The 72,089-nt window shown below is 42.7% G+C and overlaps 3 protein-coding genes across 6 annotated transcripts; 2 read left to right on the forward strand and 1 right to left on the reverse strand.

Annotated features, from left to right (window-relative positions):
* Nucleotides 1–6,080: 6,080 nt before the first annotated feature.
* On the forward strand, nucleotides 6,081–38,524 carry LOC111951199 (rho guanine nucleotide exchange factor 15). Its single transcript, XM_023969264.2, has 17 exons — nucleotides 6,081–6,140; nucleotides 7,421–7,997; nucleotides 8,416–9,519; nucleotides 9,673–9,724; nucleotides 9,869–9,933; nucleotides 10,510–10,682; nucleotides 10,862–10,945; nucleotides 11,197–11,357; nucleotides 11,608–11,760; nucleotides 18,875–19,004; nucleotides 20,059–20,133; nucleotides 25,043–25,135; nucleotides 35,388–35,542; nucleotides 35,709–35,885; nucleotides 36,012–36,097; nucleotides 36,207–36,311; nucleotides 37,981–38,524. Exons 1-17 carry the CDS (start codon nucleotides 6,132–6,134, stop codon nucleotides 38,130–38,132), a joined length of 3,351 nt encoding a protein of 1,116 aa, XP_023825032.1. The 5' UTR covers nucleotides 6,081–6,131; the 3' UTR covers nucleotides 38,133–38,524.
* Nucleotides 38,489–56,041, reverse strand: LOC111951200 (uncharacterized). Of its 4 annotated transcripts, none has more exons than XM_023969266.2 (19): nucleotides 55,650–56,039; nucleotides 54,906–54,958; nucleotides 54,730–54,819; nucleotides 53,854–53,978; nucleotides 53,465–53,608; nucleotides 53,256–53,324; nucleotides 52,845–53,045; nucleotides 52,478–52,574; nucleotides 50,464–50,681; nucleotides 49,916–50,069; nucleotides 49,264–49,460; nucleotides 48,997–49,114; nucleotides 48,595–48,800; nucleotides 48,307–48,424; nucleotides 39,679–39,848; nucleotides 39,360–39,457; nucleotides 39,121–39,266; nucleotides 38,916–38,962; nucleotides 38,489–38,667 (listed from the first exon to the last, which is right to left on the reverse strand). In XM_023969266.2, the coding sequence occupies exons 1-18, from the start codon at nucleotides 55,796–55,798 to the stop codon at nucleotides 38,928–38,930; spliced, it is 2,388 nt and encodes a 795-aa protein (XP_023825034.1). In that variant the 5' UTR covers nucleotides 55,799–56,039; the 3' UTR covers nucleotides 38,489–38,667; nucleotides 38,916–38,927. The 4 variants fall into 4 exon arrangements, 3 of the variants coding, with proteins under 3 accessions (XP_023825034.1, XP_023825033.1, XP_023825035.1); XM_023969265.1 differs by having other exon boundaries at nucleotides 38,916–38,971; XM_023969267.1 differs by lacking the exon at nucleotides 54,906–54,958 and having other exon boundaries at nucleotides 38,916–38,971.
* A 778-nt stretch (nucleotides 56,042–56,819) lies between these two features.
* LOC111951100 (mitochondrial fission 1 protein) lies at nucleotides 56,820–60,674 on the forward strand. The gene is made up of 5 exons (XM_023969115.2): nucleotides 56,820–57,021; nucleotides 57,441–57,573; nucleotides 57,754–57,830; nucleotides 58,400–58,505; nucleotides 60,357–60,674. Exons 1-5 carry the CDS (start codon nucleotides 56,977–56,979, stop codon nucleotides 60,461–60,463), a joined length of 468 nt encoding a protein of 155 aa, XP_023824883.2. The 5' UTR covers nucleotides 56,820–56,976; the 3' UTR covers nucleotides 60,464–60,674.
* Nucleotides 60,675–72,089: the final 11,415 nt, after the last annotated feature.

Below are 72,089 nucleotides of genomic sequence, written 5' to 3' on the forward strand. Positions count from 1 at the left end.
TGGTTGTGTTGACAACCAAATAAAATTTTATTTCACTAAATATCATAACATTTTAAATCAACCAGAGCTTGAAACACTAGGTCTATTGTGGGTTGAATTGAAACAATAGCTGTTAAATACTTACGCCTATACTGCAAAACAGTATAGGCGTAAATAGAATCATTGATGATGAGTGATAAAGTAGGGTCACATTTAATTTGCTCTTTTAACTTTTTACAGCAGAAAGAGGAGACAGAGAGCTGCGAGACAGAGGTTTAAGCCTGGATACATGAAACGTGTGATGTATACGAAGGGTGCGAGGCAACAGAAGACGTACAGCAGAGGGGCTAATGATCTTGGAGATGGGGAAAGGGACGATAAAACGGGGGGAAAGTTCGCGGGACACTACCCGGAGGGGCAGATCCCGAGCAGACAGCCATACCCTCTGCCCGAGACGATAGCGGGGAGCCGGGGGTCCAGTGGCGTTCCGCCTGTTTACGATACTTGGAAGTGGTCTTGAGAAGAGTGGACCGAGCTCTCTTCCAGGTACGCCGACAGCGGCGACCGTGTTGCTGGCCTGGTTTGAAAGAACTCTTGAATAAATATGTTAGCACTGTCAGAAATGCCACAAAAAGGTAACACATTGTTGTTTCTTAATGGACAGAAATGTAAATGTGAGTGTGATAAATTATACATTTAATGAAAAGTGTTGCACCTTCAAATTGAGTCAATCCGTCATTTCTTTAATTTAATGGTCACTTTATGGACGCTACAGTGTAACGGCGTTCTAGATCTTCCTCCTCAGACGAGGAGAGGAGGATCGGAGGACCAATACGCAGCGAGGTATGATGACATAATGTAATTTATTGAAAGACGAACATGAACACGAAAACACTTGGAAAATTACAAAATAAGAAAACGACGTAGACGAAACCTGAACATGGAACTTACATAACTACACGCAGAACTCACGGACAGGAACAGACTACATCAAACGAATGAACAGCCAAAACAGTCCCGTGTGGTGCACATACACAGACACGAAAGACACAGGAGACAATCACCCACAAACAAACAGTGTGAACAGCCAACCTATATATGGTTCTCAATCAGAGGAAAACATCAAACACCTGTCTCTGATTGAGAACCATATAAGGCTGATTACAAGACCTAAACATAGAAACACAAAACATAGAAATGCCCACCCACACTCACGCCCTGACCGACTAACACATACAAAACAACAGAAAATAGGTCAGGAACGTGACATACAGTTTCGTTTTAATCCGATATCTAGAATTCTATCTAGATAGCCGCAAGAAATACTCTTAAATAAATTGCTAACAATCCTGTAAAAAAATCTAGATGTGTTTCTTTGTAACAGACTGTAACGGCAGTCTAAGTCGTCCTCCTCATCGGACGAGGAGAGGCGAGAAGGATCGGAGGACCAATGTGCAGCGTGGTAAGTTTCCATNCTGTAACGGCAGTCTAAGTCGTCCTCCTCATCGGACGAGGAGAGGCGAGAAGGATCGGAGGACCAATGTGCAGCGTGGTAAGTTTCCATGATTTAATGAACATGAAAACAAGACACTATACAAAATAACAAACGAACTAACCGTCACAGTCCCGTGTGGCACAAACACTGACACAGGAAACAACCACCCACAAAATCCCAACACAAAACAAGCCACCTATATATGATTCTCAATCAGGGAGAACGATTGACAGCTGCCTCTGATTGAGAACCATATTAGGCTGAACACAGAAACAGACAAACTAGACACACAGCATAGAATGCCCACCCAGCTCACGTCCTGACCAACACTAAAACAAGCAAAACACATAAGCACTATGGTCAGGACGTGACACAGACGGACAGCTCATGACGTTGTGTACCTCCAATGAAGTTGGTATTATGCATTTTCATTGTGATTGGTGTCATATTGGCTTAGATATGATGGTAGGGAAATGTGAATTTAACAGTGAGCTTCAACCAATAGCTATATAGACAGATTGACCAAACTCCATTACTCCAAATTTACAGGACTTGTTAGAGTAAGTAATGGATAAGAATTGTGATGATGTTTAATGCTTTATAACGTAATCTCAGCAAAAACAGAAATGCCCCTTTTTCAGGACCCTGTCTTTCAAAGATAATTCGTAAAAATCCAAATATCTTCATTGTAAAGGGTTTAAACACGGTTTCCCATGCTTGTTCAATGAACCATAAACAATTAAATAACATGCACCTGTGGAATGGTCGTTAAGACACTAACAGCTTACAGACGGTAGGCAATTAAGGTCACAGTTATGAAAACTTAGGACACTAAAGAGGCCTTTCTACTGACTATGAAAAACACCAAAAGCAAGATGCCCAGGGTTCCTGCTCATCTGCGTGACCGTGCCTTAGGCATGCTGCAAGGAAGCATGAGGACTGTAGATGTGGCCAGGGCAATAAATTGCAATGTCTGTGCTGTGAGTCTAAGACAGTGCTACATGGAGACAGGATGGACAGCAGATCGTCCTCGCAGTGGCAGGCCACATGTAACAACACCTGCACAGAATCGGTACATCCGAACATCACACCTGCAGGACAGGTACAGGATGGCAACAACAACTGCCCGAGTTACACCAGGAACACACAATCACTCCATCAATGCTCAGACTGTCCACAATAGGCTGAGAGAGGCTGGACTGAGGGCTTGTAGGCCTGTTGTAAGGCAGGTCCTCACCAGACATCACCTGCAACAGCGTCGCCTATGGGCACAAACCCACCGTCGCTGGACCAGACAGGACTGTCAAAAAGTGCTCTTCACTGACGAGTCGCTGTTTTGTCTCACCAGTGGTGATTGTCGGATTCGCCTCCTTGTCATTGCAGGAAATCTCAATGCTGTGCGTTACAGGGAAGACATCCTCCTCCCTCATGTGGTACCCTTCCTGCAAGCTCATCCTGACATGACCCTCCAGCATGACAATGCCACCAGCCATGCTACTCGTTCTGTGTGTGATTTCCTGCAAGACAGGAATGTCAGTGTTCTGCCATGGCCAYCGAAGAGCCCGGATCTCAATCCCATTGAGCATGTCTGGGACCTGTTGGATCGGAGGGTGAAACATCTTTGTAGTTGACTTTCAGATTGATTTGTCTTGTATGAGCCTGTATAAAACCCTGCCATGCACTCCTGTAAATGCACACTTATTTATTCTCATTCAGTTTTACCTCACAATCCAGAAGAGGTTTCTGTACACACTCAAGTTGTACAACTACTGTACAACACATTTGGCACAAAAGTTTTGATAGAACGGAAAGTCTGTCCACACAAAAAAAGTATGTGTTGTGGGAACACCGCACAGTGGTAAACATTTTTGTGCAGACAAATTCTCCATTATATCACAAAAATATGAATTGTATTACAACCATTGTGTCAAATGCGTTGTACATGAGTTGTACAACCTGAACCTGCATAGTACCCAGGATTGTGGTGTACTGTAGCACTTGTCAAAAAAATACACTTAACATGTTCCTCATTATATCTTTGAAAGAGAAATGAAATTAAGATGCGTGAAAGTAGTTCCCCATACGATAAGCACATTCCAAACTTCCTGTGCCTACATCTACCTCAAAAGCACACTGCTTCCAACCCAGTCACAGTCAGAATGGACTCTACAGTATCTCTTATCTCCCAGGGGATGAGACATGTTAGACTATCAGACACGCCAATCTATCGCTAAATGTTCTCCCTGATTGTCATACAGTATAAAGTGAAGGACGAAAAGAATGTTGTAAAGTCAGAGCGATTTAAAAAAAAAAGTGTCAATCCACAATGATACAATAATTAGTTTAAAGACACGGTAGGTTATCATAGGCAAACAGTACAATGTGTTGTAACAAACGCATCACATTGGATACACAGTATACATCATAAACAAAGTGAACCAAAAGCACAAGTTAAAGGGGAAGTTTACCCAAAAAACACATCTGGACCCTTTATAACAATTGCCTGTCAATGCCCCAGACAGTTTTAGGTCCATTGTTTGAGTATTTAGCATTCTGTATTTTTATATCAAAATGCAGATTTTCCGAAATTACCTAAAATGCTTTAAAAACAGTGTATTTATTGTTACATAAACAACGATTGATGTCGCTGCATTGAATTGCCAAATAAATGTGGTGTTTAATGTAAAAAATAAAGAAAAACAAAGACCTTCTTCATGTTAGCGCAAAAGTCTTCCATATGGTCTGTAATCCGGTAGATACTGTTCTTTGTGGTTCTAAAATGGATAATTACAGGATGCGGGATGAAGGAGTGTCTTACTATTGGTCTTCAAGAAAGGAAATTAAAATGAAAGGAAGTAAACAAAGAGATGGTAGCTAGCTAGGCTACCGTTTAGTAATCTCTGAAGGTAAAGTAAGGTTAACCGAATAATCGTCTCTTATGACCGAAAAGAGCTTCTGGTTATCACGACAGCGATTTTTCAACTCGTACTGGACAAAACATTTTTCTTTAACGAGTCGGACACAAAGGATTTATTTTCAGACACTCGATAAGGCCCACATCCCCATCATTCGCATGAGAAAGAGACAGAGATATTGGGGACATAGGTTGGGGTGCCTTGTAAGGATCCAAAGGCGAGTGGGTAATCTGCCTCTACCATCAGTCCTGTTAGCTAACGTACAATCATTGGATAACAAAGTAGACGAGCTATGATCACGAATATCCTACCAACGGGACTATAATAAAACTATAATATCTAATAATATAATATATAATATAATAAAATAATATATAATATAATATTTTAATATTACTATAATATAATATTAAAACTATAATATCTTATGTTTCACCGAGTCGTGGCTGAACGACGACATTCATAAAACACAGCTGGCGGGTTTTACGCTGTATCGGCAAGATAGAATAGCTGCCTCCGGTAACAGCTGCCAGACGGATTATCAGGACGTGTTCTCCAAACATGTGCTGACCAACTAGCAAGTGTCTTCGCTGACATTTTCAACCTCTCCCTGTCTGAGTCTGTAATACCAACATGTTTCAAGCAGACCACAATAGTCCCTGTGTTTAATAACACTAAGGTAACATGTCTAAATGACTACCGACCTGTAGCACTCACGTCTGTAGCCATGAAGTGCTTTGAAAGGCTGGTCATGGCTCACATCAACACCATTATCCCAGAAACCCTAGACCCACTTCAATTTGCATACCGCCCCAACAGATCCATAGATGATGCAATTTCTGTTGCACTCCACACTGCCCTTTCCCACCTGGACAAAAAGGAACACCTTTGTGAGTAGGCTTTTCATTGACTACAGCTCAGCGTTCAACACCATAGTGCCCTCAAAGCTCATCACTAAGCTAAGGACCCTTGGACTAAACACCTCCCCCATGCAGTTGGATCCTGGACTCCCTGACGGGCCGCCCCCAGGTGGTAAGGGTAGGTAACAACACATATGCCAAGCTGATCCTCAACACGGGGGCCCCTCAGGGGTGCATGCTCAGTCCCCTCCTGTACTCCCTGTTCACCCATGACTGCATGGCCAGGCATTCCCCATCCAACGTGACATAGCTTCAGAGGATCTGCAGAGAAGATTGGGAGCAACTCCCCAAATACAGATGTGCCATGCTTGTAGCATCATATCCAAGAAGACTCGAGGCTTTAATCACTCCCAAAGGTGCTTCAACAAAGTACTGAGTAAAGAGTCTGAATACCTACATAAATGTAATATATATATATATTTTTAATGATCTAAAAAACTGTTTTTGCTTTGTCATTATGGGGTATATTGATGAGGGGGGAAAATATTTAATACATTTTAGAATATGGCTGTAACATAACAAAATGTGGAAAAAGTCAAGGGGTCTGAATACTTTCCGAATGCACTGTACATCTAAATACTGAAGCAATGACCCGAAAAACTGTCTGGGGAACTGACAAACGACCAGGCAACTGTTATAAAGGGCCCAGAAGTGTTTTTGGGTGAACTTCCCTTTTAAGGACTTCCCCTATGACTAAAAGAGTACGGGGTAAATCTACAGACAAAACGCAGAAGTGACCCCCTATCTGGCCCACTGTAAAATGAAAGTAGTCTACAGCACACCACTCTCAGTCTCACAGAGGACTGCATTGCAGGAAAAGACATGATCGGGGTATGTAAATATTCATAATATCTACTAATTATCATCAAAGTCATTCTGGCGTCCCAATTGGCACCCTATTCAACTTCATGGTTCAACTTCACATGCTGAAAGTGTCACCGACAGTTATTTATGATGCTTTGGATTAACGTGTCTGCTGAATGATCATTTTATGAAAGTGATTGAGTTCTCCTGTGTCAACTCCCTTGTGGTGATCTTTAACTTATTTTCCCAGCTGATCTACGTAGCGTTTCAAAGATCTAGAGAGTAATAGCGGAGGCCCTTTTCAGCTGCACTGAACAAAAATATAAAAGCAACTTGATACAATTTCAAGGATTTTACTGAGTTACAGTTCATATAAGCAAATCAGTCAATTGAAATAAATGTAGGCCCTAATCTATGGATTTCACATGACTAGGAATACAGATATGAAGCTGTTGGTCAAAGATACATAAAAACAGTAGGGGCGTGGATCAGAAAACCAGTCAGTATCTGGTTTGACCACTATTTGCCTCACGCAGCGCAACACATCTGTTTTGCATAGAGTTGATCATGCTGTTGATTGTGGCTTGTGGATTGTTGTCCCCCTCCTTTTCAGTATCTCTGTGCATTCAAATTGCCATCGATAAAATGCAATTTTGTTCGTTGTCCATAGCTTATGCCTGCCCGTACCATAACCACACTGCCACCATGGGTGCGCTCTGTTCACATCAGCAAACCGCTCGCCCACACAACGCCGATATGTGCAGAGATTCTTTAATCGTGCAAACCAACAGTTTCATCAGCTGTCCGAGTGGCTGGTCTCAGACGATCCTGTAGTTGAAGAAGCCGGATGTGGTCTGCGGTTGTGAGGCCGGTTGGATGTGCTGCCAAGTTCATCTCGAAAACAACTTTGGAGGTGGCTTATGTTAGAGAAATGAACATTCAATTATCTGGCAACAGCTCTGATGGCATGAGACTATCTGGCAACTTGAGATCTGTGGCATTGTGTTGTGTGACAAAACTGTACATTTTAGAGTGGACTTTTATTGCCCCCCGGCACAAGTGCACCTGTGTAATCATTATGCAGTTTATTCAGCTTGTGTATATGCCACATTTGAGAGAAATACAATTTTTTTGTGCCTATGGAAAATGTCAGGGATCTTTTATTTCAGCTCATGAAACATGGGACCAACACTTTACATGTTGTGTTTATATTTTTTTTCAGTGTAAAAGTAACAAATAGTGGTGAGTCATAAGAATAATTGCTTTGATAATAAAGTTTTTAATCAATGTTCTTGTTGTTAATGAAGTCCAGACTTCGACCCAGAGCCGTCGTTCCCCCAAATCCTTCCAACCTCAAACCCTTGGGGCCAAACATCCCAAACCACTTCCAGACCAGAAACCAGAACAGACCAAACCCGAACCAACCCCCATCAGGGGAGAGGAGCCAGGAGAGGAAACAACATCAACCACCGGAGGGGAAGGTGAAGAGGATTGTGCGTAAGTTCAGCAGCCAGGAGAATGAGGTGATGGGGCAGGCAGGACTAGAGACAAGAACAGGGGTAGAGGCAGGGGCAGAGACCGTGACTGGGGCAAAGCAGGGAGACGGTGGGGTGCTGGGGTGGACAAGGACAAGGACAGAGGCAGGACAGCAGGCAGACAGTAACAGAGGACAGACAAGGGCCCGGCAGGCCGACTATGATGCTATAATAATGAGCCCTTCTGTGGAACTCAGCATCATACCACCTCCGGTTCCATTGAGAAAGCCACGTTCTGGCCCTCACACACAACCTACAGCACAGAGTGTTGCCGTGCCCCTGGGGCAGGAGACAGACAACCATCCGTGCACCCTTCTCACACCTGGACATGGACGAGGAAACAGATCAGGTAAGCCGAGTCACATCTCTTAACCTCAGAACGTTCCTTTGTAAAATGATTAGAAGTCAGCGCTATTTTCTGACAACGAATTACGTGAGAAAGGGTGCGTTGCTGCACATGAAGGAACAGAGAAAACCTTGTGGTATATTGATGTTCCTATATATCCATGTCCATAGGTCTATGAGGAAGAGAAAGAGTAAATAACGATCATGTCTCAGACGTACAGAATCTGTTTTATGTTCCAAGTAGTCTCTTGTGACATCAATGTAAAAATTGAGTAGCGGGAGATTTGGTTCTGGGTGCCGAGGTTAGGTTCACATGGAATGGATTATTTGATATAATAATGTTGCACTAAGTAAGTAACAAATGAACAAACAAGCACAGTGTATTTCAGACTCACAACACAATATCACGCACTGTCTTTCAGCTCCCGATGGTAGTGAGGTGGATGAAGCGCCTGTGTGTGTTGCCATTGAGAGCGGACAAACCACAGGCTCGGCAGCCACCCCTAGTGGTCACCATGGCAACACGGCACAGTGCCAGTGCATCTGTCACCTGAGGAGAACTGGCATGAAGTTAGTCTGGGTTCCCCTGGAGGAAGAGGAAGATAACTATTTAGAGGTGATAGGGGATGAAGAAAAAGACAAACGAGGAAATGAGCACCAGAAGAGGGTGGTGAAGGAGGGGAAGGAAGAGGAGGAAGATGACTACATAGACGTGGCAGGGGATGAAGAGAAAGAAAAACAAGGGAATGAGGACCAGAAGAGAGAGAGGAAGGAGGTGAATGAAGAGATGTTGGGACCTTTCAGAGCAGATGAGCGAGGGGGGAAAAGTCAGACAGGGTGCCAGACAGAGACAGCTGCAGTGTTCAGTGAGCACAGAGAGGTCAGAGTTCACGAGGTCAGCGAGAATAACAGCCAGAGATCTTTCCCTTCAAAACATAACACATCATCCAATGCAGAATCTTCCCTGGCCCTGATGATCTGCTCACAGCACAGCTCACACCAGCACAGCTCACACCAGCACAGCTCACACCAGCACAGCTCACACACCAAGCAGATTAGACCCCCTCAAAACAAAACTGAGACATATGATGAGGTTACATATGAGGCCATGCCCATGTTTGACAGAGAAGAACCACATCCACCCCCACCCCCACCCCCACGCCTGATGAAACCTCCACTGACACACAAGACGCAGCATCCCTCTCCTCCGAAGGATCATCTCCAAAGAATCCTTCTCCAGAGCATGTCCACTCCCTCTCGCTCTGGCCTACTAACCTCAATTTCAAAGTCAGACATCCAGAAGAGTACCCCTTCCCCTCAGACTCCTCCCTCCATCTCCAATGGCAACTCCCATCAGCCAATCCTGCGACCTCTGCCTCCACTTCCTGTTTTACATGATCTCCGCCTTCTCCCCAGCCCCATCATGCCCCGCCCTCCTCAACTCAGACCTCAGATTCCAATGAAACCTCTTCCTCCTAACCCTGAGCCCAGTGGCCCTAGCTGTCCCAGGCGACGCTCATCCACAGGTGGGTAGAAGAAGAACTTTAAAATATGGATTTTATGGTTGATTTGGTTATGAATCTAGAAATTCTATTTATATGGGGAAAATGCTCACAATTGAATAATGAATCAATGGAGAAATATTAGAAACCAGATGAAATCACCACTTTCCCTCCCAGATGCTGATGTTAGGGATGACTGGGTGACTGTGGACGAGGAGGACATAGAGGAGTAAGTCTGAGCTGCCATAGAAGCAACTCTCAACATACAGTACAACACAAACACTGTACATGTGTTTACATCTATGCTATGAATCATCTCAAACGTTTAAAAGATTGATAGATATGTTTTACATTCAGCATTGTGCTTCCACAGGCCACAGGAACAGGCAGATCGTCCCAGGAGGATCTCCTCAGACTGGGGACCTTTGAGGCTGGACGGTACAGACTCTCGGTTTTGTTTTATTTCTGATATTACAACACAGAGATATATACACCGAGTATACCAAATAGGAACACATATTGAGTTGCACGCATTCTTGATACACACGGGTAACTGTTGAGCGTGGAAAAACCCAGCAGCATTGCAGTTCTTGACACAAACCAGTGCGCCTGGCACCTACTACCGTACCCTGTTCCAAGGCACTTAAATATGTTGTCTTGCCCATTCACCCTCTGAATGACACACCTACACAATCCATATCTCAAGGCTTAAAAATCATTCTTTATCCTGTCTCCTCCCCTTAATCGACACTGATTGAAGCAGATTTAACAAGTGACATCAATAAGGGATCATAGCTTTCACCTGAATTGACCTGGTCAGTCTATGTCATGCAGAGAGCAGGTGTTCTTAATGTTTTGTTTACTCAGTGTATCTTTTTACCTCTCCTCTCTTCCTCTCTCTCTCTGACCCTGAATATCTCTCCCTGGCCCTCTCTCTCCCCCCCTCCTCCCTCGTTATTGCTCCCCCACCTCACCTCACCCCACCACTGCCAACCCCCTCCCCTCCACTCTCAGAACCTCTGTACCAGATCTACCAGGCTAAGTCCATCAAGGAGGCGATCCAGCTCCAGAGCATCAGCCGGAGTGCCAGCAGGGCCACCGTGGACCTCCATATGAGGCTGAGGGGCGGTGGGTCCTTAGGGGCCCCTATGGGCCAGTCCTCCAGGGCCAGGAAGGGCCCCGCAGAGGTCAGTCTCAGTAAAAAATGAGAGTGCTCAACTCTAAATCCTCTCCTGTAAACAAGTAAAAAGGGTGTTTTGAACCAAAAATGTATCACATAAAAATGAAAAAGGCCAGCACTCGAATATGATGATTTTTTGGGGATAATAATATCATATATATGATTATTTTTTTGGACTCCGCGGAGGTCACACTGTGGCAGGAGTTACCGGTGGTCAGAGACAGTGGGATCCTGGAGAGACTCAGTCCAGAGGAGCTGCAGAGACAGGAGGTGAGAGGAGGGGAGGAGGAGAGGGGAGGGGAGAGGGAAGGGCAGGGGGAGGAGGGAGGGAAGGAGAAGGAGGGAAGGGTGGATATGTGGGAATGGGAGGACGGGGTGAGGAAAGGAGGGGAGAGGAGAGAGAGGAGTCAGTTATATTGTCAGTTACCAGTCCTTTATACCAGTCCTTTATCGTACCAAATTCCTATGTGAAACATTTTCTTAACAGTTCAACAATATTTCACTAATGTTTTTTCTATCAGAGCATGTTTGAAGTATTGACATCGGAAGCCTCGTACCTCCACTCACTGAACGTTCTCACTGATCACTTCCTAATGTGTCGGGACCTTGATGACACACTGGTGATCCATGACAAGAAGACCCTCTTCTCCAACATACTCCAAGTGTATGAGGTCAGCCAGAGGTAAATGTTGTCTGGAAAACAGACAGATGGAGGAGGAGTGGTGGGAAGGCGGGAGGGAAGGAGAGAGAGGGGATGGAGGGAGAGGGGATAGAAGGAGAGTGGATGGAAAGAGAGGGGATGGGGAGAGGGTTTGGAGAGAGAGGGGGAGGGAGTGAGAGGGACTAGAGAAAGGATGATACAGGGGACTGCAAAGAAAGAGAGATCCAACCTACGTAAGTTGAAACATCCCTCACTCAAATTCTTCTCACAGGTTCCTGAAGGATCTTCTGAATAGGATCGATGAGAACATTCTGATAACTGATGTGTGTGACATCATCCACCAATACGCCCTGTACGACTTCTCAGTCTACATTGATTACATCCGTAACCAGGGTTACCAGGAGAGGGCCTACAGCTCCCTCATGTGAGTAAATAAGTTCACCCACAACACCTTATAAGGCCCATGTACTTATGGATTGTGTGCTTCTGAGTTTTGAAATAAATAAATATATTTATTTATCTTAAGACTATTGGGCAAAACATAACCCAAAACACAACCAAAACAAACTGCAAATGCATCCAACAAGTTTGTAGAGTCACAAGCTTGATGTAGTCATTGCATGCAAGGAATATGGGACGAAATACTGAACTGAATATACAGTACTATAAGAGAATTTGTCCAAATACTTATGACTTCTTCGGGGGCTAGATACATTTCTAAACGGTAAAACATATGTATGAAAATACCCTCAAATAAAAGGTGACCTTTTGTCACCTCATACAAAATATTTGATCTCCAATCCAAAATGCTGGAGCATAGAGCCACATTTGAAATGATAGCTTCCCTCTTATGTATTTGGACAGTGACGTAACATTTTCACATTTTGCTCTGTACTCCAGCATATTTTTTGTTTTTTTTGTCTACAAATGTTTTTTATTGTTATTGGTAAAACAAGTACACATGGACAAATTAACAGACGGAACAAGAACAAGACAAACATGTCCCTCCCACTCACAGGACTTCCCTAACTAATAGTTAGATTAGTAGTTCATACTAGCAATCTTACTGAGTCACATGCTGATGAAAGAGCTGTTATGTTTCTTTCGCAAGCCTCATGCATATGTGCTACAGATATTTCCATGTTTATAATGTCTTTGAATGACAGCAACCACTGATGTCTGTTTGAAAATGCAGGAGCCCACCAACTTGAGGCTATCGTTTGTTGGCTGCTGTTAATCCAGCCAGACAAATATGTCACTGCTTGAGAGACAGGTCCAAAGTAGTGTCATCATTTAACAGTAAAAATAGATGGTGAACATGGAACATTTCTCCCCATTATGTCAGAGAAACAGGATGAAACACATCTCCAGAAATGAAAAAAAATTGCCAGGAACCCCCTGAGGGCACAGTGAGCAATTTGGAGATTGTTGTGCAGTAAATCCTATGGGCAAAATTGTAATGTTTTATTTGATGATCGGAGATTCTTGAAGCAATTTATATATTGGATCACGCTCTGGTCCAATTGATTACAGTAGTACGCATGGATTGGTCTTTCTTCCAAGAAGCATGGGAAGGAATTGCTTTGTGGGTAATTGTGATTAACAGACAATGTCATTTCGAAAATAAATCCCTGTGTACTGAATAAACAATTTGTGAGTTGGGTATATAGAGCATTCTTTCCCCCATAGGCATGCAAAGCGGAACAGAGCTGTAAGTAATAGAAAAAGGAAGTGCCAGGTTTCTGGAGGTCTAGTAATGCACGGAAACAGTAGCCTTCAGTAATGTCTGAGACCATTGAGGAAAAGAGATATGTTTTCCAAACAGGTGCCAGACTGAAATAAGTTGCGAAACGTCAGTGCCAAATTTGAGTTTGCAGTGTTTGCGTGGGATATCAGAATGGGTTATGTCTCGGAGTCTGTGAAGGGCAACTCGATTTTCCTCCAGGGGGCGCCGGGATACAGTGGTATTAGGATTTAGCCATGAATACAGAGGGCGTAAAATAAGATTTGGCCACCGGTTTTGGTCACCTGCACATTTTTCCAACTGAAGGGTAGAGAATTTAACATGAGGGAGGTCCTCTTCCAAATGAATTTGTCAAGCAATGAATGTAGCCTATCCCAATCTACTGATGGTGGTGAAAGAGGGATCATGGAAGTATAAAAGTTGATTCTTGGCAGTATTTTCATTTTAATGATCGAGTCTTGAGCCTGGAATGAGTTTGGGATTTGCTCCCATCTTTCCACATCCGACTCTATGCTTCTTAACATGGTATTGAAGTTGTTTTTGACTATTGACTAGAAAGAAGGATAGATTTCTATTTCCAGTTTGCGGAAATGCTGGACTCTGGGAATGTTTAGAGGCAGCTGTGAATTACACATTGCCTAGTTCAAGGGGTAATCGAGCAGATTTTGTCCAGTTTTTATAGCCAGATATAAAGCTGTAGTTATTAAAAACGCTGAGAAGTTTAGGTAATGACTGAGGTGCGTTGCCAACATAGAGCAGTTTATCATCTGCATAGAGAGATACAGTATGTGGTGGTCTGTGCCAAGTACAGTAATGGGATCATAATGTTGTGACTGTCGGACCACTTGCACAAGCGGTTCGGGGGATAAAGCAAATACCAAAGGACTCTGGCAATCTTGGCAACAAGATCCGCCTATGTTGAAGTGGGATGGCCGTATTTTGCCAGTTGGTAGCATGGCATTGGTATAAAGGACTTGGATCATGGATATGAATTGTTCACCAATTCCCATACGTCGTAGGACGAGCCATAACAATTCCCATACGTCGTAGGACGAGCCATAACAATTCCCATACGTCGTAGGACGAGCCATAACAATTCCCATTATAGGCGCTTTTTCTGCGTCTAATGAAAATATACGTAGGGGATGGAGAGTCAGTATTTATAGACCCCCAAAAAATATAGAGCCAGTGAAATTATAGCAGTGTAGGGAGCCCATATTACTGAAATATTATTGAAGGAGCCCATATTACTGAAATAATGAATAATGTCTAGGAGTAGTTGACCTTAAAAGATACAAATAACTGTGATTTCCTGGTATTCATTGTTTGGATATTTTTTTTTTAGCTCAAATCAGAGTAATATGGAGTAACAAGTGCCTCTAGTGTTGCAGGAAATGAGCATCAGGGTGATGCTGTGGCAGTTGAACGTCACGGAGTAAGGAGATACGTTTATCATCATTATCATGTGGGATCTCTGATCTATGTAAAGTCCCGGAATGTATTAATACTGGGTCAGAGTGTATGATGGCGTCCATTGATTAGTTATATTTTTTAAGTTTTGGTTGGCACATAGACTCCGGGCTAATAGAAGGCTTGGGCGAGCCCCATGAAAATAATAGAAGTGTTTCAGGAAACTGAGATTCTGCCCAGTGTCTATGTGAATAATTAAGTTATTTTCTGACAGTCTACTGATCAAGAATAGCTTGTGGAGACGTCAGAGTGCATTTTTGTTTCTAGTGGTGATCATTTATATTCCAAATCAGTCATTTGTCATTGTTTAAATTAGATTAATACGAGGTAGAGTATGAGCTAATAAAACCTTTGACCGCATACCACAGTATTCGAGGGCCCTGAACAGTCATTGTTTATACCAATGAATTCAGATAATTGCTCTTCCATCTGAGACATGAGCTGAGGATTTCACCAAGAGAGGCTTTGCATAAAATACCCTTGTGGTCCAGCCCCGTCGCGGACCAGGATGTCTTGCTCCCAGACAGGCTAAACAACTTTTTTGCCCGCTTTGAGGACAATACAGTGCCACTGACACGGCCCCCTACCAAAACCTGCGGGCTCTCCTTCACTGCAGCCGAGGTGAGTAAAACATTTAAACGTGTTAACCCTCGCAAGGCTGCAGGCCCAGACGGCATTCCCAGCCGCGTCCTCAGAGCATGCGCAGACCAGCTGGCTGGTGTGTTTACGGGACATATTCAATCAATCCTTATCCCAGTCTGCTGTTCCCACATGCTCAAGAGGGCCACCATTGTTCCTGTTCCAAGAAAGCTAAGGTAACTGAGCATAACGACTACCGCCCGTAGCACTCACTTCCGTCATCATGAAGTGCTTTGAGAGACTAGTCAAGGACCATATCACCTCCACCCTACCGGACACCTAGACCCACTCCAATTTGCTTACCGACCCAATAGGTACACGACGACGCAATCGCAACCACACTGCACACTGCCCTAACCCATCTGGACAAGAGGAAAACCCATGTGAGAATGCTGTTCATCGATTACAGCTCAGCATTTAACACCATAGTACCCTCCAAACTCGTCATCAAGCTCGAGACCTGGGTCTCGACCCGCCCTGTGCAACTGGGTCTGGACCTCCTGACGGGCCGCCCCCAGGTGGTGAGGGTAGGTAACAACATCCCCCGTGATCCTCAACACTGGGCGCCCACAAGGGTGCGTTCTGAGCCCTCTCCTGTACTCCTGTTCACCCACGACTGCGTGGCATGCACGCCTCCACTCACTCAATCAAGTTTGCGGATGACACTACAGTGGTAGGCTTGATTATACCAACAACGACGAGACGGCCTACAGGGAGGAGGTGAGGGCCCTCGGAGTGTGGTTGTCAGAAAATAACCTCACACTCAACGTCAACAAAACAAAGGAGATGATTGTGGACTTCAGGAAACAGCAGAGGGAGCACCCCCCTATCCACATCGACGGTCAGTAGGAGAAGGTGGAAAGTTTAAGTTCCTCGGTGTACACATCAGGACAACTGATTGGTCCACCCACACAGACAGCGTTGTGAAGAAGGCGCAGCAGCGCCTCTTCAACCTCAGGAGGCTGAAGAAATTCGGCTTGTCACCAAAAGCATCAACAACTTCTACAGATGCACAATCGAGAGCATCCTGTCGGGCTGTTATCACCGCCTGGTACGGCAACTGCTCCGCCACAACCGTAAGGCTCTCCAGAGGGTAGTGAGGTCTGCAGAACGCATCACCGGGGGCAAACTACCTGCCCTCCAGGACACCTAACACCCGATGTCACAGAAGGCCATAAAGATCATCAAAGGAAACAACCACCCAGCCACTGCCTGTCACTCCCCATATCCAGAAGGCGAGGTCAGTACAGGTGCATCAAAGCAGGGACCGAGAGACGAAAAACAGCTTTCTATCTCAAGGCTATCAGACTGTTAAACAGCCACCACTAACATTTAGCGGCCGCTGCAACATACTGACTCAACTCCAGCCACTTTAAAAATGGGAATTGATGGAATTATGTAAAATGTACCACTAGCCACTTTAAACAATGCCACTTAAAATATAATGTTACATACCTACATTACCCATCTCATATGTATATACTTGGTTCATTGTCCTAGGCGGTGATTGCGAATTATGAAATAAGTCTAGATTAACTGGCATAGTTATGCTAGTGTGTACCTTATACTAACTATGCATGTACATTATGTACTACTGTGACACGATCTAGCCAGCTAGACTGTATAAACTTGCAACTTTATGTATTTTACATACCCCTACAGTACTCATCTCATATGTAATATACCGTACTCTAATACCATTCTACTGCATCTTGCCATGCCGTTCTGGTACCACCACTCATTCATATATCTTTATGTACATATTCTTCATCCTTTAACTTGTGTGTGTGTATAAGGTAGTAGTTGTGGAATTGTTAGGTTAGATTACTTGTTGGTTATTACTGCATTTGTCGGAACTAGAAGCACAAGCATTTCGCTACACTCGCATTAACATCTGCTAACCATGTGTATGTGACTAATAAAATTTGATTTGATTTGATTTGGTCAGAGAAAGCAGTGGGTAATATTCCAACATTTTGAATGTTATCAAACAGATCTTTAGAATAAGAAATATATTTGATTCTTGCGGTGTCTCAATTAATAAAAATAGAAATCTCTGGCTGTAGGATTAAGAGAGCCAGAGGTCAATAATTGCGATTTCATCAGCCTAGCACCATAGCACCATAGTTGATAGTTATTGGTCTCTCACTTTTGTTGGTCCAGTTCTATTACGCACATGATCCCATTTAGCATTAAAATCACCACCAATAATCAGTCTGAAATCATACAATTGTTGCAAAATATTTGTTAATGAGCCATGGAAGTTTTTCTCAAATGTGTTTGGTGCACAGACTGACACCAGAGCAATCGTATGCATAATGATCGTAGTTTTGATAAAAGTTATTATATCCTCAGAGTCATGACCTAAGTTAATGAATTGTACATTTCACTTTACTACTATCATTGCCCCTCTTGTTTTTTTGTTGTACGAGGATATCACTTGATATTGCTTGTTGCCGAGTCAATTCACATATTTTTGTAACATTTTTCCTTCTTAATAAATCTAAGCTGCTAGCCCGCTTGCGAGGCATATTTAAACCATCTACATTCCAAGACAGCGGTGTGAAATGATTCATAAAACATATTTAGACAAAACAGCAATGGAATTAAATAAGGTCCTGTCCCTTTCCCGAGTCCCCACACAAACCCTGAGGTAGACACAGTGACAAGCCATTCCACCTACAAGTACCCACAAAAAAACAACAACCCATTACCCACCCTCTGAAAAAAAGATGGCAGAGGAAAAATCCCCACTCGACCACTCCCACCCCAAAAAAAGTATGTACGTGTTCATTGTGAGATCGCATGGTGTAAGAATGAATGCAATCAATTGATTTTTGAACGTTATCGATGGACACAGCTTTGTAGAACCAAAACATACACAGTCTGCCTCTGCTCAACTCTCAAACTCAAGAAGAATAGTTTCGGGGGCTGCTGCAGTTCGCGAATGATAGCTAGGCTATTGGGCAAATCTCCTTCGTGGCAGTCAAGCAATTGCATTCCGCCAAGTCATTCACAATCTAGTCTGGTTGCAGCAGCAACTAGACCTAATTTAAAAGGTGTCAATAAAGGATCTTATTTGTATGCCTAGCAATCCCAAATGTACATTGTTTGAAGCACAGTTTTATAAGTTTCAGTCACAGATGACAGCTCCAATAAGCCACCTAATGTGAATGAGAGGCTTGTAGAATCATGATTATTTTGTTTTTAGATCATCGTTCACCGGAAGGGGGTCCTGCGTGCTCTGGGTATTAAAACCAATTTGTGGTCTTTCTGGAATCTGCATTGGCCATACAGCATTTACTGCGATGCGGCCTCTGCAGAAGTCAGGACATTCATACTTCGTGTGCTTTGCGGAGCAGAACTGTTGTGAAGGAAGTTGTCAAGGAAGTGAGTTTGTGTTTATACAGATCTTACCAACCCCACCTACCGTCAACCAATCATGTCAATGCAGAGCTATATGGAGCCCTCATTGTTCATTTTTTGGGGGGGGGGGGGGCAAGACGATGCGGTAAATGCTCTGCCTGGTCTTTCCGGTTTCTGCATTGGTCGATAAAGCATGAATCGTCCTTTACTGAACTCAAATGAACAAAATCAGTCGAAAGATTCAGTCGGAAAGATCCGAGTCAGTAAAAAGAGCCGACCTTCCCGTCACTATTCGTTAACCCACCGATCCACTTTGCAGGCAGACCAACAACCCGTTTGCGTTGGTGATGCGGAGGCTGGAGGAGTCTCCTCTATGTCGTCGTCTTCCCTTCTCCTCCTTTCTGCTCCTTCCTTTCCAGAGGATCACACGCATCAAGATCCTTGTACAGGTCAGTGGCTGCATCTCTCCAACCCAGAATCATCATAATGCAATAATCATTTGAATAAATTAGATAGTGGTAATTCCATCACATGCATCGCCATCCAGTGTCCGATTTCCCAAAAGCATCTTTTAAGGCTAAGTTAATTGTTAGAACTTTCATAGGATAATTGTTAAACTTCTTGCTGAAGTTACACTTGAAAGTGCTCGTTACTTAACGACTGCCTCAGCCACTCATAGAACGGCTAAGTGCGTCATTTGCCCTTGTATATGTTACATCCCTTTATACACAGGCAACCTCCGCTAAACATAGAATCAAGATGTTTATCTGTCTCTCTGGGACCACCGATAACTTCTGGACAAAGTTGACTACAAATACAAAGTTGTGCAAATGTCTTTTGCAATTGTTACAAAAAAGCGAAGGATGAAAACCGAGATGACTGCAGTGTTGAATACTGTAGGCCTTTAGGCTACGTAAACCAATATATTACAATCATATTGAAATCAATTTCATGTTCATTTCATTGAGTTCTATTACTGTCTGTAATTTTACCTCAGTATATTTCATGATGTGTAATAACATGTGCTCAATGACGTGCCAAATCTTGATTTAGTGCATTATTACAGGGTAAGCATCGTCGGTATTGTGGAATAATTTGAATGTTAGTAAGATTTCAATGGATACAACTGTTCCGAGAGCGGCGCTGTCTTTCTTTCGATCCTATCGGCATCGACAAATGCCTCAACGATGCACTTAGAGAACGTTCATCGTTGCATCGGTGTTTCGGGAAATGCATGGTACATCTTCGGCGTTTGTAAGAAAGATGCATCGGGCCCTGGTCAGTAACAGTGGCTGCCACCATCTCTAGGTCACAGGTCAAATTACATAGCAATGCAAAAAATGTATGCACTCACTTTACTGTACGGCTGCATCCCAAATGGCACCCTATTCTATACAGTGCACTACTTTTGACCAGAGCCCGATTGGTCCTGGTCAAAAGTACTTCAATATATAGGGAAAAGGGTGCAATTGGGACACAGCCTAAGTCTGCTTTTCCACACAGAACATCCTGAAGAGGACTAAAGAGGGAACTAGGGAGGAGAACACTGCCTCTAGAGCCCTGACCTCCGTGTCTGAGGTAACACCTATTCCATCCACCCCAATTTGATACACTATATGACCAAAGGTATGTGGACACCTGCTCATCGAACATCTCATTCCAAAATCATGGGCATTAATATGGAACTGGTCCCCCCTTTACTGCTATAACAGACTCCACTCTTCTGGGAAGGCTTTCCAACAGGTGTTGGAACATTGCTGCAGGGACTTCCGTTCAGCCATAAGAGTGTTAGTGAGGGTGAGAACTGATGTTGGGCGATTAGACCTGGCTCGCAGACGGCGTTCCAATTTATCCCAAAGGTATTCGATGGAGTTGAGGTCAGGGCTCTGTGCAGGCCAGTCAAGTTCTTCCACACCGATCTCGACACACCATTTCTGCATGGACCTCGCTTTGTGCACAGTGGCATTGTAATGCTGAAATAGGAAAGGGCCTTCTACAAACTGTTGCCACAAAGTTAGAAGCACAGAATAATCTCGAATGTCATTGTGTGCTGTAGCGTTAAAATTTCCCTTTACTGGAACTAAGTGGCTTAGCTCAAACCATGAAAACATCCCCAGACCATTGTTCCTCTCCATCAAACTACAGTATACAGTTGAAAGTATGCATTGGGGCAGGTAGCGTTCTCCTGGCATCCACCAAACTCAGATTGGTCTGTCGGACTGCCGAATGGTGAAGAGTGATTCATCACTCCAGAGAACGCATTTCCACTGCTCCACAGTACAATGGCGGTAAGCTTTACACCACTCCAGCCGACACTTGGCATTGCGATCTTAGACTTGTGTGTGGCTGTTCGGCTATGGAGACCCATTTCATGAAGCTCCCAACAAACACTTATTGTGCTGACGTTGCTTCCAGAGGCAGTTTGGAACTCAGTAGTGAGTGTTGCAACCGAGGACAGACACGCTTCAGCACTAGGCAGTCCCTTTCTGTGAGCTTGTGTGGTCTACCACTTCGCTGCTGAGCTGTTGTTGCTCCCCTAGACGTTTCCACTTCACAATAACAGCACTTATTAATTTTTTTATTTTTTACTTTGTTTAACTAGGCAAGTCAGTTAAGAATAAATTCTTATTTACAATGATAGCCTACCAAAAGGCCTCCTGCGGGGACAGGGGCTGAGATAAAAAAAAATATAGGACAAAACACACATCACGACAAGAGACACCAAAACACTACATAAAGAGAAACCTAAGACAACAACATAGCATGCAGCAACACATGACAACACAGCATGGTAGCAACACAACATGGTAGCAGCACAAAACATAGTACAAACATCATTGGGCACAGACAACAGCACAAAGGCAAGAAGGCAGAGACAACAATACATCACACAAAGCAGCCACAACTGTCAGTAAGTGTCCATGGTTGAGTCTTTGAATGAAGAGATGTCCGGGGCAGCTCTAACAGGGAAGACATTTTACGAACGGACTTGTTGGAAAGGTGGCATCCTATGACGTTGCCATGTTGAAAGTCACTGAGCTCTTGAGTAAGGCAATTCTACTGTCAATGTTTGTCTATGAAGATCGCATGGTTGTGTGCTCGATTTTATACACCTGTCAGCAACGGGTGTGGCTGAAATAGCCGAATCCACTAATTTGGGGTGTCCACATACTTCTGTATATATAGTGTACCGTTGGATTCTGGGTTAAACTTGGAACATTGTTATCCTAGAGACTGGTTTTAACATCAGAAGTTAATGGTTATCTGTAGGAGCCAGATGGCTTTGGAATGTGCTGGGTGGACAGGAGGAAGTCACAGGATTGCTATAGGGCAGGGGTGTCAAAGTCAAATGGACGGAGGGCCAAATAAAAAATTTAGCTACAAGCCGAGGGCCGGACTGTTCGAATGTTCATTGAAAAWWTTTTAAATGACGCATATAGTCTAGTGAACCTAATTGAACCTACTGAAAACCTAACAAATATATTCCAATATGATCAGATAAATAAAGCAATATTTTCTTATGGCTCTGTCAGTAATCTTTAATTTTCAACAGACACAAAAGACAAATTTCCTTTATATAAAAATCCCCATAACATGAACATTAAATGAAAGAAACCGGTATTCAGCACCACAGTAGCCTATATTTTCTATTTTAGCAAAAGTGGGCTAAATTTACTTCAAAAAAAAAACAATAATAGCAATTTTCTATCATCACTCAACTGAAATATTTTTTAAAATATAATTGGATTGAAATACAATAAAATAAAGTGCAAAAATCTATTAATCAAAAACAACACTTTGTTTAAGGAGAAGTAACATGCAGTGAAAACAAATATTAAACTTTAACTTTTAAACTTGAACTGAGTAAAAACCTAAATATGTGATTGCACAGTAATGTTCACTTGTTTGAGGTTGAGGGTGATACTTGGTGGTGTCCCATCTTTTCCACAAGTCATCAATGTTCGGGGTAAGGCTCTGAGCTGAGGAAATCCTCAGAATTGAGTGGAGGTGTTCAGCAGTAAGTCGACTTCTGTGTGATGTTTTGTTCAGGTTCATCAAAGAAAACAGTTGTTCACACAGGTATGTGCTGCCAAACATAGACAACGTTTGAGCAGCCTGGATGCGCAGCTGGGGCATTGTGTCGGGGAGGAAACGGGCGAACTCCGCAGCACCCACTGCCGCTATTTTGCCCTCAGTGGCATCATTGCATTGGAGGTCAATAACTCCATTTGGAGGTTTGGTGGTGAGCTTTCCACGTCAACAGCAAATGGGTTACCGAGCAGTTCAACCTGCTTTTTTGTGCTTCAAAGTCAGCAAATCGGCGTCGAAAGTCACGGCAAGCATACCTATTTATCAGCCAACTGTGCGCTCGGGAACGCACTGGTAGAGAGCTTCTCTTTCATGGTCTGGCAGCTGGGAAAGTGGCTCAAATTTTCTTTCCGCATCTGCGTCTCCCACAGAGTCAGTTTGGTTTTAAATGCCTTCACTGTACTGTACATATCAGAGATGACATGATCCCGACCCTGCAGCTGCAAGTTCATTGCATTCAGATGACTCGTAATGTCACACAGAAAAGCCATTTCACACAGAAACATTTCGTCTCGGAGTTGTGTTGTGTCTTTCCCTTTGCTGTCCAAGAACAGAAATCTCCTCACGAAGCCGAAACATCTTTGAAGCACCTTTCCCTGGCTTAGCCATCGCACCTCTGTGTGATAAGGCAAATCACCATGCTCCGTTTCTAACTCCGTCAGAAATGCCTTGAACTGGCGGTTTCAAACCTTTGGCTCTGATAAAGTTAACTGTGCGCGTGATGATGCTCATTACATGCTCCATTTTCAAGGCTTTACCGCACAACGCTTCCTGGTGTATGATACAATGATAAGCTGTCAGCTCACCTGTCGCGTTTTCCTCTTGCATCTTTTCCCGTATCTTCGCCACCAGTCCGCTCCTGTGTCCACACATCGCAGGTGCTCCGTCGGTTGTCAAACCCACGAGTTTTTCCCAAGGCAGCTCCATCTCATTTACACATCTTGACACCTCTTCATACAAATCATGCCCCGTAGTTGTGCCATGCATAGGACGTAAAGCCAAAAACTCCTCTGTCACGCTTAGGCTGGAGTCCACTCCGCGGATGAAAATTGACAACTGGGCAATGTCAGAAATGTCGGTGCTCTCATCCACAGCCAAGGAATATGCAATGAAATCTTTTCCCTTTTTCACAAGCTGCTCTTTTAGATTGATGGACAACTGGTCTACTCTCTCGGCAATGGTGTTTCTGCTCAGACTCACATTTAAAAAGAGTTGCCTTTTTTCTGGGCAAACTTCGTCACAAACTTTAATCATGCAGTTTTTGATGAAATTCCCCTCCGTAAATGGCCGGGCTGATTTAGCGATCTCTTCTGCCAAAATAAAACTGGCCTTGACAGCAGCCTGGCCTTGTGATTTGGCTTTTTTGAACAGAGCCTGTCGAGATTTGAGGCCTCGTTTTAATTCCTCTGCCTTTTGTAGCCTTTGTTCCATGTCCATATTCTTGTTTTTGTCCGCGTGTTTCGTTTCATAATGTCGTCTCAGATTATACTCTTTCAGTACCGCCACACTTTCTCCACACAGAAGACACACAGGTTTTCCAGCTACCTCCGTGAACATATACTCCGACTCCCACCTTGTTTGAAACCCCCGGTTCTCAGTGTCCACCTTCCGTTTTGCCATTTTTGATGGGTATCTGAAAGTTAATTTTACTGTGATGCTGACGACTGCTGTGCCAATAAATATTGAAATGAAGCAGCCTACTGCTCGGTGCGTCACCGTTGCATTGTGGGAAATGTAGTATTGGTGCGTGTAAAAGATCTGCGGGCTGCCGGCTTGCTGCGGTCTGCGGGCCGGTTCTAATAATAAATCAAGATCATCCCAGGGGCCGTAAAAAACCTTCTCGCGGGCCGGATGTGGCCCGCGGGCCTTGACTCTGACATATGTGCTATAGGGGATACGGGTGGAGATCTTTGGATTAGGCATCAACGGGGTTGAGGTCAGGTCAGATCCCCACAATGGTTTATTACCCAATCACTTCGTCTTCCTGTCGAACCATAAAATATGTAAGGATTGGAGAGAAGGAGGAGTGGCTAAATTGGAGTATATATACTTGTGGTGGTGGAAACATGTTTTGTCTAATGCAGCTGCATTGATCCTCTGGGAAGAATTAAACTTGGTTAAGCTTTCATTGTGTCCGTTGAGTTATTTACTCTGATAATTAGAACCTAACAGTACGTATTGGTCACTGTAGACATGCATGTAGTATAAAATATTACACATACACTATGAACAATGTGCCATTGAAAATAAGTAGGCCTGTTGAAAAGATTTGAAATCCATTAGGAAATGGACAGCAGTCTTTCTGTTGGATACTTCTTCAAAATACTGGGCCAACAAAACCTTACCAAAATGTGCTCCACTACACCTCCAGTCTTTGTTGTTATTCTCCCTCTTCCAGATCATCAAGGAGTCCAACACCCAGGTGGGCCAGATGAAGCAGATGGAGGAACTCATACAAGTCAGTAACACACTGGAGTTCAACAAACTCAAGGTATGTTCATATACATGTCATTATTACCACATTGGAGTTCCACAAACTCAAGGTATCTTCATATATAGTACCAGTCAAAGGTTTGGACACACCTAATATTCAAGTTTTTTAAATTAAATTTGTCCTATTTTCTACATTGTAGAATAATAGTGAAGACATCAAACCTCTGAAATAACACAATCATGTAGTAACCAAAAAAGTGTTAATGAGATTCTTCAAAGTAGCCACCTTCACTCTTGGCATTCTCTCAATCAGCTTCATGAGGTAGTCACCTGGAATGCATTTCAATTAACAGGTGTGCTTTGTTAAATGTAAATTTGTGGAATTTCTTTCCTTCTTAATGCGTTTGAGCCAATCAGTTGTGTTGTGGTATACAGAAGATAGCCATATTTGGTGAAAGACCAAGTCCATATTATGGCAAGAACATCTCACATAAGCAAACAGAAATGACAGTCCATCATTACTTTAAGACATGAAGGTCAGTCAGTACTGAACATTTTAAGAAATTTGAATCTTTGTTCAAGTGCAGCAAAAACCATCAAGCGCTATGATGAAACTGGCTCTCGTGAGGACCGCCACAGGAAAGGAAGACCCAGAGTTACCTCTGCTGCAGAGGATAGGTTCATTAGAGTTATCAGCCTCAGAAATTGGCAATTAACTGCACCTCAGATTGGACCTCCGAGTTCAAGTAACAGACACATCTCAACAGAAGAATAGAGAGTGATGGTTAAATCAGATGGCCTTCACAATCACCCGACCTCAACCCAATTGAGATGGTTTGGGAGAGTTGGACCGCAGAGTGAAGGGAAAGCAGCCAACAAGTGCTCAGCAAATGTGGGAACTCCTTCAAGACTGTTGGAAAAGCATTCGAAGTGACTAACTCACGAAGCTGGTTGAGAGAATGCAAAGCTGTCATCAAGGCAAAGGCTAGTTTGAAGAATCTAAAATATATTTTGATTTGGGCACTGAGAGATATAGCTCCTAAGCAACCTAAGCAACTTTGCAGTATTTTGTTTTTGTGTGTTATTTCTTACATTATTAGACCAAAAAATGTTTTGTGTTATTACATACGGCCGGTAACTAGCATTACGACCAGGAATACGACTTTCCCGGATTGGATATTTTGTTCGTACCTCCCAGGATAATTTAACTTATTCCAGAGGCTACTCCAAAACACCGCCGGCGGAGAAGAGGTGTTTGCAGTGGACTTCTAGTCTGACTCAGGAAGCGTGCACACCATCCACCGCTTCAGAGTATATTACTTGCTAATGTTCAGTCTCTGGATAATAAAGTAGATGAGCTCAGGGCGAGGATCTCCTTCCAGAGAGACATCAGGGATTGTAACATACTTTGTTTCACGGGAAACATGCCTCTCTCTCTCAGGATATACTGTCCCCGTCCATTCAGCCAGCTGGGTTCTCAGTACATCGTGCAGACAGGAAAAAAGAACTCTCCGGGAAGAAGAAAGCTGGGGGTGTATGTTTCATGATTAACTACTCATGGTGCGATTGTCATAACATACAGAAAATCAAGTCCTTTTGTTCACCCAACCTAGAATACCTCATGTAAATGACATCCCAAGAGAATTCTCTTCAGTTATAGTCAAAGCCGTGTATATTCCCCCTCAAGCCAATACCATGACGGCCCTCAAAGAACTACGCTGGACTTCATGCAAACCACATATCCTGAGGCCGCATTAATTATAGCTGGGGATTTTAACAAAGCAATTTGAGGAAAACGCTACCGAAGTTCTACCAACACATTGAATGTAGTACTCGTGCTGAAAAAACATTGGACCACTGCTACTCAACTTTTAGAAATGCCTACAAGGCCTTCCCCCGCCCTCCCTTCGGCAAATCTGATCACGACTCCATTTTGCTCCTCCCTTCCTATAGGCAGAAACTCAAACAGAAAGTCCCCGTCCTAAGGTCTATTCAATGCTGGTCTGACCTATCGGAATCCATGCTCAAAGATTGTTTTGATAATGCGGACTGGGATATGTTCCGGGTAGACTCTGAGAATAACATTGACGAATACGGTGACTGAGTTCATCAGGAAGTGTATAGGAGATGTCGTACCCACTGTGACTATTAAAACCTACCCAAACCAGAAACCGTGGATAGATGGCAGCATTCTCGCAAATCTGAAAGCACAAACCACCTTATTTAACCATGGCAAGGTGACTGGGAATTTTACCAATTACAGTGTAGTTATTCCCTCCGTAAGGCAATCAAACAGGCAAAACGTCAGTACAGAGGACAAAGTGGAGTCGCATTTCAATGGCTCAGACACTAGACATATGTGGCATGGTCCATAGACAATCACGGACTAGAAAGGGAAAACCAGTCACATAGCGGACACCGATGTCTTGCTCCCAGACAAGCCAAACACCTTCTGCGCCCGCTTTGAGGATAACACGGTGCCACTGACAAGGCCCGCAACCAAGGACTGTCGGCTCTCCTTCTCTGTGGCCGACGTCGGTAAGACATTTAAGCAGGTTAACCCTCGCAAGGCTGCCGGCCCGGACGGCATCCCTAGCCGCGTCGTCAGAGCATGTGCAGACCAGCTAGGTGGAGTGTACAGATATATTCAATCTCTCCCTATCCCAGTCTGCTGTCCCCACTTGCTTCAAGATGTCCACCATTGTTCCTGTGTCCAAGAAAGCAAAGGTAACTGAACTAAATGACTATCGCCACGTAGCACTCACTTCTGTCATAATGAAGTGCTTTGAGAAGCTAGTTAAGGATCATATCACCTCTACCTTACCTGACACCTAGACCCACTTCAATTTGCTTACCGCCCCAATAGATACACAGATGACGCAATCGTCATCACATTGCACACTGCCTTATCCCATCTGGACAAGAGGAATACCTATGTAAGAATGCTGTTCATTGACTATAGCTCACCATTCAACCCCATAGTACCCTCCAAGCTCATCATTAAGCTCGGGGCCCTGGGTCTGAACCCCGCCCTGTGCAACTGGGTCCTGGACCTCCTGATGGCCGCCCCCAGGTGGTGAAGGTAGGAAACAACACCTCCACTTCGCTGATCCTCAACACTGGGGTGAAGTGTGCGTGCTCAGCCCCCTCCTGTACTCCCTGTTCACCCATGACTGCGTGGCAACACACGCCTCCAACTCAATCATCAAGTTTTCAGATGACAACAGTATTAGGACTGATTACCAACAATGATGAGAAAGCCTACAGGGAGGAGGTGTGGGCCCTGGGAGGTGAGGGCCCTAATCTCTTACTCAACGTCAACAAAACAAAGGAACTGATCGTGGACTTCAGGAAACAGCAGAGGGAGCACGCCCCTATCCACATCAACGGGACCGCAGTGGAGACGGTGGAAAGCTTCAAGTTCCTCGGCGTACACATCACTGACATGCTGAAATGGTCCACCCACAAAGACAGCGCCTCTTCAACCTCAGGAGGCTGAAGAAATGTGGCTTGGCCCCTAAAACCTTCACAGATGTACAATTGAGAGCATCCTGTTGGGCTGTATCATCACCTGGTACGGCAACTGCACCGCCCGCAACCGCAGAGCTCTCGAGGGTGGTGCGGTCTGTGCAACGCATCACCGGGGGCAAACTGCCTGCCCTCCAGGACACCTACAGCACCCGATGTCACAGAAAGGCCAAAAAGATCATCAAGGACATCAACCACCCGAGCCACTGCCTGTTCACCCCGCTATCATCCAGAAGGCGAGGTCAATACAGGTGCATCAAAGCTGGGACCGAGAGACTGAAAAACAGCTTCTATCTCAAGGCCATTAGACTGTTAAATAGCCATCACTAGCCGGCTTCCACCCAGTTATGCAACCCTGCACCTTAGAGACCGCTGCTCTATATATATAGACTTGGAATCAGTGGAACACTAGTCACTTTAATAATGTTTACATACATTTCTCATCTCATATGTATTCTATTCTACTGTATTTTAGTCAATGCCACTCCGACATTGCTCAATCTAATGTTGATATATTTCTTAATTCCATTATTTTACATTTAGATATGTGTGTATTGTTGTGAATTCTTAGATACTACTGCATTTCGCCATACCTTCAATAACATCTGCTAAATATGTTTATGTGACCAGTAAAATGTCATTTGATTTGACTTTCTGGTTACTACATGATTCCATATGTGTGATTTCATAGTTTTGATGTCTTCACTTTTTTAATACAATGTAGAAAATAGTAAAAATAAAGAAAAACCCTTGAATGAGAAGGTGTGTCCAAACTTTTGACTGTTGTGTTATTACCACACTGGAGTTCCACAAACTCAAGGTATGTTCATATACATGTCATTACCACACTGGAGTTCCACAACTCAAGGTATGTTTATACTTTGACAGATTTCCCAACACACTGTGTGGCCTCAGGCCCCTACTCCACCACTACCACATATCTACAGTACTAAATGTATAGTGCGTATGTTATCCTGTGTGTGTGTAAGTATGCATGTGTCTGTCTGTGCCAATGTTTGTGTTGCTTCACAGTCCCCGCTGTTCCACAAGGTGTTTTTTATCTGTTCTTTAGATCAAATTTTACTGCTTAAGTCAGTTACTTGATGTGGAAGAGAGTTCCATGTAGTCATGGCTCTATGTTGTACTGTGTGCCTGCCATAGTCTGTTCTGGACTTGGGGACTTTGAAGAGATCTCTTGTGGCATGTCTTGTGGGGTATGCATGGGTGGCCGAGCTGTGTGCCAGTAGTTTAGACAGACAGCTCGGTGCATTCAACATGTCAATACCTCTCATCAATAAAAGTAGTGATGAAGTCAATCTCTCCTCTACTTTCAGCAAGGAGAGATTGACATGCATATTATTAATATTAGCTCTTTGTGTACATCCAAGGGCCAGCCGTGCTGCCCTGTTCTGAGCCAATTTCAAAAAAAATTGTGGCACCTGACCACACGACTGAACAGTAGTCAAGGTGCGACAAAACTAGGGCCTGTAGGACCTGCCTTGTTGATAGTTTTGTTAAGAAGGCAGAGCATTGCTTTATTATAGACAGACTTCTTCCCATCTTAGCTACTACTGCATCAATATGTTTTGACCATGACAGTTTACAATCTAGGGTTACTCCAAGCAGTTTAGTCATCTCAACTTGTTCAATTTCCACATTATTTGTTAAAAGATTTAGATGAGGTTTAGGGTTTAGTGAGTGTTTTGTTCCAAATACAATACAATGCTTTAAGTTTTAGAAATATTTAGGGCTATCTCATTCCTTGCCACCCACTCTGAAACTACCTCCAGCTCTTTGTTGAGTGAACACAGTCATTTCAGTTGCTGTAGTAGCTGACGTGTATAGTGTTAAGTCATCCGCATACATAGACACTCTGGCTTTACTCAAAGTCAGTGACATGTCGTTAGTAAAAATTGAAAAAAGCAATGGGCCTAAACAGCTACCCTGGGGAATTCCTGATTCTAACTGGATTATATTTGAGAGGCTTCCATTAAAGAACACCCTCAGTTCTGTTAGACAATTAACTCTGTATCCAAATTATAGCAGGGGATGTAATGCCTTAACACAAGTTTTTCCTGCAGCAGAATATGATCGTTAATGTCAAAAGCTGCACTGAAGTCTAACAAGACAGCCCCCCCAATAATTTTATCATCAATTTCTCTCAGCCAATCATCATTCATTTGTGTAAGTGCTGTGCTTCTTGAGTGTCCTTACCTATTAGCATGCTGAAATTCTGTTGTCAATTTGTTTACTGTGAAATAGCATTGTATCTGGTCAAACACCATTTTTTCCAGAAGTTTACTAAGGGTTTGGTAACAGGCTGATTGGTCGGCTATTTGAGCCAGTAAAGGGGGCTTTACTATTCTTGGGCAGCAGAATGACTTTAGCTTCCCTCCAGGCCTGAGGGCACATGCTCTCTAGTAGACTTAAATTGAAGATGTGGCAAATAGGAGTGGCGTCTGCTATTATCCTCAGTAATTTTCCATCCAGATTGTCAGACCCCGGTGGCTTGTCATTGTTGATAGACAACAATAATTTTTTCACCTCTTCTACACTGACTTTACGAAATTCAAAAGTACAATTCTTGTCTTTCATAAGTTGGTCCTATGTACTTGGATGTGTAGTGTCAGCGTTTGTTGCTGGCATGTCATCCCTAAGTTTGCTTATCTTGCCAATGAAAAAGTCATTAAAGTAGTTTGCAATATCAGTGGGCTTTGTGATGAATGATTCAATGAATGAAAGAGCTGAGTTAGCTTTTTTCCCAAATTTTTTATTTAAGGTGCCCCAAAGCTATTTACTATCATTATTTATATAATTTATCTTTGTTTCATAGTGTAGTTTATTTTTCGTTTAGTCACATGATTTATTAATTTGCAGTACGTTTGCCAATCAGTTGGGGTGCCACACTTAATTGCCATACCTCTTGCCTCATCCCTCTCAACCATAACATTCTTCAATTCCTCATCAATCCAAGGGGATTTAGCAGTTTTTACAGTCATTTTCTTAATGGGTGCTTGATTATTAGTAACTGGAACAAGTAGTTTCATAAATGCGTCAAGTGCAGCATCTGGTTGCTCCTCATCACACACCACAGACCAGCAAATATTCTTTACATCATCAACATATGAATCACAACAAAACTTATTGTATGACCTCTGAGATGTGTCTGTTACTTGAACTCTGTGAGGTGCAATCTGAGGTGCAGTTAATGCCGATTTCTGAGGCTGGTAACTAACTTATCCTCTGCAGCAGAGGTAACTCTGGATCTTCCTTTCTGTGGCGGTCCTCATGAGAGCCAGTTTCATCATAGCACTTGATGGTTTTTGTGACTGCACTTGAAGAAACTGAAATATTCCGTATTGACTGACCTTCGTGTCTTAAAGTAATGGACTGTTGTTTCTCTTTGCTTATTTGAGATGTTCTTGCCATAATATGGACTTGGTCTTTTACCAAATAGGGCTATCTTCTGTATGCCACCCCTACCTTGTCACAACACAACTGATTGGCTCAAATGCATTAAGAAGGAAAGAAATTCCACAAATGAACTTTTAACAAGGCACACCTGTTAATTGAAATGCATTCCAAGTGATTACCTCATGAAACTGGTTGAGAGAATGCCAAGATTGTGCAAAATTGTCTTTAAGACAAAGGGTGGCTACTTTGAAGAATCTCAAATATGAAATATATTTTGATTTGTTTAAAAAAAATGGTTTCCTACATGATTTCATATGTGTGATTTCATAGTTTATGTCTCCACTATTATTGTACAATGTAGAAAATAGTAAAAATAAAGAAAAGTCCTGGAATGAGTAGGTGTGTCCAAACTTGTGACTGGTACTGTGTGTTATAGCTTTTGAACCTTAGATAGCTATGAATCCAAGATATGGCAATCTACTAGAACACAGGTGATTTTCGTTAATTGAAGCTGCTCTAATGTTACACATGTAAAGTGTGGTGTACCGCAGGGCAGCTCTCCAGGCTCTTTACTCTTTAATATTTTTACCAATGACCTGCCACTGGCATTAAACAAAGCCTGTGTGTCTATGGATTCTTATGATTCAACCCTATAAGTTTCAGTAACCACTGCTAGAGAATTCACTGCAACCCTTAACAAAGAGTTGCAGTCAGTTTTAGAATGGGGGGCCAGTAGTTAACCGTTCCTGAACATCTCTAAAACTAAGAGCAATTTTCCTAAAATAACGGCAGATATTTTACTATCTGATCAATTTGTCTTCTAATTAATTAATTATTCTTTACCTCACGTTATTCTCATTCCAAACGTCGTAAATTGTTGGTTATCTGCACGAACCCAGCCCTTACTATGAATCATCCATACACCAATTGTCTTAATCACTTATTTTCTAACTAACTAAATAATCACAGACATGCATAAACAAACAAACAGTAGATATGGTTACAAGGAAATGATAGGGGAGATTCCCTAGTGGGCTAAACCGATATGACGGCCTGGTGGACAAAGAAGTGGGTGTGGAGAAGTGCGGGAATTACAAAAGAGTCACTACACAGTTGATAATTACATTAATTGAAATGATAATCCTTTGCACATGAACGCTCACTCATTCAGGAATAATTGCAATCAATATATATTTATGCCCAGTGTGTCGTCGTGATCTCTGTTGGAATCGTCAGTCCCTATGTTGGAAGTTTCAGCCGAGGGTCTCTCTTTGCTTCCCTGAAGTATTTCGTGATTAGAATGGATACTTCAGAGTACCATTCAGAAATGTTCTCATGGAATAGGTGTTTCGGCGGTTGACGGTCTTCGCATCCCAGGTTAACAATTTCTAGCTGCATACTAGTAATTAGTATCTAAGATTTGCTCTTATTCTGTCGGGTTCGATAGTCTCAGAGTTTAACCATTTCCACCCGTGTAGCCAATGCTCCGTGTGTTATGGCTAGGAATTCAACAACCATTACAACAGCTTACACTGAGGTTTTTGTGGTCTCTACTCAAACCTTTGCCACCTCAGCTGACCGAGGTACGGGTATTTCTTCAGGTGGGGGTTTTATTCGTAACAGTAGAAAAGAGCTGTTCCATGATGCCAGATCATGTCTGTGCTCATGGGGGCGGGCCAATGACTTAGTTAAACTCACATATCATTCCACAAATAGTTTAGAGTAAATCTTTACTCATTCATTTTATACAATAATTAGGCGCAAACCTCATAATGGAGGCACCAATATAAACAGAGTTATGGTAATGTGGCTGTATTGTCTTTTATGAGGTCACAAAAATGAAACAAAACGGACCGGGTCGTAGCTGGCTTCTCCACCGACCGTTTACACATTCTCCAAAACATGGATTTTGTTCAGTTCTCAAGTTATGTGATGTAGAAGAAGTTTGTTCTACCGTGAAACCCTCTCTCTCTATACTGCATGGCCGCAACAGTACTCTGTAGGGATAGCACAATGGTGTAGCCCGGAGGACAGCTAGCTTCCGTCCTCCTCTTGGTACACTGACTTCAATACAAAACCTAGGAGGCTCTTGGTTCTCATCCCCTTCCATAGACTTACACAGTAATTATAACTTCCGGTCCTTCAACCTATCAGAGCTCTTGCAGCATGAACTGACATGTTGTCCAGTACTGAAAGCATAAACTACAGCTAGCTAGCACTGCAGTGCATAAAATGTGGTGAGTACTTGGCTCAAAGAGAGAGAAAGACAATAGTTGAACAGTTTTGAACAAATTAATTTCTTCCAAAATTAAGAAGCAAGTGACACTTTTTCACTTACTTAGCTAGCAAATGCAGCTAGCTAGTTTAGCCTACTGAAACACCCTGCTTAAAACAGAGGGATGCTATGTTAGCTACAGTAGCTTTGCTATGACTTTCCAACACAACACTGGAACTCTTCTAAGTCAAGGTAAGCTTTTGGTATTACAAATGTATTTGCCGGTGTGACTGCACAATAACGTTACTGCGTGATTGTAGTAGGTTTACTAATGCGTTAGTTCTATTAGCTATGCTGACTATGACTTTATTTAGCTAATATGGTGACAATGTAGACTGTGTGCAGCTTTTTGGCTTGGAAACATTTTTTCGCCTAGTCACATAGAGCTGATGGGTTGTGCATTGAAGTCCACACATGAAGGGAAGAGGTGAGAGGAGAGCCAGGAATAGGAATTTTTACCTCATCTTTTAGGGGTTCGATCTAGCAACCTTTCGGTTATGTGGCTGCTATGAAAGTGAACTGTGTTCAGGTGTTATCAGGGGGTGTATTCATTCCATTGATTCTGTTAAAACATTTCTTAAACTGAAGCAAACAGAACAAAAACAGGGATAAACACCTGAATTTTTCCAATAAAAACTAGTTTGCAACGGTTGGACTAATGATTACCGTCTGTCACCTCAAATGTCTCTCGACCTGTGTGCACCTACGTTGTAAACTTTCAATCATAGGCTAGGTTGTAGCAACCTCATGATGGGTATAGGGATCATTTGAGTATTATGTAGTAGCCTAAACCTATTGATGTTACATTGAACTGGGTGAATGGAATATGAATGAGAGTAATCCAATGTGCTGTAATAGAAATAAGGCTGTTCAATTTTTTTTTTTCCATAACTGGTGAAAATGCCCTTAAGATGCTTTTGGGAAATCGGGCCCCAGTTGGTCAAAAGACAAATGAGTGAGAGAAAAAAAATCATAATTGGGCTGCTTGTGTAAACGAAGGATTTGTGACAACTGCAGAAAAGGTCTTTATAAATGATTGATTGGATGAAGCTCACTGATTGAGACCCTGCCTCTCCACCATGTCCACATGCAGGCTGTTCCCATTGTCTCGAAGGCTCGCATCCTGGAGAAGAGAGGAGAGCTATATGAGCTATCCAAGGGGGCCTCCCTCTTCAGTGCTCGTCTCAAACTCACCCCCATCTACCTCTTCCTCTTCAATGACCTACTCATCATCACATGCAAAAAGAGGCAAGCAAAAGGACATACTCCACATACTGACCAACCGTTACAATGTTTGACCATTTAAGTAAATGCGTTGTGGGCAATTGGTTGTCATAATATTTCAACCTCGTTTTGCCTGCTGGGTGGTGAATATGCAAGTTGAGTATAGTTTCTCTCCCCCTTTCCTTTCCAGCTCAGAGCGCTATATGGTGACAGACCACACCCACCGCTCCCTGGTGCAGGTCCAGCCCACGGGGTTTGGGGCTGGAGCGGAGGACCCAGGGCCCAAGTTGGAGCACTCCTTCTGTCTGCTACTGCTGGAGAACCACCGAGGCCTGGCCTGTGAACACCTGCTGAAGGCCCATTCAGAGTGAGAGAAAACACACACACAGCCTCCCAACCAACCACCTCTCAGATAATGCACTATACACGAAAGAGTAAAGACAAAAATGCATTCCACAGTGTTGTACCAAGTTTCTACTCTCTCTCTCTCTAGGTCAGATATGCACCGGTGGATGGCAGCATTCCCTTCCATAAATGACCCAAACAGAAAGAAGGAAGAGGTGATTTATGAGGACTGGGGTGAGTAAAAAGATGTGACTGACCCAGTTATAAAATAGTAACATTCTTAGTTAGATGCACATTCTTCCCTGAAGTGAAATTGTAGCTTTAACCTTTTATGGGATTAAAGATTGTCCCCAGGTGCAGTGTGTGGAACAATACGTTGCCCAGCAGGCTGATGAGCTCACCATGGAGCCTGCTGACATCATCAACGTGCTACGCAAGACCCATGAGGGTAGGTGGAACAAACAAGGAAATATACTTTCAGTACAACATTCCTACTGAATTGTCAAGCATCTTGATTGGAAGACTTACAGTTCATCCGGAAAGTATTCAGACCCCTTGACATTTCCCCCCCAAAATTACATTACAGCCATATTCTAAATTGGATTTTGTTTTTTTCCCCCTCAATACCCCATAATGACAATGCAAAGGTTTTATTTTTTATTGTTTGAAAATTCATCAAAGAAACAATACCTTATCTACATAAGTATTCAGACCCTTTGCCATGAGACTCAAAATTTAGCTCAGGTGCATCCTGTTTCCATTGATCATCCTTGAGATGTTTCTACAACTTTGTCGTCCATCTGTGGTAAATTCAATTGATTGGACATGATTTGGAAAGGCACACCTGTCTATACAAAGTCGCACAGTTGACAGTGCATGTCAGAGCAAAAACCAAGCTATGAGTTCGAAGGAATTGTCCGAGACAAGATTGTGTCTAGGCACAGATCTGGGGGAAGGGTACCAAACAGTTTCTTCAGCATTGAAGGTCCAAAAGAACACAGTGGACTCCATCATTCTTAAATGGAAGAAGTTTGGAACCACCAAGAACCACTACAGCTGGCCGCAGTGCCAGACTGAGCAATGCGGGGAGAAGTGCTTTGGTCAGGAAGTTGACCAAGAAACCCCTATGGTCACTGACAGAGCTCCAGAGTTCTTCTGTGGAGATGGGATAACCTACCAGAAGGACAACCATCTCTGCAGCACTCCACCAATCAGGCCTTTATGGTAGAGTGGCCAGACGGAAGCCACTTCTAAGTAAAAGGCACATGACAGCCAGGTTGGAGTTTACCAAAAGGCACCTAAATGAATCTCAGACCAAGAGAAACAAGATTCTCTGGTCTGATGAAAGCAAGATTGAACTCTTTGGCATGAATGCCAAGCTTCACGTCTGGAGGAAACCTTTCACCATCCCTACGGTGAAGCATGGTGGTGGCAGCATCATGCTTAGGGGATGTTTTTCATGGGAAGAGATCTTTGACGAAAACCTGCTCCAGAGCACTCAGGACCTCAGACTGGGGTGAAAGTTCACCTTCTAACAGGACAATACACACAGCCAAGACAACGCAGGAGTGGCTTCGAGACAAGTCTCTGAAGGTCCTTGAGTGACCCAGCCATGGCCCGTACTTGAACCCGATCTAACATCTCTGGAGAGACCTGAAAATAGCTGTGCAGCGACACTCCCCATTCAACCTGACAGAGCTTGAGAGGATCTGCAGAGAAGAACGGGAAGAACTCCCAAATACAGGTTTGCCAACATTGTAGCGTCATACCCAAGAAGCCGCCACTAGGGTGTAATCATTGCCAAAGGTGCTTCAACAAAGTACTGAGTAAAGGGTCCGAATACTTATGTAAATGCAATAAAAACTGTTTTTGCTTTGTCATTATGGGGTATTGTGTATAGATTGAGGGAATCTTTTACATTTATTTTAGAATAAGGTTAACGTAACATTTTGAAAAAGTCAAGGGGTCTGAATACTTTCCAAATGCACTGTACAATGTGAAAACCTTTTCCATTAATCACAATGTAATCTCCCTCTGAAGTATATTTTGTCACCACAGTACATTTTTAAATCTCTCTTTTCCCCTTTATGACTAATGGTATGCCCTGCGTCCGTCAGGTTGGTACAAGGGGATGCGTCTGTCTGACGGAGAGAAGGGTTGGTTCCCTAGCAAAAGCGTGGTGGAGATAACCAACGAGCATCGGAGGAGACGGAACCTTCAGGAGCAGTACCGCATCGCTCAAGCTGCAGCTAATGTCACAAAGAACTAACTACCTGCATATTTGTATGTGTGTCCCAAATCACACCCTATTCCCCATATAGTGCACTAGTTTGGAGAAATGTCCAATGGGTCCTGGTCAAAAGTAGTGCACTATAAAAAGGTATTACAGTGCTATATTTGGGACAAAGCCTATGTCAAGCCAAGGATTTCTCTAACCCTCTTTTTCTTGTTTGCACTTGAGCTTTAACTCAAGTGCATCATATACATACACTTTTGTAGCTGTATTAGTTAAACTAATAGTGTTATACTACTCTTACCTACACCTGCTGCCAAATGCTCCCCATCCACTGTGATGTACTGTATTGATGGAAATCTTTCCTAGACAAAAATCAATCAATAAACATGTTTATATGCCAAATTATTATTTTATTAGACAAACATTATGTGTCATGATGTTGTATAAGGCTGGGCTGTGACTGGCCAAATCAGGAACAGCCCAGTATACAGCGATAATGCCAGGACCCCCTGGCATCATGGTGACCAGGTTTATCATTGGTACGTGTACACCTCAGAGGACAGGGGGCCTGCGAATACAATACAACACACAAACAAGATAAACAGTCACTAAATGTCCTATCATAGGTAGTTGCCTCTCCAATGCCTTCAAGGTATCAAAGCTGTGTACAGTAGTAGTAGTATTAATTATTGAAAGTTGTGGGAAATTATTAAAGTCAACATGAAATATGTTCCAGAGAACATAAAAATGTAAAAACAGTTGCTCAACAGTAAAAGATAGCAATGCTTAAACAGTGTAATCTGCAAAGACACATACCTGCTACTGATGTCAACCTCCAGCTGGTAGCCCATTACGTTTTCTTCCTATAGGGACTCAGAGGACAAGTGGTTGGAAAATGCAATCGTAGCCATGTCAGAATAGAGGCATTAAAAAAGGGACAGTATTGGCAAATGTTGCCAATAGAAATGTCAAGAATAGAGTTGACATGACTCCTTATTCTATTCAGATGGATGAAGCTCACCTCTGATGAAGGGGTGTTGCTGGGACCCTGGGTGATGGTGGTGGGAGCGAGAGGCTCGGCTGTGGGGCCAGGCAGGGAGGGCCCGGGGCTGGTAGATTGTCAGGGCACGGGTCCCATTCGCTGGGTGGATGCAACCAATTGGGATACTATAAAGGAATTAAATGGAGCCAATCAATCAAAAACAGACCGAGTGGAAATATTGGAATATGGTTGCAAAAGGTGGAGAAAATATGTCTCACCTGAAGTGGGGATATGGGGAGCTGAGGGTCTTCAGATCTATGGGGACTTTGGGCCGATACCGGACTTCATTGGTGTACACCAGGTGATCCTCCACCAGCTGGGTAGAAAGGAGAGTCATCAGGTGTTGTAGAGAATAAAATCCAAAACAATGGCACAAGAGTAGAGATTCTTCAACTCTTCCCTTCATCGAAACCCATCCCATGATATTTCTCATTTAGTCAGATCTCGCAACAAAAGACCAACAAAAGTAATATGGTATTATTGAACAGAGGAAATCAAAGTTGCTGATGCTGTAGAGTCGAGATGAGGACCACTCACAGTTGTGGAGGTGCCACAGGAGTCTAGAGAGAAGCTGTACAGAGCCCTAGCTCCATCAGTCTCTATGGGAACACAGGAGGCATCCAGCAGGGATGTTAGCCTGGGGTTGACGGCTGAAGAAACCCTGGATGTATCCACCAACACCACCATCCTGTTGTCTGGGAGGCACACTGCATGGAGAGAGAAGGGAAGAACATCCAGACTTCAGAAAAGCAAAAGGACCACCATAGGAATATCATTTTATTTATTTTTGGGAGGACCACTTTCTAAACTACTGTGAGCACTGATAACATGCATTTAATAAGGAGCCACAGATTTTTGACTTCAGTCAATATACAGTATCATCACTAGTGATAATAGATTGACTGAAGTCAAAGAGAAATCAAATAATATTTAAGACGAAATAGTTAAGTTCTCTTTTATTTAAGCAGACTAACATCTCTACACTTGAAAAAGAAAAAAGGAGAGCCTCACGAGGAGCTCAGATGCAATATTTGTATAGCTTCATTAGGGTATAATTTCCAACACTGTGGGTCACTAATTTAAATACTTTGAAAGGACACACATGGACGTCTAATCATGGCCGGGTGTGACGTGATTTCATTGGTTGATTTACAGAACATGTAAAAAAAAGCATGAATGATAACATATGATCATAGATACAAACATTAACAATGGAGAGCAAAAACACAATCACAAGAATGGCTTCAGATCAAAGTCTACGTTGAGACCGAAGGTAGCAAGGGTCTTTAAATTAACGATCCAGGCGGCCTCCCGTTTTAACAATAAATTGTCAAGGTCACCCCCTCTCTTAGGGAGGGTGACATGTTTGATGCCGATATAGCGAAGAGACAAAATAGCTTACAAAAAAGTGGGCCACAAATGGGTACGGCGAGTTTTTGCACAATTCATTTGCGCTTTGTTCTACCCACATCATTTACCACAAGGACAAGTTATCAGATAAATAATTGCCTTAGTGGAGCATGTGATAACACCTTTGATTGAGATCTGTTTCACTGTTTGGAAGTGCCATTGCACTTGTAGTTTCTATCCGGTAGAGGCGCAAATAGACGGTGTGCAGGGGTATTCTGGGGTGGTAAATCAAAGTTTACCAATTGATCTGAGATTTCTGCCCCGCAAAAATACAACCGGCAAACATTATCAACACTCATCGGATCAAAGAATGTGCCAATGTTTGTGAAAGATTCCCTTAATTTGTTCAGAGCACTTTGAATAGTTTGTAGTAAGAACGCAAAAAAGCTTATTTTTGCTACACTGTCCTTGAGAGGTTTCGATTATCTCAATAGCACTACTGATCTGACCATTTTTGTAACCCCTCTCCTTGAATTGTCTTTGCATCTCAGCTATGTTTTCTGTCGAAATCTGGATAATTTTTTGCTAATTCTTTAAATTCCACAGAATTGGCTGTAGGGCAAACTGTTTTTCAAGGGCAGCGGGTGATCTCCATAAGCCCTCAACAAACTTATGATCGGTAGGTTTCCTGTCAAGATCAGTGTATAGAACATTATCCTCACACAAAATCAAAGGTTACAGGAAACTGATTTGATGTGTGTCAAACTGCATAGTAAATCTCAGGTGTTCAGAACAAGAGTTAAGAAAAGCATGGAACGCCTGGAACTGTTTTGCATCACCCCTCCACAGAACAAAAATATAAATGTAACGTTTCCAAATAATAATGTTAGGCCCCAAAAATATTTTTGAGAAGATTGAGAATTGACTGTTTCTCCATGTAACCCACATACAAATTAGCATTGTTAGGAGCCATAGGGGGATCCCATAGCAGTACCCTTTGTCTGGATAAAGAAATAGTTTAGAAACATGAAATAGTTATGTGTGAGTACGATTTCATCCAATGTTATGAACTACCTTCCATTGCATGCATTATTTGGGTCACCGTTGCAAAAGATACTGAGATACCTACTGCAGCCTTCATCCTCCACATACTGTACAACACCCATTCTGCCAGTCACATTCTGTTAAAGGTCCCCAAAGCACACACATCCATTGATCACTACTCTTTCCAGCTCACTGCAGCTATCGACTGGAACGAGCTGCAAAAAACCCCACTCAAACTGGACAGTTTTATCTCCATCTCTTCATTCAAAGTCTCAATCATGGACACGCTTACTGACAACTGTGGCTGCTTTACTATTGTTGTCTCTACCTTATTGCCCTTCGTGCTGTTGTCTGTGCCCAATAATGTTTGTACCATGTTGTGTTGATGCCATGTGTTGCTATCYTGTGTTGCTGCCATGCTATGTGGTTGTCTTAGGTCTCGCTTTATGTGGTGTCTCTAGTCGTGATATATATTTTGTCCTATATTTTATTTATTTATTTTTAATCCCAATCCCTGCAGAAGGCCTTTTGGTAGGCCGTCATTGTAAATAAGAATTTGTTTTTAACCGACTTGCCGAGTTAAGTAAAGGTTCAAGAAAAATAAATATAGCTGCCCTCGGATTGCCGTGCAGATGAAATTTCAGCCCGCCCTGAGAAGCACGAGATTGAACTTCACGCAACTTTCTAGAATTTTCCCCTTTAGTTAACACTATCAACGGTTCGCTCTGTTGTGGGAACTGTGCTCGAATCAACGTAATATTAGGCACTTTTAATGTAACATACCGAAACAAATGAACTATGCGAAACTGTGCAAGTGGTTTTCTTGTAGGCAGAGCCCATTGGAGTAGGATTCTATTGCATTGACATGCACAACTCAAAGCCACTTTATGCTTGATCCGAAAATGTGTTCGGAGGCGCCATATGGATGGTGTGACGCACTTGCGAAGCCTCCACAGGTTTGCAGAGGCCAAATTGAGCTCCGTACCGCATCGCCATGCGCCTCAAATTTTTTACAAATGCGGAGGGCACCGTATATCTCCGCATTGACATGATTGGTTGATGGTATGTGAGGGCGGGAGGTCCTGTATAAACACAAACTCACTTCCTTCACAACTTCCATCACCGCCTGGTACGGCAACTCTACCGCCCGCAACTGCAGGGCTCTCCAGAGGGTGGTGCGGTCTGCCCGTTGCATCACTGGGGGCACACTGACTGCCCTCCAGGACACATACAGCACCGAATGTCACAGGAATGCCAAAAGGATCATCAAGGACATCAACCACCCAGGCCACGGCCTGGTCACCCCGCTACTATCCAGAAGGCAAGGTCAGTACAGGTGTATCAAAGCTGGGACCGAGAGACTGAAAAACAGCTTCTATCTCAAGGCCATCAGACTGTTAAATAGCCATCCCTAGCCAGCTACCAGCCAGTTACTCAACCCTGCACCTTAATAAGAGGCTGCTGCCCTATATACATACAATCAATCACTGCTCACTTTAATGTTTACATACTGCTTTACTAATTTCATATGTATATTCTGTATTCTCTTCTACTCTATTTTAGTCAATAACATTGCTCGTCCTAATATTTATATATTTCTTAATTCCATTCTTTTACATTTAGATATCTGTTAGATACTACTGCACAGTAGGAACTAGGAACACAAGCATTTCACTACACCCACAATAACATCTGCTAAATATGTGTACGTGACCAATAAAATGTGATTTGATTCCATGTTTTGTCGGTTTACTAAACTGATTTAGAACCAGAGTTACCGCAAGTCAGGAGCACTGCCTCCGCTATTCCAGCACCATTTCAACTTAAACATCAAATCAACTAGGCTATATATGCTTAGTTTAATTAATACAAAGAAAACAATCTTAAAAAAGACACCAAAAACTATTTAGTCCAATCAATGTTCCTAAATATCATGTTGCTGTTCACGGTACTGATTTCTGTGTGTGTGTGTGCGGCGCAAGTAAAGAATTCAAGTTGACTCAACGTAGTTGTTGCCATCCTCTCTTTCATGTTGGCAAAACAGTCTATGGCTTTGTCATACAGTACACTTTTGTTTTTTGTTGTCATGGGCTACCTAGCTAAAAAGCTTGCTAGCCTAACTTCCTCGCATGGGCAACAAAGAATCAGCTAAGCTAGCCAGCTAGTTAAAGGGAGCTTACTGGGATACAAATGTAACTTCAATCGTCTCAGGCCAGTGGCACAATATAAGAATTAATGGTTAGAAAAGATTCGCTGTCTTAATCATTGGCCTGTACAGACAATTAACTGAAAACCACAAATCCAAATTCCCAATCCATGGTTTAGGAAAGGGATGATTTAGCCTATTTCACCTCCTTAAAATCCCCAGAATGAAATCGAAGATAACTCAAGAAATCTGTAATTCATTTAGATGTTTTTGCCAAGGATTTCTTAATTGCACAACTAACTAAGGTGTTTGGTGCCGTATTTCTCAAGTTACAAAATGTGCAACGCGTTGTCTTATGTATCTATTATGGATCCCCATTAGCTGCTGCCAAAGCAGCTACTCTTCCTGGGGTCCAGCTAATTTTAAAAACATTACAATACATTCACAGATTTCACAACGTGTGCCCTCAGGCCCCTACCACATATCAACAGTACTAAATCCATGTGTATGTATAGTGCATATGTTATTGTGTGTGTGTGTGTGTGTGTATGCATGTGTCGGTCTGTGCCAATCTTTGTGTTGCTTCACAGTCCCCGCTGTTCCATAAGGTGTTTTTTCCCCCAATCTAATTTTACTGCTTGCGTCAGTTACTTGATGTGGAATAGAGTTCCATGTAGTCATGGCTCTATGTAGTACTGTGTGCCTGCCATAGTCTGTTCTGGGGACTGTGACTAGTCTGACTTAGGGACTGTGAAGAAACCTCGTGGCATGTCTTGTGGGGTATGCATGGGTGGCCGAGCTGTATGCCAGTAGTTTAGACAGACAGCTCGGTGCATTCAACATGTCAATACCTCTCATAAATAAAAGTAGTGATGAAGTCAATCTCTCCTCTACTTTCAGCAAGGAGAGATTGACATGCATATTATTAATATTAGCTCTTTGTGTACATCCAAGGGCCAGCCGTGCTGCCGTTCTGAGCCAACTGCAATTTTCCTAAGTCCTTTTTTGTGGCACCTGACCACACGACTGAACAGTAGTCAAGGTGCGACAAAACTAGGGCCTATAGGACCTGCTTTGTTGATAGTGTTGTTAAAAAGGTAGAAACTAGGGCCTGTAGGACCTGCCTTGTTGATAGTGTTGTTAAGATGGCAGAGCATTGCTTTATTATAGACAAACTTTTCCCCATCTTAGCTACTGCTGCATCAATATGTTTTGACCATGACAGTTTACAATCTAGGGTTACTCCAAGCAGTTTAGTCAACTCAACTTCCACATTATTTATTAAAAGATTTAGATGAGGCTAAGGGTTTAGTGAGCGTTTTGTTCCAAATACAATGTTTGTAGTTTTAGAAATATTTAAGGCTAACTTATTCCTTGCCACCAACTCCGAAACTAACTGCAGCTCTTTGTTGAGTGTTCCAGTCGCTGACGTGTATAGTGTTGAGTCATCCGCATACATAGACACTCTGGCTTTACTCAAAGTCATGTCATTAGTAAAAATTGAAAAAAGCACAGGGCCTAAACAGCTACCGTGGGAAATTCCTGATTCTGGATTATATTTGAGAGGCTTCAATTAAAGAACACCCTCTGTGTTCTATTAGAAAAGTAACTTTATCCACATTATAGCAGGGGGTGTAAAGCCATAAACCTACGTTTTTCCAGCAGCAGACTATGATCGATAATGTCAAAAGCTGCTCTGAAGTCTAACAAGCCCCCCCCAATCATTTTATCATCAATTTCTCTCAGCCAATCATCAGTCATTTGTGTCAGTGCTGTGCTTGTTGAGTGTCCTTCCCTATAAGCATGCTGAAATTCTGTTGTCAATTTGTTTTACTGTGAAATAGCATTGTATCTGGTCAGTTTTTTCCCAAAACTGTATGTAAACAAAGTCGGAACTGCTGGGCAGGTCTGTCTCACGGTCTATGCTATTGGATAGAGAACAATCACTGCAGCTGTTCACCCCATGTGTAATCAGTGCCTGTAATCTGGATCAGGTTATTAAATCAACCTACCAGGGTGTTTACAAACACTACAGGAACAAGATCATCCACATGCATTGATCACATTTGTACTAATACTGTAGAGCTTTTTACTGAAGCTGTATCCATATTAATTTGATGCAGTGATCACAATATAGTTGCTGTTATCCAGGAAAGCCCAAAATAGTATATGTTTTTTAAAAAGGGGTCTAAGATTTTGCTGTGACTTATGTCGATTATGTAAGAACTATTTGTTGGTCTGATTAATAAGGAGCATCCAGATGCTGCACTTGTAAATATGAAATTGCTTCTTCCAATTATTGATAAACATGCACCTGTTAAGAAACTAACTGTAATTGAAAAACTATGGTTGAAATAGATGAGGGAAAAGGAGTGGCTAATAAGTTTGGCTGAACATTTGACTGACTGACTGCAAATTGAGAAATTATGTGACTAAACTCAACAATAAGAAATTGTATTATGAAGCCAAAATCAATTATATAGAGAATTCTGGAAAACATTGGAGTACTTTAAATTAAATGGGTAGAAAGAAGTTAAACTCCATCTTCAGTCGAATCAGATGGCTTATTCATCACAAAACCATTTGATGTTGCCAATTACTTTAATTATTTCTGCTTGGACACCCCATGCCCACATTTACCAGTCTTCCACACCAAATAGCGTGAAGCCACAGGGCTCTTCTTGCAGGCTCTATTTCCCTACATGGGAGCATTGCAAACCACAGGTCAGGGTTTTTGACCTGGCTAGATGTACTGTACATTGAACAACACCTCAGCTTTTTTTCTGTATAACAAAACAAAAAAATCATCAATGAAGTTGCCTCTTTCTTCTACAATGGGGGTCAATAGGAAATAATGTTGGTTTTCCCAATTCGTGGGCATGGTTGAGGGGAATTCCATATTATTAAAAGAATACCAGTCTATACCGGTCTATGCTGGAACTAATGGTAGGATGGTAGGATGATGCTATAGTAACCGTGCTATTCCAAACAAAAAAATCACAGCGGAATATAAACTGGATAATACCATTTGGGACGATGACATGCTTCTTTTGAGCCTAAAATGAAAGAAAATTGTCACGCCATTATAAGAGGAGATCCTCCCTCGGTTTATAATCCTTACCGTATTGTATACAGGGCACTCGGAAGGTATTCAGACCATTTTTTTTTCACATTGCATTACGTTACAGCCTTATTCTAAAATGTATTAAATAGTTTTTCCCGTCATCAATCTACACACAATATCCCATAATGACAAAGCAAAAAGTGTTTTTTAGACATTATTGCAAATGTATTAAACAACAAACGGATATATCACATTTACGTAATTATTCAGACCCTTTACTCAGTACTTTGTCGAAGCACCTTTGGCAGCGATTACAGTCGTTTTGGGTATGACGCTACAAGCTTGACACACCTGTATTTGGGGAGTTTCTCCCATTCTTCTCTGCAGATCCTCTCAAGCTCTGTCAGGTTGGATGGGGAGCGTTGCTGCACAGCTATTTTCAGGTATCTCCAGAGATGTTCAATCGGTTTCAAGTCCAGGCCACTCAAGGACATTCAGCGACTTCTCCCAAAGCCCCTCCTGAGTTGTCTTGGCTGTGTGCTTAGGGTCATTGTCATCCCAGTCTCAGGGCCTGAGTGCTCTGAAGCAGGTTTTCATCAAGGTTCTCTCTGTACTTTGCTCCATTCATCTTTCCCTCGATCCCGACTAGTCTCCCAGTTCCTGCTGCAGAAAAACATCCCCACAGCATGCTGCCACCACACTTCACCGCAGGGAAGGTGCCAGGTTTCCTCCAGACGTGACACTTGGCATTCAGACCAAAATAGTTCAGTCTTGGTTTCATCAGACCAGAGAATCTTGTTTCATGATCAGAGTTCTTTAGGTGCCTTTTGGCAAACTCCAAAAGGGCTGTCATGTACCTTTTACCGAGGAGTGGCTTCCGTCTGGCCATTCTACCATAAAGGCCTGATTGGTGGAGTGCTGCAGAGATTGTTGTCCTTCTGGATGTTTCTCGCAGAGTGACCATCGGGTTCTTGGTCACCTCCCTGACCAAGGCCCTTCGCTCTCGATTGCCCAGTTTGGCCGTGCAGCCAGCTCTAGGAAGAGTCTTGCTGGTCCCAAACTTCTTCCATTTAAGAATGATGGAGGCCACTGTGTTCTTGGGGACCTTCCCATATCTGTGTCTCGACACAGTCCTGTCTCGGAGCTCTAAAGACAATTCCTTTAACCTCATGGCTTGGTTTTTGCTCTGACATGCACTGTCAACTGTGGGACCTTGTATAAACAGGTGTGTGCCTTCCCAAATCATGTCCAATCAAGTTGTAGAAACATCTTAAGGATGATCAATGGAAACAGGATGCAGCTCAGCACAATTTCGAGTCTCATAGCAAAAGGTCCAAATACTAATGTAAATAAGGTAGTTTTTATTTTTATACATTTTCAAAAATGTCTAAACCTGTTTTTGCTTCGTCATTTTGTGTGTAGATTGGATGAGGAAAAACATTTATTTAATCCATTTTAGAATAAGGCTTTAACGTAACAAAATGTGGAAAAATACTTTCTGAATGCACTGCATAATATGTATGCATGTAGGAGGGTACTGTAAATGCATTGGTTGTTTTACCCAGTAGTTCCTTCACAAGGAAGACACAGCGCTGGGTGAAGGTGTGCTCCTGTATGGCCGTCTCTCTGTCCTCCAGTGTCATTCTCACAGTTACCACCAGCCCCTGCAAACTCAGACCCTGACGGAGAACGAGAGAGCAAAAAAGAGGAACCGGCTGGGATCAAGAGATGAAGGCTAAATATGGATATAGAGCCACTTTGATTCGACTTTGTTATACCCACTACAAAAACGTACATTGCCACCCATAACAAATAGAACCCAACAGCTAAACTGGTTTAGTCCCCACACCTCGTAGGCCATGCCAAGGCCGTAAAGAGGGATCACCATACTGAAGTAGTCCTGCCTGGTCTCCAGGGCGTAGTCGCCCATCTCCACCAGCTCCCAGTCCAGCCTGCGACCCCCCACGTACACCTCCCACTGGGTGTCCATGTTTCCGTAGTGCAGCTGCAGACGCACCCCTTTATCAGAGCACCCCCCCTCCACTCTGGGCAGGACTGGAGGACAGGGGAGGGAGAACAGAAGGAGGAATGGATGGGTTGGAGGGATTGATGGATAGGCATAATTCTCAAGTCATGGGATCGTTTCAGGTGTTAGCCTACCTTACAGTAGCCTACCATTTGAGTTTAATTTAACCTTATAAGCGCACAGACGGGCTGTGCTTGTATGGGAATGCATGCGAGTCATACATACCAACATCCTGTAGGACAGCCTCCACGGTGGCAGGGTGGTGGTACAGGTCAGAGTGGGGGGAGATGGAAAGAGTGAAGGTCACTGCCAGACTGTACCTCCTGTACCCCTGCCCAAGATACTACAGGACATCAGCAAAAAATATGTAGACTAAGGTCAGAGCTTCAGTATTGAACACACACACAGAGCAGTTTCACTGTTCCTTAATCTCATACATGAACTGCTTCAGTGTTTCTAGTATCACACTGACTGGTAATAACATGCCCTCACCTTCTGGGAGACCAGATGGTGTGAGAAGGGGGTCTTCAGTAGGTAGGCATGGGTGCCATTGGGGAAGGGGACCTGTGAGAGGGAAACCCCTAGCTGCTCTGCCATGGACTGGTCCCCCACGGTGATGTTGGACAGAGACACGTCATGGGGGAACAAGCCCAGAGACACAGAGAACTGTCCCTCAGAGGGATTGGTTTCTGCAGGAGGAAGAACAGTCATAACTTACAGTATGGAATGTTCCCTCATTAACATGTTGGTGGAAGTTAACCTGGTTCCAGATCCGTTTGTGCCCTCTTGCCAACTCCTATGGTCATGTCGTTGTCAGACGACGACCATAGGATTTGGCAAGACAGGGATGAGCACACCCGGGTGCAGAGTTTCCCCAAACTTCGTCCTGCCCCCCCTGGTGCAAGTTTTGGTTTTTGCCCTAGCACTACACAGCTGATGCAAATAATCAAAGCTTGATGATTGGTTGGTTACTCGAGTCAGCTGTGTAGTGCTAGGGCAAAAACCAAAATGTGCACCTAGGGGGGTGCCCCGGGACCGAATATGGGAAACCCTGCCCTGCTGGAGGCTCTTAAGTTGGCCAAAGCGACAGAAAGGGGAGATAAGCAACTTTCTTTTTAATTTGTATGGTATGAGGACTACTTGCCGTTGATAAGGATTGGTGTCTGAGGCAGATGGATGATAGAAAGGGGTCTAAAGGAGCGGTATTCAGTGTGAGCCGACTGAGAATCCTCCCACTGGTGCATGTAGAACAGGTCAATGAAATAGGACTGGGAGTACTGGCCATCCACCACCTGGCTCTGAGGGAGAGAGTAATGGTTAAGGCAACATAAATCAATGGCATTATGAAAAGCATAATGAAGCTGCAGCATCAAGGAGACAAATCAAAGAAAGGAGAGGCTGGGACACTGCACATACGCTGCTTCTGAGTGCTTTATTCCCCACAAAATAGAAACTCCATAGAAACATTTGTCAGTTGTGCATGTCACCTGCTCACACTTCAAATCAAGCCACCCATTTCTTCACTAAAATAGTTGATACAATTATTTATAATAATAAAATAATCAATACTTGACTGACATACCACCTGTATTTGTTAGGAAATTAACTAAGTACAGTTCGTGATTAAAAAAACTGGGATAAGAACTAAAAAAAACTGTGAAATTAAAGCTCCATCTCCTTTGTCTGTAATACCTTGATGTAGCCACCTTCTGCACCAAATGGAATCCTGATCTCCACGGCTCCATCCTTTTCCTGTATGTCATATCCTCTCTGACGGGCCACACAGTCACTCAGGTAGCGTCCCTCCACTCCCACCGTCAGGCCCTTGTCTCTGAAGGGGGGCTGCACCAGGGTGGACAGCACCTTGGGGAACCTCCACAGAATGTGCTTCCCATCCATGGAGGCCTTGTCTGGAGAAGAGGGGATAAGGTACTAAAACTGCTGTAGAGGCCAATTAGACCTGATCCCAGAACAGTTTATGCAGTCTTGCCAACTCTTATGGTTATGGGCAGGTGTGTTTGGAGTTACAATGACCATATAAAGTAAAAGTTGGAAGTTCACATACACCTTAGCCAAATTAAAAATAATAATAAACTCAGTTGTTCACAATTCCTGACAATTAATCCTCATAAAAATTCCCTATCTTAGGTCAGTTAGGATCACCACTTTATTTTAAGAATGTGAAATGTCAGAATAATAGTAGAGAAATATTTATTTCAGCTTTAATATCTTTCATCACATTCCCAGTGGGTCAGAAGATTACATACACAATTAGTATTTGGTAGCATTGCCTTTACATTGTTTAACTTGGGTCAAACGTGTCGGGTAGCCTTCCCACAATAAGTTGGGTGAATTTTGGCCCATTCCTCCTGTCAGAGCTGGTGTAACTGAGTCAGGTTTGTAGGCTTCCTTGCTTGCACACGCTTTTTCAGTTCTGCCCACAGATTTTCCATAGGATTGAGGTCAGGGCTTTGTGATGGCCACTCCAATACCTTGACTGTGTTGTCCTTAAGCCATTTTGCCACAACTTTGGAAGTATGCTTGGGGTCATTGTCCATTTGGAAGACCCATTTGCGACCAAGCTTTAACTTCCTGACCGATGTCTTGAGATGTTGCTTCAATATATCCACATAATTTTCCTACCTCATGATGCCATCTATTTTGTGAACTGCACCAGTCCCTCCTGCAGCAAAGCACCCCCACAACATGATGCTGCCACCCCCATGCTTCACGGTTGGGATGGTGTTCTTCGGCTTGCAAGCATCTCCCTTTTTTCTCCAAACATAACAATGATCATTATGGCCAAACAGTTCTATTTTTGTTTCATCAGACCAGAGGATATTTCTCCAAAGAGTACGATCTTTGTTGCAAACCGTAGTCTGGCTTTTTTTTATGGCGGTTTTGGAGAAGTGGCTCGTTTTACTGCGGATATAGATACTTTTGTATCCGTTTCCTCCAGCATCTTCACAAGGTTCATTGCGGTTGTTCTGGGATTGATTTGCACTTTTCGCACCAAAGTATGTTCATCTCTAGGAGACAGAACGCGTCTCCTTACTGAGCGGTATGATGGCTGCATGGTGTTTATACTTGCGTACTATTGTTTGTACAGATTAATGTTGTACCTTCAGGCGTTTGGAAATTGGTCTTGGCTGATGTCTTTTGATTTTCCCATGATGTCAAGCAAAGAGGCACTGAGTTTGAAGGTAGGCCTTGAACTACATACACAGGTACACCTCCAATTTACTCTAATTATGTCAATTAGCCTATCAGAAGCTTCTAAAGCCATGACATAATTTTCTGGAATTTTCCAAGCTGTTTAAAGGCACAGTCAACTTAGTGTATGTAAACTTCTGACCCACTGGAATTGTGATACAGTGATTTACAAGTGAAATAATCTGTCTGTAAACAATTGGAAATATTACTTGTGTCATGCACAAAGTAAATAGATATCCTAAACGATTTGCCAAAACTATAGTTTGTTAACAAGACATTTGTGGAGTGATTGAAAAATGAGTTTTAATGACTCCAACCTAAGTGTATGTAAACTTCCGACTTCCGACTTCAACTGTATGTTGGCAAGACCACACAATCAGATCTGGGACCAGGTTAGAGGCAAATGGGGTCATGTTCACATATCATGCATTCAATTACATGAATGAAATTCAGTTATAAACCGTCTATTTTCCAATGATCAAAAGAGATGTACTTGTGGTGCAAGCAACCGAGGTGTCCACTCTTAGAAGTGTCCAGTGGTGTTTGTAAAGAATGGTGGCACTGACCACCTCCACCTCGATACCTTTCTCCTGAAATAGTTATAAAAGGTTTCACATTACTTAGCCAAGCAGAACTGAGTCAAGCTGCACTGGACAGTTGTTGGAACTGCACTGGAGAGGACATTGTGAAAAGAAAATATCCAATCCAGAACAGCATGGTTTAGGTTATCGCGATAGCGTGAAAAGGGTATTGGTGAATCTGACCAGTAATCCATAGGAAATAGAGCAAAGCAAACTGACCTAAAGCAGTATTGATATACCAATGGAAACAGATCTACAGCCCTGGCTCTGCAGTCTGACCTGTAGGGTGTAGGCGAGGCGGGAGCCATAGGCACAGCGCAGCAGAACACGTGTCTCTGTGGTGTTGATGTGGTAGCCCAGGAGATGGGCCATCTCTACAGGCAGGGTCTTCTCTTTCATAGAGGGTCTCCCATCACTCCCCTGCTGGTCACCTGGCACCCGGAACACCACACGCCACTCCCTCAGACCCTCCTCCGACCACTGGAGAGAGATCACAAGGTATTAAATCAAGAATTCAAAGGCATTGAAAGAGGTGGATATGGGGAACAACAAAACACTATTGAATTGAATTTTATTTTGACCAACAGATAAAGTATACATCTACAAGATGTGTATTTGATCACAGTGGAAAGCACTTGAAAGCATGAATGGCCCTCTCGTTGGCCTCTGTGTGTGAAAGGGAATATGTACCACAGGTGGTGGTGTCATCCATTCCAGACCCTTGTGGTTGGCGGGAGGGACCTGTTTAATGGCAGACACCTAATATTGGAAAATAAAGAATTGAACAACGATATGCAAAAACATTCTATCCTAATGAATATTGAGTAAATCATGTCAGACGATAATACATCAAAAAGGTACAGTCAGTCACATATAGCTCAGTTAAAATTTTCCATGACCTCCATATAGTTCTCCTCACAGACGATCTCCCGGGGATTCCATGGCTGTTGTACAGGGCAGGTCAGCTGGAGAGGGTAGGACATCTCCTCACCGTCAACATCTCTGTTCACAAACCACACCAGCATTCGGAAAGCAGTGTCTTTCTGAAGAACATAATATAGCAGGAGGCATACTAATGAAAATGCTAAAGGTAGAAACTGACTCAGGCACACATGATCATGATTTGTTCACACTTGAATCATTAGGAACCCTTAGAAGAAAAACAGGTGAACACTCACTCACAATTAAAGGTTGATGGTCTTAGTTCTTTAGAGGCTGCCCCCAGATACCCTCCTATTCGTTATGAATCCCCAAACTGTGACTTCCAGACACTGATAGTAATAATCACCTCATTGTGTACATGACAAGCCAGGTAGGAGGCACGGAGGACCAGGTCCCCCCAGGAGTCCAGCACCATGGTGTAGCCACATTCTGCAGCCCCCTGGCCTGAGAGGGTGTGGGCACCACTGCCGTCTGGTTGGTTGGTTGGTGGGGGGGGGGGGGGGGATTAGAGTAGAGTGGTCATTTCTATGACCTGTTCATGTGATGCAGTGATACAAGCCTGATACTTGGTAGCTACATTTTAAAACAGCAGTGATACGTGAATTCTTCCATATAGCCGTTACACAGTATGTAGCGTAAAGCATAGCATGGAGAATTTACGACCAACCTTTACTTGGCGATGCTTCCTCAAGTCCTAACTTGGAAGAGAACAAGTCTTCTAAATTTTCATGTCTAGTTACAGGGGGTTAGTTTAAATGTAGAAAATGTTCTGTTATTAAATGTTTTGCTCCGTGAAGTAATCCAACAATATTGTACTCTGCCATCTTGTCTATTTAAAATCTTCTCTCACTGATTGAGACAGGTGGCTGTCCACCCCAAAGTGCCGCATGTCAGGATGAAATTCACCAGTCTCGATCAATGAGAAGATTTGAAATAAACAAGACATTGTGTACACATTGTTGGATTACTTCATGGAGCAAAAAAATACATATTTTTTTTAAATGGAGCATTTTCTAAATTTAAACGAACCCCCTGCAACTAGACATGGAAGTTTAGAAGACGTGTTGTCATACAAGTCGGGAATTTAGGAAGTATCGCCAAGGTTGGCTGAATTCTCTGTTTTATGCTTTACACTACCTCCTGTCTAACAGCTGTATGTATGGAAGAATTCACATATCACCACTATTTCAAAGTGTAGTTACTTACTATGCATCTCACTCACCTTCAACATCAAACCTAAACTTCTGACCAAGGAGGCTCGACTTGACTGACAGCCAGAAGTGGCGATCCTGACACTCAGTTCTGAACATTCCTTCACAAAATAAAGAGGATAGTCAGGTTGTCACTGGTTATGAAGTGAGTAGAGACTAGAGGGATGCAGGTTTGATACCAACTTACCAATGGGTATGGTGTCAGTAGCATAGATGGGAAGTATGCAAAGCAAAAGTACACTAAAGAAAATCAAATAAGTCAGTCACAGCACACAAATTAATTCCTTGGGCATGACACCAGGTGTGAAATCATTAAGGTGATTCTGTTGCAAAACATTTCGCAACAAACCATTTACTTCAAAAAGAAAAGAAAACAAGAGTTTCTATTGTACAAATTCAGTAAGTCCCTCCCTGTTTTATGTTTGCTCTGGGGTGTATTCATTCCACCGATTGTTGCAAAACATTTCTTAAACTGAAGCAAACAAAATGGGGAAGGACCTACCTGAATTTTATTTTTAATATTTAACTAGGCAAGTCAGTTAAGAACAAATTCTTATTTGCAATGGCGGCCTACACCTAACGACGCTGGGCCAATTGTGCGCCGCCCTATGGGACTCCCAATCACGGCTAGTTGTAATACAGCCTTGAATTGAACCAGGGTCTGTAGTGACACCTCTAGGGCTGAGATGCAGTGCCTTAGATCGCTGCGCCACTCGGGAGCCCAATTTGTTCAACAGAAACTAGTTTGGTGGGTTTTCTTTAGATTGGTTCTTAAACAATAAACGGTTTCCGTAATGAATACACCCATGCAATATATCAACTGCTACAACAGTCAAATCTGAATACCAACTCCACTCCAACGCTTTGGACACTTTTTTTTTTTTTTACATTCGTAGGCCTAATATACTTTTAAAAAACCAAAGCAGCTCACCAGATAACTCTTTCACCTTTCATAATTGTGATTTCATAAACAACAAGGTTCTTGTGCATTTGTAAAGTTAACTTATAATTCCAAAATTCTTTTTTTCTTTCACATTTGTTGTACTCTTGAATCAGGCACATTGTCTTATCAGCTGCCATTTTGACTGGGTGAGAACCACACACCTGGCAGGTGAATCAACAATTAGCCTAATTGCATAGGCTATGTCTCTACCGTTTTTTAAGCTATATTACAGTCAAGACTTCCCCACTAATAGTAATTATGGCAATGTTGTTGTAGCATTTTCATTCAAAGATTGTAATGCAAAAGGGAAACAAAGCGCTCATTTTCAGCTTCATGAGCCAGGTGGAATAACAAGGGCGTTTCTCTGCCCGGCGTTGTTGACGCAAGCCAGATCTTACAACGCCTTGATTGGTATTTTAAGTATGAGCTAACCACATCATCTGTTACAGCAGTCTGTCAGTCGATGACACAGCCGATAATGTGGCGCGCAACCATTGGTCTGACAGGATTTACACTATGGGAAGATCTCAATTGCAGCCTGGTTTTCTATTATTTTATTTATTGTATTCACAGGAATGTCCCTGTATTGATGTGTAATACTGTTATATTGTGGCCAATTTTTTTTTTTAAATTACGACACCCAAATTGAAATAAAAAAAATGATAATACAATCACAATTGCATTCTCCTTGAATCCTTCTCAAAACCAATTGGAAGAGAAAGCCAAAGGTCCCTCCCCTCTGAACTTCTCCTCCAATGGAGGAGGCCGTCATTTCTAGTAACGCGCTAAAATGGTGCTAGCCAGCCAATCGTGTAGGTGATGGAAGATATAGTGAGTTGAGATTGGTCAATAGCCCGCGATGTCAGAGAATTTGCAAAAACTTCAGATGTGCGTTCAATTCGCTTGAACGTTTGCTACGTTGCGGAATGGTTTGTACTGAATGACACGTTTCCCCAAAATGCGGGGGTGTATTCATTACGCTGATTCTGTTGCTAAACGCTTCGTCTGTTAAGCGTTTTGTAACAGAAACCGTTTACTCCAAACAGCTTTATTTAGTTATTAAAATGAAGTTGTTGTTCAGTCCTGTCTCTCCTCAAAAAATAAGCAAGAAGTTGGAAGGAACCCTGTGGACTTCACATGGAAGAATTTATCATTTATGCGCAGCTTGTGGCAAAAACGTCGGACTATTCAGATTGGAAAGGCAACGTGTGGAAACCATACCCACTTTGAAGAGCGTTTGAGTAAATTGTTTATTTTGCGAAACCTTTGCAACAATTTGCGTAATGAATACACCATTGTTACTTCATCCGGAAACATGGAGGCTGTCGTCTGTGATGTTGTTTCACCAGAGGATCTCTTGGTAAGTTTTATTCCTCCTACATGGCTTCTTTGGCGATTTGACCTAGCTGACATTGAACGTTTAATTTGGCCTTATCGGGGTATCATTTATTGGAAATATCGAGGCCAATTCAGTAGAACTAGTTAAAGTAACGTAAACTAACGTTAGCTAGCTAACGTGACTGTAGCTTCTAACTAACGTTAACTAGCCTGTCGTTGTTGTTTGGATATTAAAGTGATGTTATACAGTGGTTCTAGATAGCATTATTCGCTAGCAAGCTAGCCATGTTTTTGGAGATAGCTAATGAATCAGATGTGATCGACAATACGAAGCTCTAGCTAACTAAGAGAACGTGTCATAAGCTCAACCATTATTGCAATTTAATAGCCGTCATTGCATCATTCACCATCAGCCATTATTGCTGGACATTTTTTTTGCAGAAATTTGAGAAGAAGTATTCTACAGAGTTGGCTAAAGGGGATTTGACCAAAGACACAAAGTTTGAGTATGCGTGGTGTCTGATCAGGAGCAAATTCCCAGATGACATCAATAAGGGCATCGTTCTGCTGGATGGTAAAACATCAATTGGACACCGACTCATTAGCTTAGTCACATATATGATTGTGCATATACCCGACTGTTATGATCGATGTCAATGCCAAACAGATATGGGACCAGGCTACTAACATTACACCCCCACCATTTAAACTGAAAGTGAACAGAGATGCTAATGTTTTTTTTCTGTCCCTACAGAGCTGGTTCACAAGGGTACCAAGGATGACCAGAGGGACTACTTGTTTTACCTGGCTATTGGAAACTACAAACTGAAGGTGCTGTGATTGTAGTTTTTACCCTTGCCACTGTCCTACTTGCTGTTGGGGGTCTAGGCTGGGTTACTGCAAAGCACTTGTAGGCTTCACGAAAACAGTTGATGGGTGCATGTGATACAATTATGTCTTAATTTGACCATGTCCAGGGATTGATGTTAAAGTCTGAAAGGCACTTGCCCATCTGGCAAGTCGGGAGCGTTTTTTTGTTTCCCAAAGATTATGATCACTTGTCCGAAAATGTAAAATAGCTATTTACACTCTAAAATACATCGCCTGCCTTTTCCCCAACAGGGGAGGAATCAGAAAGATCCGTGCTGGAATTCTTTGTCTTTTGGTTATTAGTAAAAACATTATCAGAGCAGCCTCAACTTTCCCTACTACCATAAATTGTCTGTCTTTCAATTAAACAATGGGGAGGAACATGAAAGACCAGTTTTAGACTACTAGAATTATTAGCAGTTTGGTTGTTTTTATCATCTACTCAATGGGGTAACCTCGACGCATGTTCAGTGTACTTGCCCCAGGAAATAAGGCAACGCTTAATATCCATCCCTGATGTCACGCCACAGGAGTATGAGAGGGGCCTGAAATGCATCCGGATCCTCCTGAAGAATGAACCAGGGAACACGCAAGCTCTGGATCTGGAGAAGCTCATAGTGAAGGCCATGAGGAAAGGTGAGGTCAGGGTTAGTCTGAGTACCAGTCTGTTTGTGTTATCATGCCAACTCCTTGTAAATCACTGTCATGCCAAACATGACAATTCTATAAAGAGTTGGCAAGAAAGGAGAAACAGACATGGCAACCAGGGTAGGGTAGAGTGGTCAATCAGGAGTTTACTGAAAGATGTGTGTCCCACACATCCATCAGCAATATTTGGTATTGAAGATTAGTCTTCAATGTTATATGCATAGCAGTAGGTACAATTTAAGTCTACAGTCAAAATAACCATAGGTGTGTTTGAACACCTGGTGTAGTTTAACAGAAATGTTACGCTTTAAAAATGTGTAAGTATGAAATTTGATAGATACTCTACGGGGATTGGCTTGCTTGAATGTACAGTTGAAGTCTGAAGTTTACATACACCTTAGCCAAATATATTTAAACTCAGTTTTTCACAATTCCTGACATTAAATCCTAGTAAAAAATCCCTGTCTTAGGTCAGTTAGGATCACCACTTTATTTTAAGAATGTGAAATGTCAGAATAATAGTAGAGTGATTTATTTCAGCTTTTTTTTCTTTCATCACATTCCCAGTGGGTCAGAACGTTACATACACTCAATTAGTATTTGGTAGCATTGCCTTTTAAATTGTTTAACTTGGGTCAAACGTTTGGCCACTCCAATACCTTGACTTTGTTGTCCTTAAGCCATTTTGCCACAACTTTGGAAGTATGCTTGGGGTCATTGGACATTTGGAAGACCCATTTGCTTTAACTTCCTTACTGATGTCTTGATGTTTCTTCAATATGTCCACATAATTTTCCACCCTCATGATGCCATCTATTTTGTGAATTGCACCAGTCCCTCCTGCAGCAAAGCACCCACACAACATGATGCTGCCACCCCCGTGCTTCACGGTTGGGATTGTGTTCTTCGGCTTGCAAGCTTCCACTTTTTCCTCCAAACATAATGATGGTCATTATGGCCAAACAGTTCTATTTTTGTTTCATCAGACCAGAGGATATTTCTCCAAAGAGTACGATCTTTGTCCCCATGTTCAGTTGCAAACCGTAGTCTGGCTTTTTTATGGCGGTTTTGGAGCAGTGGCTTCTTTTTTGCTGAGTGGCTTTTCAGGTTATGTCCATATAGGACTTGTTTTTACTGTGGATATAGATACTTTTGTACCTGTTTCCTCCAGCATCTTCACAAGGTCCTTTGCTTTTCTGGGATTGATTTGCACTTTTCGCACCAAAGTACGTTCATCTCTAGGAGACAGAACACGTCTCCTTACTGAGCGGTATGACGGCTGCATGGTCCCATGGTGTTTATACTTGCGTACTATTGTTTGTACAGATGAGTGTGGTACCTTCAGGTGTTTGGAAATTGCTCCCAAGGATGAACCAGACTTTTGGAGGTCTGCAACTTTTTTCTGAGGTCTTGACTCATTTCTTTTGATTTTCCCATGATGTCAAGCAAAGAGTCACCGAGTTTGAATGTAGGCCTTGAACTACAGCAACAGGTACACCTCCAATTGACTCAAATGATGTCAATTAGCCTATCAGAAGCTTCTAAAGCCGTGACGTAATTTTCTGGAATTTTCCTAGCCGTTTAAAGGCAAAGTCAACTTAGTGTATGTAAACTGCTGACCCACTGGAATTGTGATACAGTGAAATAATCTGTTTGTAAAAATTACTTGTCATGCACAAAATAGATGTCCTAACCGACTTGCCAAACTAGTTTGTTAACAAGAAATTTGTGGAATGGTTGAAAAACAAGTTTTAATGACTCCAACCTAAGTGTATGTAAACTTCTGACTTCAACTGTAGGTATATATATTAGGCCAAAAACATTTGTTTGTCTCCCCAGATGGTTTGGTCGGCATGGCGATAGTTGGAGGGATAGTTGGAGGAGTCGGCCTTGGCGTCGCTGGATTGGCTGCACTCATTGGGATGGCTGCATCAAAGAAGCTCTAAACTATTTGCACAACCCTACTGCCAAACCCCTCCAGATACCCAGAATGCCTCAATATAACACTGGCTGAATTGAGTATAACACTCTCCTACCTAACTACCTACCTACCTTTTCTTTCAATAAATATAACAATTAATCCTCCCTTTCCAAACTAATTAAAAGTGAAATTATATTTTGTAAAAGGGAACATTAAAGTAAAATGTTGGGACACAACTGTTTTTGTTGCTGTACTGAAAGGATGTAATCTTAACACTGTATTCATGAACAGAAGTTTTGCTAATTTATTCATTACTATTTGAGTTATTGTAAGACAAGCCACCATTGCTCTATGCTGAAATCATTTTAGGAAGGTTTTGAATGCTTTTCTTCCGCTTTCCCTATTATTTTAACTGCCTCAGTATCCATACAGTTGAAGTCAGAAGTTTACATACACCTTAGCCAAATACACTTTAATCCTAGTAAATATTCTGTTTTAGGTCAGTTAGGATCACCACTTTATTTTAAGAATGTGAAATGTCAGAATAATAGTAGAGAATGATTTATTTCAGCTTTTATTTCTTTCATCACATTCCCAGTGGGTCAGAAGTTTACATACACTCAATTAGTGTTTGGTAGCATTGCCTTTAAATTGTTTAACTTGGGTCAAACGTTTCGGGTAGCCTTCCACAAGCTTCCCACAATAAGTTGGGTGAATTTCGGCCCATTCCTCCTGACAGAGCTGAGTCAGGTTTTAGGCCTCCTTGCTCGCACATGCTTTTTCAGTTCTGCCCACACATTTTCTATAGGATGGAGGTCAGGGCTTTGTGATGGCCACTCCAATACCTTGACTTTGTTGTCCTTCAGCCATTTTGCAAGTATGCTTGGGGTCATTGTCCATTTGGAAGGCTCATTTGCGACCAAGCTTTAACTTCTTGACCGATGTCTTGAGATGTTGCTTCAATATATCCACATAACTTTCCTACCATGATGCCATCTATTTTGTGAAGTGCACCAGTCCCTCCTGCGGCAAAGCACCCCCACAACATGATGCTGCCAACCCCGTGCTTCACGGTTGGGATTTTGTTCTTCGGCTTGCAAGCCTCCCCCTTTTTCCTCCAAACATAAAGATGGTCATTATGGCCAAACAGTTCTATTTTTGTTTCATCAGACCAGAGAACATTTCTCCAAAAAGTACAATCTTTGTCCCTATGTACGTTGCAAACCGTAGTCTGGCTTTTTTATGGCGGTTTTTCAGCAGTGGCTTCCTTGCTGAGCGGCCTTTCAGGTTATGTTGATATAGATACTTTTTGTACCCGTTTCCTCCAGCATCTTCACAAGTTCCTTTGCTGTTGTTCTGGGATTGATTTGCACTTTTAGCACCAAAGTACGTTCGTCTCTAGGAGACAGAACGCGTCTCTTTCCTGAGCGGTATGACGGCTGCGTGGTCCCATGGTGTTTATACTTGCATACTATTGTTTGTGCAGATGAACGTGGAACCTTCAGGCTTTTGGAAATTGCTCCCAAGAATGAACCAGACATGTGGAGGTCCACAATTGTTTTTCTGAGGTCTTAGCTGATTTCTTTAGATTTTTCCCATAATGTCAAGCAAAGAGGCACTGAGTTTCAAGGTAGGCCTTGAACTACATCCACAGGTCCACCTCCAATTTACTAAAATTATGTCAATTAGCCTATCAGAAGCTTCCAAAGCCATGACATAATTTTCTGGAATTTTCCAAGCTGTTTAAAGGCACAGTCAACTTAGTGTATGTACACTTATGACCCACTGGAATTGTGATACAGTGGACAAATTACTTGTGTCATGCACAAAGTAGATGTCCTAACCAACTTGCCAAAACTATAGTTTGTTAAGACATTTGTGGAGTGGTTGAAAATGAGTGTTAATGACTCCAACCTAAGTGTATGTTATCTTCTGACTTCAACTGTATATGCTTTGATAACTCTAAATCTCTGTGTAATAGATAGGAATGTTTAGATTTGATGAAGGAAATGCATACATAAAGGATATTGTTATGTGTATGTGTTGAACCGTTTCAGTAAGTTTGTTGGTATGTGGTTCTGCTTCTCAACCAACAGAGCAGTGTTGTCTCAGCAATTTATCAGATGAAGCATCAAGCTGATAGTTTGCTTGAAGACCCATGCATTTAGCCTGGACCCAGATGTTTGTGTTGTATAGCTGACAGCAACCATATGCATTATGGCTATATAGCACAAAGAGATCTAGGATGAGGCTACAGTGAGGTCAGTCACTTGCAGAAGTTTTGTCATGTGCTGCTGGTGTTAGGCTGTAGATAAGGGACTTTCAGATGGACTGTGGGGATACCCTTACTTGTCAGTGGGTTTGTAGTTGACTAGAAGGCAGTTTTGATGCAAGTTGAAGAAATCCTTTCCATACATGGATAAAAGGTCTCGTTCTGCAGTATTTCTTTGATTTTGCTCAGTTTTACCAACCCGCAAGACCAGAATGCAACTAGGGGTCTGTTGAGTGCAGAGCTGCTGATTACACTGAAAGTGACAGTCACATTATTGTGCAATAAATGATATTAGATTGGAGCAAGTATGGAATCCGTTGGAATGTTTGCACTCAATGCACTGTAGCAATATAACAGAGTGATGTTTTCTTTCTGCTTATTGATTTTTTTTGTTGTAGTGCCTAATAAAAGGCATGCTGCCAAATATAAAAAATATGAGTATTGTAAATAAAGACAAGGTTGTAAGGAAATTACACAACTCCCTTCATTCTTTGGTAACAATGAGGATTGAATTAAATTAAACCCACAATGTAGAACTAAACCAATGCTACAAAAAAATACTTTTTACAATAACCTTTTATTTTGAATTTCAGGGAAATGTATTTGAATCTCAACACACACCAGAATGTTCTCTGGAAGGAAGGTATACCTTTGTTTCTGGAATTGTGTGGTCAAGTATGGAGGGGTTAAACTACCTTCAGGTCCATGTTTTTTCCGTTGTGCATTGCCTTTGTCCTTGTCCATTCCGTTAGTCTTTGCATGTTGTCCGTCATAGTAAACCAAAATAGGACCCCAAAGCTCTAGGGGGGAAAAACGCACCAAACTTGAACTTATTCAAATGCAAAAATCTAAATTATACTTCGAAAAAGTTTTAAATATAACCAAAAGAGCTCTCAAGCAAACACTCACTCACAGCTCTATCACCGACACCTGTCTAACTTTTCCAAACCGGAAGGGCGTATTCAGGCTGGTATGGCCATAAGCGAGAGAACATCTCTTGGTACACTATATAAAGTCAAAGTGAGTCTGATTAACAGATGTTGCATTTTCACATATTAGATAAGCAGCTTCAACTTTGTGTCACTCAAAAAGTGGAAGAAATTGCATATACCGGTACTGTAGCCATCACTTTGTAGCACAGATAGTTAGATGAAATACAAACAAACCTTGCTTACATTTCAAAGCGAGGGCACATATTTCAGCCTTGTGGGAAAAAACAGACAAAGGGTTTTATTTCCACCATGGAAAACACACGGCCATCAGACACCAGTCCAGTTCCACTAACCAGCATTATTTCCTTTGATCAGGATAGGGAGCACAAAGCACACAAGCTGCATTCAGTAACAATATTCTTATTTGTCTTATAAATTCAAGGCAGTTGCTCCCTGACAACAAAAGGATCAATGATCCTATTAATAGGACAGGGGAGACTAGCCCATACAAGATTAATTTAGTCAAATAAACATTCAGTATCAAATGATTACACAAGGCAGTGTTACTGATGAAATAATGCAAGAGCACACCCTAGTGGACAAAAAGCTTACAGCACCTGGTATTCCCAGGCGGTGTCACATCCAAGTACTCACCAGGCCCGACCCTACTTCCGAGATCAGGGTACTCAGGCTGGTATGGCCGTAAGCGAGAGAACATCTCTTGGTACACTATATAAAGTCAAAGTGAGTCTGATTAACCTGTCTAGGACTGGAAATTGCAGGGCGCCAAATTCAATCAACAGAAATCTCATAATTCAATTTTCTCAAACATACAAGTATTAGACACCATTTTAAGGAAGCCGGTAACTCCCCTTTTTCTATTGATTCTTGAAACATAGCAAGAATGAAAGGAAGCAATTTATCATTGAATGCTTTATAAAACTTGCTTATTAAACCATCATTTCCAGGGGACCTATTGTCCTTATGTCACGCCCTAACCATAGAGAGCCCTCTGGGTTCTCTATGGGTCATAGCGTGACTAGGGGGGTTTCTAGTGTTTGTATGGTTCCCAATTAGAGGCAGCTGGTTATCGTTGCCTCTAATTGGGGATCATATTTAGGTAGCCCTTTTTCCCAACTGTGTTTGTGGGATATTGTTTTGTGTGAGTGCATTCAGCACCACGTAGTTCACGGTCGTTGTATGTTTATTGTTTTCACTGCAAATAAAGATGTGGAACTCAACACACGCTGTGCCTTGGTCCGTCCATTATCACGACCATGACACCTTAAGGCTTTTAATAKAGTCTTTTATCTCAATTTCAGATAACTCATCATCACAAAAATCCCTGAAATCATTATCTATCTTCTTAGCAATGTTTGCTACATTGTCTAAGAAAAGATCCATATTGGAAGTAGACTGAGCTGATGTATACAGATTCTGATAAAACTGGGCAACATGCTGAGAGATTTCTTTTGGATTTTCATTGGGAGTATTATTAATCATTAATTTACATATGGAAGTCTTTTTGCCTGCTCTTTTTTCTAAATTAAAGAAATATTTAGTATTTTTCTCTCCCTCTTCCATCCATTTTTGTCTTGATCTTACAAACGCTCCCCGGGCCTTTTCCTCGTAGATACAGTCTAACTGCATTTGCAATGATGATAGCTCCAGTAATTCCTGATTAGTTAGTTCACTGTCTTTAGTATAATCCATTATTCCCTTTATGATGTCATATTCTTTCTCTCTTGGCACGAGCAATTTCTTTCCCCATTGAAATAACCAAAAGCCTTAATCAAATTTCATTAGCTCCCAGTAACTTCCAAACGTATTCATAACACAGGCACAATTCCAGTATTTATCATTAATTCCTGCTACTTCCTTCTTAAACACTTAATTCATACTTCATACTTCATTATCTAATAAAGTCTTGTTCATTTTCCAGTAACCTTTGCTAACTTTTTGTTGTTGACAAACCATGCATATTTATCTTTATTGAGATCCCTTTGTGGTCTGTTAAAATCGATGGTTCAATCGAGACTGTATCAACCTTGTCAGCCATATCTTCAGATATCAGCCAGAAATCAATTTCGGGATTGTATAGATAAATCTTTGGTACTCCATGTAAACATAATTTTGGTACTCCATGTAAACATAATTTTATCTGGGTTCTTATGTCTCCAAATATCTAGAACACCTAACCTTAAGGAATATATGTCTATCTCACAAACAGAATTGCTATCCTTAGGAGGCCATCTATGTCACGTCCTGACCTTAGTTCCTTTTTTATGTCTCTATTTTGGTTTGGTCTATGCGTGAGTTGGGTTGGGCATTCTATGTTTTGTTCTATGTTTTGTATTTCTGTGTTTGGCCTGGTATGGTTCCCAATCAGAGGCAGCTGTCTATCGTTGTCTCTGATTGAGAACCATACTTAGGTAGCCTGTTCCCACCTGTGTTGGTGAGTAGTTGTTTCCTGTTTTGTGTTGTGTCACCTGATAGGACTGTTTCGATTTTCATTGTTTCACTATTGTTATTTTGTATTTCAGTGTTCAGTTGTAATAAATTTAACATGGACACATACCACGCTGCAGTTTGGTCCGATCTTTCATATTCCTCGTCCGAAGAAGACGACGATCGTTACAATCTATCTAGATTATCATGTAAAACTGTATTAAAATCTTAAATTAAAATATTACTTTTGCCAATGAAAATGTAGACATAATTTTACTTATTTTCCTCTCAATGTCTCTAAATAAAATACAGTTACTTGACTTGTTATTGGAAGCATAAGTTTTTACAACAATGAATTGAACATGGGTGACATCTACAAATGGTATAATCCATGGCTTTACATGGCAACAGCAGTAGGAGGTGCGAGGCCGATGTGCAACTATGAGGTGACCAGCCTGGCGAGGAATAATTACAGGGTTGTAACTGTAAACATTTATAACCCTTATGTCGAGGATGAGGTGAGGGCCTTTCTGGGGAGATACATGGATAAGGTCTCAGCAAGGCACCTCAAAGATTCGCTGGGCTTTTGGAACGGGAGGAGAGGCTTCCAGGCCCTCCTCAGGGAGGACCCGAAGGGGCTGGGCGGCTACCTTCATCCTCCAGCTATGTTCTCCCTGGGGGCTGACAGGGGGACATTATTTTATGCACGTCAGCCACCGTTTTGCAGGCGCTGTATATCCTAGCCTCATGCAGCACAAGAGTGCAGATTTTGTGGATCTGGGGAGCACGAGGCTAAGGCGTGCCACAGCTAGTCACACCTGTGGCGGGGATGCCCGGCTCGTCAGAGGTCATACACATCTGCAGCTGGGGGGGGGGGCAGGAGCAGGGGATGGGGAAGAAGAGGAGGGGAGGAGGCCCAGACCAAGACCCGACCACAGGCCCAGAGGCTCACAGGAGGAGGAAATACCGGCAGCAGGAGGAGAGGGGGACGGAGATGGTACGGGAGCAGGAGAACCGGGAGGAGAGGAGGGAAAGGAGGTTGGAAGAAGCAAGGAAGTGGAGAAGCCAGAAAGAACAGCAGAGGAGGAAGAGGTGGGGAGAATGAGATGGCGGAAGGACCAGTAGAAGAGGGGGTGTGGGGGGACAGCATAATGTCGAGCGCTCTCGTGGAAGAGATGAGGGGAATGGTGGAGGAGCTGGCGGGGAGGGGAGGTGGTGTCTCCCCGCTACCGACAACGCCTAAGAAGAAAGGGAAGAGGAAGGGGCCAAGCGAGCGATGGGGGTGGGAGAAACCTCTGTGTCCTCGCTGGTTTCCCCAGCCCCTCAACTCCTGGTGGATTTTGATACACGAAACAAGGCTGAGGAGGGGTCGCATTTCCTGATTGGGGACATGGGCTCCCCTGTTCTGTGTCCACATTTTACATTTTTCTAACAAAACCTATGCTATACAATAAATATGTTATCAGACTGTCATCTGATGAGAATTGTTTCTTGGTTAGTGGCTATTTATATCTTTATTTGGTCGAATTTGTGATAGCTACTGATGCAGTAAAAAATATGGTGGAGTAAAAAAAGTGGTGTCTTTTGCTAACGTGGTTAGCTAATAGATTTACATATTGTGTCTTCCCTGTAAAACATTTAAAAAATCAGAGATGATAGCTTGAATCACAAGATCTGTATCTTTCATTTGGTGTCTTGGACTTGTGATTTCATGAACATTTTATTTTATGATATCCCTGTAACTTTAGGCTAGGCTATGCTAGTCTGCTTTTGTGATGGGGGGGATCCCGGATCCGGGTTTGTGAGGCGTTAGAGGTTAAGCGGTCTCAGGTGGTATTTGTGTGTCGAATGTGTGGGAAGTCCAGCGAGAATAGCCACTCCATCTCCTGCCATACCCCTAAATACAAGGGAGCGCCAGAGACCCAGATAGAATCGGACAGTGATTACGTTTGTGGACACTGTCCGGAAAGGTTTACAACGGCTAGGGGGCTGACTCAGCACAAAAGACACAGACACATTGCTCTCTATTGTCGGGAGAAGGAGGTGGAGATGACAGCAAGCAAAAGGGGAAGTAAAGATGTAGCAGAGAAGTGGAGCGAATGGGAGGAGAGTGAGGTGTCGAGATTGAGCAAAGGGCTGGCGGGGCTAAAAAAGATCAACAGGTGAATCGCAGATAGCCTGGGTACTGGTAAAACCGCTGAACAGGTGAGGCAGAAAAGACGAAGAATGAGACCTGAGAAGATATGTGACAGATCCAAGGAACCTACTGATCGAGAGGAATCTTATCAGGATGCTGTCCAAGCCGGGAACACCACCAACACCCCGAACTGGTCTCCAAGGAATCCTTGAAGAACTAAATGAGGGTGCTACCAAAGGTGAAGTTCAGATTGGAGAAGTGACCTTGTCCCTAAGGGGGGTGGTGCAAGACTCAACCTTGCTCAATATGTCCGCCCTTGAAATGCAGCGGTTGTTAGGAGGGAGATCGAGGAACTCGGGTCCGATGAACCAACAGGGAGAACACGAGACCGCATTGCTAAGTGACAGAAGAAAAACGAAACGAGCCGAGTATCGGAATGTACAGAGGATGTTTCGTGGCAATGAGAAGAAGATAGAACTGTACGGAGTACAGACCCTGCTGACTAGGTGAGGCAAAAATGCCCAGTCACCCCTGATTGGAGGCAAGTAGAGTTCCTGATATGGCAGAACCTGACATCGCAAGGAACTGGAGTGCAGGCCTTTGGCAGAGACAGAATCAGCAATCACTGGTTGGCAAATCCGGAACGTTGGGAATTAGAGAGCGCCACTATATTGCAGGTCTCCAGCTGAGGGCTAATGTATATCCAACTCGCTAGGGGCAGGAAAGACTTACTGAAAGTCTGCCGCCACTGTCTATCAGGAACTGAATCTTGCTCGCACATTCTCGGACAGTGTCTTGCAGTGAAGGATCGTCGCATCAAACGGCGTGACCTGTTAGCAAATGAAGCCGAAAGCGCCGGATGGAACGTCATCAGAGAAATGTGCTGCAAGACCCTTGCCGGTGTATTGCGGCGTCCAGACCTGGTATTCGTTAAAGATGGTAACGCTTTGGTGGTGGATGTTACTGTGTGGTACGAGATGGCCTTTGATACGCTCATGGTCGCGACTGCTGAGAAAGTTGCCCGGTACACCCCGATTGCTTCGCACGTTGCGACTGCCCTGAAAGGGAGGAAAGTAAAGGTGTTTGGCTTTCCACTGGGAGCTCGAGGCAAGTGGCCAGCTGCATGCTTTGGGGGTAAGTTGCGGTAGGAGGAAACAACTGGCCAAACTGTTCAGCAGAAGGGCTCTTCTGTACTCCTTGGATGTCCTCAGGGACTTCTACAGAACGGATGGGGAGGTAGTGGACTCGGAATGCGAGAGCGAAGATAGCCATGCCCAGGCTCGATAGGCGACTATGATGGGAGCACTTTCACTGTCGTCCCTTAAATTCTGCCCTGATTCCGATCAGATCCTCACACTCGAACGCAGCCCTAGCCTTGCTAGGAAAACCAATATGACTTGGCCTATGGAGCATCATGATGGTGGAAGTACTGGGGAGGTGGCGGCAATGTTGAGTCATGGTGTACTGAGCGAACCCCTAACTTCAGTTGGGAGAAGAAGGCCAAGGAAGAGCTGGGTTGTCTAGTACAACCAAGCTCACAGGCAAGAGGGTATGGAAGAAGATCATTACTGGGCTCAGTGTCATCTCACCCTAGGAAATGCGGTGGGGCCACGGTTGTACACTTACCCATACCGGGATGGGTGAGTGGATAGGCCGGTAAAGGGTCAGAGTTGGTCGGAGGAAGGAAGTTAAGAGCGGTTGCTCATTTGTTAAGTTATATAAGGTTGAAGTTAAATCCTGAGTCAGCAGGTTTCGAACAAGGCCAGAAGATGCCTAGAAGCAGAAAGTATAATTTGAGGAAGCCTGAGGGTTACAGATATATGAAGGCAAAGGGCCACGGTTGGTTGGTGTGCCTATTTAATTTAAGGGAGCCTGAGGGTTACAGGCTCCACGAAGGCCGGAGGGCGCACATTTGTTTTATTATTATTCTTTTTTTAAATTATAATAAACTTTAACTGCAACACATGGGTAATTTCCTGACAACATATTCTCTTAGGGCAAGATCACTAATTCGTAATATTTAAATAACAGCCCTACGTAATCATTCTGTCTCACCTCCTGCTACAGATACATTTACACATAACGATAGCCCCATTACGGTCCCTACCGCAACTGCCGTAAGAATAACTACTGCATGTAATCAGAGGCTGCTGCACGCGCTAGTGACAGTTAGGTCTACTTGTATCTAACATTTTGGTTAACGTTAGCTACTGCTGTGGCTTGAGACTGCTAGCTAACAGTAAACTGACAGAAAAAGGCTCTGACAGGACGGATTCATGCAAATAGGCTACGATGTGAATTTGTGGTAAGTTAGAACACAGAGAGAGAGAGTATTCACTACTATAGACTTTGGTCATAATCAAAGCTTTGTTAACCAATACGTTTTTATGTGAGGCTGCCCGTAAGTTACAGTGTAACAGACGTTGCGAGCTAGCTAACGGTAACGGTGTCTTTTAAATTTGACATGAGTTATGTGGCGATGATGTCGAGTTAACGTTGTATTTAATGCAGTTTTGCTATCTGTGCCAGGCTATAAATGAGACAGATGATATCTAATTAACATTATATTTAATGTAGTCTTGCTATCTATGACAGGCTATAAATGAGACAGATGACGTAACATCATGCACATATCTTTTCATAGTCAATTGCTTTCATTCAGTAGGCCATTGCAAAACAATTATCAGTAGGTCATGTGTAGAAAAGGTGACAGTGTTGATCACAATGTCATTGTATTATCCTCAATTTCTCAACTGTAGGTTAGCTAACGACTAACGTTAGATGGATATACGGAAATCCTTCAACAGAGGCAGCGTCAGCAGCTCTGCCGAAGGCCAAGCCGGTGAGAAATTAAGATTTTACCAGTTCAAACAAACAAATTAAAACGTAAACTGATTAATCACTTATTAAGCCTTGAGTTATTGTAAATATGAGTTTAATAACAATACATGTCAAAACACAACAGACACGAATTTGTACAGCATCTCTTACTTTTGTTAGGCATAAATAAATGATGTTCATGATATTTTAAAGGGTCATGCAGAAAGAGAGGCTTCTATGCACGGCAGAGATCAACATGTGAGCTGTATAAGTGAGAGAGAGCAAGCATGCCCAGAGAAAGAGGGACAAGAAACAGAGGGAGGGACAACAAACAGATCCAGACAGGGAGATGAGAACAAACAGATCCAGAGAAAGAAAGTAAACAAGCCGCTGCAGCAACTCCTTCCAGAAATGAGAGCGATTTAGGTGACAAAGACACTGGGCCCAGACAAGTGAAGCTGAATTGCTACCCACACTAAAGTTTTGGTACACAGAAAAGGGCATTTCAGCACTGCTGGTTTGAGAAATACAATTGGGTAGAGTACTCTGTCCACAAAAACTCAGCGTTCTGCTTTCCATGTAGAGTTTTTGCCAAAAACATAAAATTTGAATATTTTGTCAGTAATGGCTGCAAAAAAGCTTTGTTTGTCTTCGGTAAACATGAAATGGCACAAACACACAGAGACAGTATTGTGGCATGGCAAAACTACCAGGCAACTAGCAGTCATGGGAACATTGCTCAAATTTTAACATCTGCCCGTGCAGATATAGTGATATTGCAGAGAGAAGGCAGTATCTGAGGAGAATTGTTGCGGTCACCTCAATGTTAGGAAGACAGGGACTCTCTTTCCGTGCCAATGATGAATCTAGTGAAAGCACAAATAGAGGGAACTTTCTTGAATGTATGGAGCTTTTGAAAGACTACATCGCAAATGTAGTCAATTTCTCAGGCATCTAATAAAAAGTTGTTTTAGACATGGTCACCTATGTCTCCCTTAATTTTTCCTGGAAGCAAGAATGATATATTCAAGGCCCATCAGAT

Source organism: Salvelinus sp. IW2-2015, linkage group LG23, assembly GCF_002910315.2.
Source record: "Salvelinus sp. IW2-2015 linkage group LG23, ASM291031v2, whole genome shotgun sequence".
Taxonomy (NCBI): domain Eukaryota; kingdom Metazoa; phylum Chordata; class Actinopteri; order Salmoniformes; family Salmonidae; genus Salvelinus; species Salvelinus sp. IW2-2015.

Coding starts and splice junctions, on each gene's coding strand:
- LOC111951199 (XM_023969264.2), top strand. Junction 7,998..8,415: donor TGGACGAGGAAACAGATCAG/GTAAGCCGAGTC, acceptor ACTGTCTTTCAG/CTCCCGATGGTAGTGAGGTG. Junction 11,358..11,607: donor GTGTATGAGGTCAGCCAGAG/GTAAATGTTGTC, acceptor TTCTTCTCACAG/GTTCCTGAAGGATCTTCTGA.
- LOC111951200 (XM_023969265.1), bottom strand. CDS start 55,798: ATGGCAGCTGATAAGACAATGTGCCTGATTCAAGAGTACAACAAATGT. Junction 48,425..48,594: donor GCCTTGGCATGGCCTACGAG/GTGTGGGGACTA, acceptor GTTCTCCGTCAG/GGTCTGAGTTTGCAGGGGCT. Junction 38,972..39,120: donor GCAACACCCCTTCATCAGAG/GTGAGCTTCATC, acceptor TTGTCCTCTGAG/TCCCTATAGGAAGAAAACGT.
- LOC111951100 (XM_023969115.2), top strand. CDS start 56,977: ATGGAGGCTGTCGTCTGTGATGTTGTTTCACCAGAGGATCTCTTG. Junction 57,831..58,399: donor TTGGAAACTACAAACTGAAG/GTGCTGTGATTG, acceptor GTCACGCCACAG/GAGTATGAGAGGGGCCTGAA. Junction 58,506..60,356: donor AGTGAAGGCCATGAGGAAAG/GTGAGGTCAGGG, acceptor TTGTCTCCCCAG/ATGGTTTGGTCGGCATGGCG.